This window comes from Labrus mixtus, chromosome 12, assembly GCF_963584025.1.
Source record: "Labrus mixtus chromosome 12, fLabMix1.1, whole genome shotgun sequence".
In the NCBI taxonomy this organism is placed as follows: domain Eukaryota; kingdom Metazoa; phylum Chordata; class Actinopteri; order Labriformes; family Labridae; genus Labrus; species Labrus mixtus.
In genome coordinates, this window is record NC_083623.1 from 5,565,423 (window position 1) to 5,637,511 (window position 72,089).

At 40.2% G+C, this 72,089-nt stretch overlaps 2 protein-coding genes across 2 annotated transcripts in view; one reads left to right on the top strand and one right to left on the bottom strand.

Annotated features, from left to right (window-relative positions):
- Positions 1-319: 319 nt before the first annotated feature.
- LOC132984724 (E3 ubiquitin-protein ligase TRIM9) lies at positions 320-60,066 on the top strand. The gene is made up of 11 exons (XM_061051637.1): positions 320-1,491; positions 32,126-32,221; positions 34,701-34,823; positions 43,477-43,587; positions 46,010-46,163; positions 51,114-51,280; positions 51,676-51,814; positions 54,486-54,610; positions 54,718-54,896; positions 57,700-57,862; positions 59,323-60,066. Exons 1-11 carry the CDS (start codon positions 646-648, stop codon positions 59,368-59,370), a joined length of 2,151 nt encoding a protein of 716 aa, XP_060907620.1. The 5' UTR covers positions 320-645; the 3' UTR covers positions 59,371-60,066.
- A 6,162-nt stretch (positions 60,067-66,228) lies between these two features.
- Positions 66,229-72,089, bottom strand: part of c12h1orf131 (chromosome 12 C1orf131 homolog) — a 6,116-nt gene continuing 255 nt past the window's right edge. Inside the window, exons 2-8 of the mRNA XM_061051641.1 lie at positions 69,870-70,061; positions 69,482-69,567; positions 68,997-69,056; positions 68,715-68,810; positions 68,531-68,617; positions 68,310-68,344; positions 66,229-66,696 (exon numbers count right to left, since the gene is read on the bottom strand). Coding sequence (XP_060907624.1) covers positions 66,564-66,696; positions 68,310-68,344; positions 68,531-68,617; positions 68,715-68,810; positions 68,997-69,056; positions 69,482-69,567; positions 69,870-70,061 — 689 coding nt within the window. The 3' untranslated portion in view covers positions 66,229-66,563. The remainder of the gene's footprint in view (positions 66,697-68,309; positions 68,345-68,530; positions 68,618-68,714; positions 68,811-68,996; positions 69,057-69,481; positions 69,568-69,869; positions 70,062-72,089) is intronic.

The following is a 72,089-nucleotide window of genomic DNA, read 5'->3' on the forward strand; positions in this document are numbered from 1 at the left end:
TTAAATATAATATAAATCAAGTATATCCTCTGAAAATAACTCTGTGAGTCATGACTGTCTACAATGGGTGTAACACCCGAGTCCCACTGTCTGTGATGTTTTCAGAGTTTTCAGAGTCCTATCTTCAGTTTGTTTACATCGCCAGGACGGCCGGCTGACTCCTCCCCTCGCGTATAAAAGTTGTTTAATTGAGGGACTAGAGAAAAGAAGAATAACATACTGTACTCACTGATTAACTGTGTTTCTAGATCACGCTCATTTCAGGTAAATTTACATGCAGTGTGAAGATACGAGCATTCAACTCGACTTTTATTCAATGTGACCATGATGTTAAAACATCACATGCATGTTTAGAAAAACCCACATAGGATAATATATAAAATATATTATAATCTAACTGTTAATTTAATTACTAAAACAAAAAACTGTGAACAAAAGATGAAAGATTTCGTTTTGGTGTCTGGTCGAATCATCTGTGTGTTTCAGAGCCTTTTAAATTAACCCATCAATCAAGCACAATCCCCGCCCCCCCCTCTCCGCGCATGCGCAGAGTCCCCTCTGGGAGCTGTCCGTGTCAGTCGGTGCTGGAGTGTTTTCACTGAAGCTGCTTCTCCTCCGCCGGTTCCACAGAAACAGACGGGAGCGATGGAGGAAGAGTTAAAATGCCCCGTGTGCGGTTCTCTCTTCAAGGAGCCCATCCTGCTGCCGTGCTCACACAATGTCTGCCTGGCCTGCGCCCGGAACATCACCGTCCAGACCCCGGACGGAGAGACCCCGGTGCAGAGCCGAGCCTCGGGCAGCTCCGACTATGACTACCTGGACATGGACAAGATGAGTCTGTACAGCGAGACGGACAGCGGATACGGCTCCTACACGCCGTGCCAGCTCAAGTCCCCGAACGGTGTGCGTGTGTTTCCCCCGGCCATCGCCCTCCGACACTGCTCCCTCACCTGTCCGCTGTGTCACCGGAGCGTCTCTCTGGATGAGCGCGGGCTCCGGGGTTTCCCTCGGAACCGGCTCCTTGAGGCCATCGTCGCGCGGTACCAGCAAAACCGCGCCGCCTCCGCCTCCGCCGCGTCGTCGTCTTCTTCGGCGGTGAAGTGCCAGCTGTGCGACCGCAACCCGGTGGACGCGACGGTGATGTGCGAGCAGTGCGACGTCTACTACTGCAACGCCTGTCAGCAGCGGTGTCACCCGTCCCGCGGTCCGCTCGCCAAACACCGCCTGGTGCCGCCGAGGAAGCAAGCGGCAGGAGGCGGCGCGGCAGGCGGAGGAGGGAGCGGCGTGAGCGGCGGCGGTGTGGGAGGCAGCGACGGTCAGCAGCCGCCTGCTACCGCGCGGAAACCGGCGACTTGCATTGACCATGAGGCGGAAAACTTCAGCATGTACTGCTACAGCTGCAAGATCCCGGTGTGTATGAAGTGTCTGCAGGAGGGGAAACACGCCAAACACGACGTGAAAACGCTGGCCATGATGTGGAAACAACACAAGGTGAGCAGACACAAACACACTGACCATTAATTTGCATAAATACAACTCTTTGAACGTCTTACCTGTAGAGAATAACCCTGATATATTAATTATAGGCAACTTTCAATAAGCCAATAATTCAGGTCACTCTCTGACTCACTTACTCACTCTCTCACTCACTCTCTCACTCACTCTCTCACTCACTCGCTCACTCACTCACTCTACCCACACAAACAATTTTTCTGGCAGAAAAGTTTCCCACTCACAATTTCTGCCAAAACACCAGAGCTGAATTGGATCAATAATCGTCAAATTCATTGAAAACAGCACCATGGTTAGTGAAGAGAAGATACACTATGGCTATATATATCAAAAGTAAGAATTCATGGATCGTGCTTTTCCACAAAAGTGTGAAATAACACATCAGATTTCTCACACACACTCACGCTCTGTCTCTCTCTAATGCACTCACACATCAGGGACACATACCCCCCCCCCCCCCCCTCCTCCTTCTTCTCTCAAAAAGGCCTGAAGCCATTTAGGTATTTGTGTGTTTTTATAATACACCCACACACAAACTGTGATTGCCTGGTTTGCCCCTCAATGGCTCCATAGACGGCATCTTTGTTTGAAACTGCTGTGTTATAACGTGCAGTACATTGTTTAGGTTTTTTGAATGCACAGCGATGGAATTGTTGGTTAAAATGTCTCACAGAAGAAGTCACAGAAAATGGAGAAAGCACTTCTGCGTTTACTCTATGTGGGGCAAATCGTACATTAGAGAAGCCTGACTGATTCATCAGGAGAGGCTCAGAATGAAATAATTACTGTAGGCGTTAAAAAAAAAAAAACCTTCAGTGTGTGTTTGTTTGTGTGTGTGTGTGTGTGTGTGTGTGTGTGTGTGTGCAGCATGAGTCATCTCGTATAGGTCACACACTGCTTTCTGCTGATATTTGATGCATTTTCTGGCCCACAGCTGAATGATTGGTGATTGATTGTCTTTTTTCAGTGTGTTTGTGTGATGTGACTGTATTGTAGGAAGAGTAGTGTGTTGTAGATTCTGTGGGAGGATTCAGATGGGAACAAGAACAACAAGCTTTTGATGGATTTTGAGGTAATGTGGTTTGACAGTATACTTTGTTTTACAGCCACATACTACTGAATTGTGAGCTTCTACTTCACTACAAGGAAGGCCTGTACATGTTTTAGAGTGACTTTGCAACATCTGTGTGGGGTTAACATATCTGTCTTGGTCTTTAAACTCTGGTGCATTTACATTTATAAGTACATAACAATGTCAAGATCTATGCTGGACACTTACCATGTCCAAAATGATGCAGGAAATGTTCAAACTCAGTGAAATCCGTCGTTTTTATTTTGGGTAGTGGTGTGTTTCATTTGGTCGCCTATTTTCTAGGAAAAACCTATAAGATGTTGAGATTCAGGGGGAAATCCATGAACGCCTTACTGCTATTTCTGGAATATATACAATCAGTATGTTAACATTATGTTAAAAAAGGTAAATTCAAAGTGTTAGTTAGACTAGAATAAAGCTGGAATAAAAATATATGCAAACGTGTTATTCCAATTAAAATCATACTAAGTCTGATTTCTGGAAGTCGGATTAACACAAACCCAGATCATGTGGTTGGAAACTGATTTACTCGACTTGCATGTATAAACCTCAATCAGCCCCAAACTGGACTGGGCGATCTGCTCCACAGTATACGCACCAGGCCATAACCCGGAGGTCGAACGGCGTAAATACCGTCGACTGAATATAAGCATGGACGTAGTCTCAGTGATGTCACCCATTCGTTTCTGAAGAGGATTTTTGAAGGCCATCAACTACAGTCGCCATATTCGAAAATGCGGGCTCTTCAAAGATCAGGAAATTGGCTTGTCCTGCCAAATCAGATTTTAAAACCAGGCTGTAAACATGTTTATTTCTGCTGTAAAAATAGGTTTTTTTTTAAACGAGTGTTTAAGTGACTTCCGGGGTTTTTGCAGCCAGCCTCATGTGGATACTCAAGGTACTGCAGTTTTTTGTTTCGGCATCATTCTTCAACACTGACGGATGCCGCTTATTAAATGTGTAGGAGAAAGCCGGGAAGAAGCCGAGACAAATGGATCAAAGTTGTCGTTGACACACAACCAGTCTGCTGCTTGCTTGGGGATTGTTTGGCATGTGATGTAATAGGTCAACCGGAAGAAGGTCCAATAGTAGCGAGCTAAAAGAGGGTCATATCACCACCTGCCGTAGCGGGGTCAGACATACTTCTGTCAATAAATGGATTCCCTCCCCCTCGGTGCTCGTTTACTGGGAAAAGGATGGTGGTCCAATGAAATGGCTTTATTGATTTATAACCAGAGCTCAACTTAACTGTGCATGTAAACACACTGAGTAAAATGAATTAAACAACATGACTACGCTTAATTGAACTTTTTTTTTGTATCATGTCTAAAAGATTGAGATCTATGGAGTCGGCTTTTTGGCATTGAAGCCAACAACTCCCACGATTCCATACATACATACAGATGTTGTTACTGTTTTGACTATAGGATTGGTAGCAGCAGAAATTGCATATTGTGCATTTACTCCGCACTATCTTTGTTGGGACTTAAATAAACACCACGACTGTGCAAACCAGTTCATCTTGAAAACAAGCTTTTGTATTTAAAGGTCACATATCATGCAAAATACACTTCACCATGTCTTTCTAACATTAACATGTGTCCCTAGTCTGTCTACAAAACCCCCCAAATTATGAGAAAAGTCCATCCTCTCCGTCTTTAGCCTGCTCCATTTTTCATAAAATGTGTGCTCAAACAGGCCATTTGGAGATTTTCCCTTCATGACATCACAAAGGGCAGTAACCCCTCCCCCAGGTGGGTGACACTCCCACAGCTAGGTGTTTGTTCTGCACTCTGAGTCTGCCTTCTCACCGTAAACAATAGGACATGGAGCGAGAAAACCTGAGCTTCATCCCCTTCCAGAGAGGGGGCGTGGTCAGACACAGCTCATTTACATATTTAAAGGTACAGACACAGAAACAGCCTGTTCTGAGCAGGGCTGAAATAGAGGGGTTTATAGACATGATCAAATACAGGATCAGAGAGAAATTAGAACAAGAAACTTCACACACATGTTCTGAGGAGCTCTGAGACTGAAGAAGAGGAGGAGAATATGTGACCTTTATAATAGATGATCATTCTATTGAATATTTGGTTGGACATAAAAACAACCTTACAGTAAATACTTATGTTTTTTTCATTGTCGTAACCATGACAACATTGAAATGCTGCTCACATTAATTGATTAATCAGTAATAATACATCAATTATACATAAATTATAAGATAAGTGTAATTTAATTATGATATCTTCCTGTAAGATTTTTACATTTTCTGCACGTTCTCCTGTACTTGAAGTGAATCCGACCTCTGCAATTTTAATCAAAAGAAAGAATTGCGTGATCTCAATCTTGCTTACATAAAATAAAGAATCTGGTGTTCTCCCTCTGGCATCCGAGTTTGGCAGATTAAAAACACTAGGTATCTAAACTGACTGAGCTCTGCGATTTGAGAGAAAAGGAAAGTGAGTCACATTTTCTTCAACACTCTATAAACTATGATGATTTTAAAAGTGTTAGTTGAACAAAAAACAGTAGACTTTAGCATTGCTGAAATTGTAAATGGATCCCTCTGGATCGGTCTCACATTTTCAAATCCAGGACGCAGCAAAAATGATGACATAATAACAAAAAAAAACAACAATCTTTCCTTAACTTCAGAAGAGATGAAATGTGTCTAAAACCAGAACATCACACAGTATTTTACCATCCAAACCTCATCCGGCCTCCGCTCCTCCCTCTGCCTGCCAAAAAATCACCCGCCTGCATCATTAAAGGATGATTAAAGTGATTTATGATTTAATTCATTTTTTCATGACTCTTTCATTAATTTCAAAAAGTGCTCTGGGGCTGGGGTCAACTCAAGTTCACCTCCCTCAGGGTTCAGTACGTCCTGACTTTCCTGCTCAAATGTTAAACACAGACCTTGCATGTTTTTATAATTCTAACATTTGTATATTTGTAATTTTTATTTTACCATTCTTGCCATTGTGCAGAAATCCCACAAGGGCTGATTGCACAGGGGGACAATTTTAAGCATTTTAACGGTTAAAAAAAGTCATCATTACCACATTAATCAAGAGATTAGGTTAAAAAAAAACACCCACTGGGAAGGAATTAAAAGGGTTTAAGTGAGAGTTAATGCTGCTAATAGTAGTCGTGTTGAAGAGGCTGCAGGAACAGTGTTTCATTTTGCACGACCATATTCTTGAATCCGAACACTATACAGCATTTTTTGAGGCCGTCTTCATTATCGCATCCACATATCAGGGTCAATTAAAAGCCATTTTTGTCCGTGTCCTGCTAAGTAGGTCAATGGTGCTAATCCCTCTTTTGAGTTTTTTTGTAGCGTTTTTCTCCAGCATCTTTGCCCATTTCATTTTCACACATGCACTTGTGAACATTTCAGGACCTGACATGCCTAACTGCACCTTACACCAGGAGACGTGGCTATCAAATGGAGGGGGGGGGGGGGGCTCCCCCCTTGCAGCTAAACTTGAGTGGGCCCCTTTTTAATTCTTGGAATGAATGAAACGTCGGCTCCTCCTCACCGGCCAACCCGGCTGTAGAGAGAAAGCGGCGCTGAACAAAGTCAAGACACAGAGAAATAAAAAGTTGTCCTATTAATTCACAAGTCCACAAGACACAAGTCCTTAAAGGAGTTCATTGTTTTTAAGGAGTTAGTCGTACTGAGTACATTTGAAAGGTTTGAGCTTTAAAATGACAAACACTTAGGTCACAGTCGTTGTCAAGATGCTGATTCTTTGAGTGTCATGATGCGGGAGCTGTCCATGGTACTCCGATAAATCAAAACTGATGATGAAATCCTGAACTGTAATCACTTAACTGTGAATCTTGCCATCACTGTCGCTAACGTTAGCTGTAAACACTGTCGGCTATGAGACAATACGTACCAGCCAGACTGCATCCTTCACCGCTGCATGTCGTGTCTCTCCATTTATCAATCATCTTTTTTTTTCAGCCTCTTTTCTCATCATTCAATCATCATCTCCTTAAACCCTGTGTCTTATTTACCGCCCCTCCTCCCTCCTCATTTGCCTTCCTAAGCCCTTCCTCCATCCTCTCCCTTCCGCCTGCCCCCGGTCCCCATAAATGGACCGTGAAAATCCCATCAGAGTACAGGAGTTGAGAGGGCGTTGATAAGTAATGAGCGGCGTATGAATAAGAGATGGCCGCCACTTAGTTAATATGGTGTCCTTCACGTTGAGGGAGATCGATGACTGGCTGTCTCTCTGGCTCTGCGCTCCGCACAGCATTGAGTGCGTCTCTGAAACGGCTGTTGGTTTTGTGAAGCATCACTCAGCGAGGCCAGCGCTTTGATTTGATTTAGACGGGGAGTCTCCTTGTCTTTTGTTTAATGTTTTAATAGATTCACAAGATCTTTGATATATATATTATTAACAACGTTAACAAAAGTGTAAAACAAGTTTCCAAGAAAAGGTTAAAACTACGGTGCAGCTGAAGGACTAAACACAGTTGAAATGAAGAAGCTTCGTCTAGGCACAATCATATTTGTACATATTTCTTGTTGGAATGCATCCAGATGGATGTATTGGTTTAGCTGGTTGAGAGAGATCTGCACAAACAAGAAGACTGGATAATTGGCCGTGGCAGACGTCTGTGCAGTGAGTCATTCTTGTTTGAAATGTTTTCTTTTTAATACATAGAACTCTAGTTCTGAACTTGTTATTATCAGCGGTGTCTAGTGTCTCAGAAGCTCTTAACAGACGAGGAATCAATAAATCCATGAGGCTGAAGATGAATCAAGATTCTGCCTTTTGGAAAGCTTTAAAACTAAAATGCAAAGTATCTGGTGAAGTCTTAGAAACATCAGTTGTTTTTTCACATATGCACTCCTGAAATGGTTGTTCTCATATGCATCTCACAGCGTCCCTGTTGGATGGGAGGGAGGGGTGGAGGGATCTCCTGAGGCAAAACATGACGTACAAAAGAACTACACAGAAGCAGTGGACGGAGCATCAGAGTCCGCTATACGATGCTGTAACGAGAATACATGCATTTATATCAGTGCTTTGTGTAGTTCAGCTGGATCAGGATATCAACAAAAGAGCGGAGAGGAACATCCTGGAGATCAGAGAACATAATGCAGCCGGTTATCTAACGCAGTGAGATCGTACCAGGGGCGTGCAGACAGTGTATGGTCGTGCACCAATCACAGGACATCACCATCCCCCTCCTTCTCGCTCAAGATGAATTCTACTGATTATAACCTGCTGCATTCTCACATCAGCTCACTCAGACTTCCTGCAGGAGTGTGCAAGTCTGACAGCACATTATCTTTATAGGAGGAGAAGAAGAAGGAGGCAAATTCTTCTTCTTCTTCTTCTACCGTTGCTGCTGCTGCTTCTTATCGTGATTCTTCTACTTCTTCTCTGGAAAGCTGCCTCTTGGTTTTTCTTCAATCTAATTAATTGATTTATTGGTACCTAGTCTTATAAGCTTACAAGAAACTACGCAGCACAAACCCTCATGAGAACAATCATTGTCAAGTCTTCTTCCTTATGTAAATCTCTCTACAGGCACAACCAATGTATCTGTTATTCCAAAATGAAATCCTGTGCCTAACTAGAGCACCTTCATGAGAGCTGCTGTGGGTTTATTTCTGTATTCATGGTTCAGATGGCTTTTATGTTTTTTTGCGGGTGGGCTGTCTTTAGCTGCACCACAACTATGATTTAGCCATGGAAACTGATTTTTACACTTTCTGGATATCTGACAACCTTCTCATGAGTCGGCTCTCTGTAGACTCAAAAGCATCATGAGCTGCAACCTAAGGACGCGGAAAAGGAAATAATATAGGAGCTGGTCTGCAAACAAGAGGCGGGTGACAACAAGGTGGCTATGCTTACTGGGTCGTTGCTCGGCTCTGGACCAAAGAACACCATCTTAATTGTGTTCAGATGTTTTTTGGTGAAGAGAGAGTGGATGTGTCCTGCATGTGCTACACCTTTTCACCAAGTTTCATGCAAAACGTCACCATCTTATTGATGTTTGATGAGTTAATATCAGATCTGGGAAGTCCCAGTAGAAATGTAAAACTGTGTAGGACTCAGTTAGCCGCTGTGTTCATTCTACCTCCAGACAACAAATCAAAATGTCAAATTAAAGACTGGCTCTTACCAAAGGACTCAAGGAGCTACTTACAGCGCTTGTAAAAGAGTTTCACATCTTGTGAATGTGTTTCATAAAATGTAAATGTCTTTTGTCCTTGGTAAAAGTGTTTGGGTTTTATAATTAGTTTTTTTTTCAAAATGTAAATTTGTCTCAAATTTTTGCAAAAGTGTTTCACGCAGTTAATTAATGTCATTCAAATCTTAAGTTTTGGACAATATTTTAAAATCGTCCACTGCTAGGTGTTTCAAGGACAGGCTCGAGGGGTTGATAATAAGTGACTGCTGTGTTTTGTTTTTGATGTTTCATTGTTGTTGTTGATAATTTGGCAGCAACACTTGTACATTTTTAATTTAAATATTCATGCATTTGACTTTGGGCTGCAGGTTCATGAATATACATGATGCTCTGCTGCCTTCAAATCAGACTGATGAAGGTCTTCCGTGATTCAGCAAAAGATGGCTGTGTGTGTGTGTGTGTGTGTGTGTGTGTGTGTGTATGTATGTGTGGTACCTTGGGTTGTCGACTCTGAATAACATCATGTCTCATATGTCTAGTTGTCTATCAAATTGTTCAACATGAAGCAGCAGCACGAGTGTGTTTTAGCCCCTCTTCATGTGTCGCACCGATAGTTAAGCTGTGTATAAATAATTTAATTTGTATTTCTGTATTTCTGTGAAAGTGTGAGTACGGATGGGTGTGTTTTTGTGCTTTACATCTTTTTTTATATTTGAGAATTCACAGACCAGGAGACGTATCTACGGGATACATTCAAATCATCACTGAATTTATTGTAAATCAAACCCTCGGTACACCATAATGCAGCCTGGGGGTGACTTTCACACTGCTACACACTCAAATACACACCGTAACACACACACACACTCTGAAGGCCTGAAGATGCTTTAGTGAAGCGGATGAACTTTCGCCGAGGGAATGCAGAGGAAGACACACTGATCCAGTTTCCTGTGATCAGTCGAGCAGAAAACACACTGTCTATTTAAAGCACCCACACATACACACACACATACACACACTTACGAGCGCCCACACGTGCGTTTCAGTGTGTGAGTGTGACCTATCTCAGTCCAGTAAAGAGCAGCTAGCTGTGGCACTGCGTAAAGTGAAATATTAAAACCCACAAGTGCAGAGTTGCAGTTTACTCCTGCTGTCAGTGCTTCATTGTTTGCACCGTCATCTTAAAAGCATTTGAGATTTTAAAATGGGATGATTGGATTTTTTATTAATATTCATGATTCAGTGTTTAGGGTTACAAGTAGCAATAGAGTATGAAGTGAGGCTTATATTTAATGTTTGGGGCCATTATCATATCAAAACAACAGATTTAAAAAAAGGCAATTTGTGTCTTCTGAGCTTATTTTTCAGGAGGTCAGATTAGCCCTAAAGCTACAGCCAATGCAGAGACAGTTAACAGATAATCCTGCAGAGTGGGGATGCTGCAATGGAAGAGTAATGAGATGCAGATTGACCTGCTATCTCCTCCCTACCTTCTTCATGTTTTTTTTTTGGATAGTTTTAATTGGTATAAAGCTTTGGGTTTAAACGATCTTCCTCTCCTTAAAGCCAGTCGTCTAGAAAATGTGTTTTTGTGCTCATACAAACTTGCGGCAAACATGTTTTTAAAAAAAATGTCATGCAGCCTGAAAGACAGAGCAACAATGTGCAGAGATTGATGCTTTTGTTTTGTTTTTTTAGGATTAACCTACACGACAAATTCAAAAATGATGAATACATTTCAAAGCAAGACAAAGAACAAGGAAAAGAGACATTTTAATTTAACGCATGACACGGTCTCAGAGTGCAGAAAAAACAGTCTTTACTTTGAAAATCCAAAATCACAGGCATACACATCCAAGTAAGTGAGCAGGCTAAGACAAATTCCAAAAAGCAGCAGAGCTCAAAATATCCAAAAAGTCAAAAAACACAAGTAACTAAGGGGGGGAACGGCTGACACTGGGTTCAAAGACGTGAGGGGAATACAGTGAGACACAGCTGGAGACAATCAGGGCAGAGCAGACAATCAAAAAGGCGGGAAATACATGAGGGCAGAACCTGAAGGATCTGAAAGAAGAGGAGAGGTAAGTAACTGAAAACAAAACAGGAAGTAACTAATGAAACAACAAAAAATGACAACATAACCCAAGAGGCAGAGCTGGACATGACGCACATGAATCCTGGCAGTGCTTGTCACAAATTGTCATATCTCAAAGTTATTCCTCATAAGTGTGATGTGTCACATTTGACTAGAATCTTGCTTTGACTTGAGCTTATGCAGTGACTTCTTTTTTTATGGTTTAGTTGAGACACTCAAAGCGCTGGATTTGGATTAGCAAAGGCTCATGGTACATTATTGAAAATGTCAGCGTGATTCATAGCACAAGACACAGTGCTGTGCACTGGACCACGTTTATGCAGATTTCTAATACTTGTTGATGCCGCGTAGTAATTTTAAACGAATGCATTTCACTATACTCGCTGATTTGTGCCAGCAGTGCCTACATGTACCAGGAAGCATTTTGTGTGAGCAGCCAAAGCCTCGGGCTTGGCCTCATTTTGCAGCGTATTGTTTGAATATTTGAGTCAGCCAAACACTGTGTTATAAATCCTCTTCCTTAACGTCCTCCTTTGCTCATATTTTAAAAGAGTGTAGCACAGTTAAGAGGCTAAATTACAAATAATCCAAGACTATAAAACCCATCTGAAGTAGACTATGTAGTTCTTTCAGGCCTTTAACTGTATCAAATAAGACCATCTGCAACAACTCCTTACACAGATAGGTAGAAGTCAATCTCGGAACACATTAGGAATCATCATCCATCATCAACGGGGGACTTTATCCGCCTCTGGGAACTGACGGCAATTCTTCTCTAATTCCAGTGTAGCCAAAACTCCTCTCTCTCTTTCTTTCTTTTCTGTAATTTCTTGGTCCATAAAATCCCCTGCAGTAGTGCCCGTTCATCTGTTTCTAGTGAGTCTCTGTTCAACAGTAAAAAATAAGCATCACTCTGGCTCACTGCCTTGGTGTGAGCTTGAAAAATAAACAGATTTTCTTGTGACTTTCTTGCAGTTTTGAGGGCTCAAGTTTGCAGAAATAACAAAGTCATGATGCAGATTTTTCTCTCGTGTCTGCTTCAACAAATACCTTTTATAATTGTGACTGTTACCAAAACGGCAGCAATTCAACATCTAAATGTCTTTTGCAAAAACAAAACAAAAAATAGCGTACAAACGAAGCTGCAATCTCCGGTCTTAAAAAATGAAGCCAATGTGGAAGTGCAAAATCCTGCAGTTCGTGGAGTGTCCGCTTGAGGCTGGCTCCAGGAACACCGGAAGTCACATACACATGACAGGCAAAAAATCTGTTTTTACATCATAAATTAACATGTTTACAGCCTGGACACTGGTATAAAAAACAAACTAGGTCTGATTAGTTTTTGTCATCACTGGCACAAAATGTATGGGGGGTGATTTTTTTTTAAACAGCTCTGTTTTGATTGTATGAACGATACGTGTTATCCATAGTTAGGTGTGTAGCTGACATGATTGACATGTGGGTTCGATGTAACGGTTCTTCATGAGGTTTTAAAACCTGCCTCAGCTCCAGCTCTCAGCCTGTCGTTAGGTTGACTGAAAGTTAGACTGAGACAGGATTTCCATCATGGCGGCTGCTGCTGATGAGCCTCCTGCAGGAACAGATGGCTGATGTCCATTAATATTTACAGTCTATGGTACAAACATGATTTTGCTGAGACGTTGTTTCCCTTGACATGCTCCAGTGAATACATGTCATAAAAATCCATGCACTCTCTCAGTTCCCACACCTTCATGTTGGCTTATGATACAATAGGTGCTCTCACCTGTTTCTCCTGTATTTGCATTTTTTTGACAAGTGTCTGTATGCTAGCAGTTAATCCTTAATTAAAACATTTCCTCTCCCCCCACAAACCTTTCTTCTCCTTGCTCAGTTGGCTTTTTAAGAATTCTGTGTGCTACCTCAAAGATTGGACCATAACTGTGTGAAGGATGATGTGAGATCCGTGCACAGCACCAAAATGTAATTGCTCCCTCGGTATTTTGAGCATCTCTTAGAAGGTCTGTAATGCATCTTCCTCCCTTTCCTTCAGTCAACTGATTTATATTCATGTTGTTGTTATGCTCGCTCTTATTCTTGTGTTTCCAAACCCTTAATAACTCCTGTTGTTGTAGCCAGTGAAACAAAGCTGCTGTTGTCGCGGAAGTCAGTTCACTCATTTCCAAAATACGAGATGACATTCAGCCTCCCGTATTACATTTCCTCCACTGGCATTAAGTCTGTTGTCCACTCTGTCACATACTGAGAATCATGTTTTCATTTCCTCTGTGAGCTTCAGATCAACAATTTTGTCAATGATTGTCAACGTGTTGGGTAATTCAGCCCTCATGTTTGAATCTCTGTTTGAGGATTATCTTGATTAGTGTCACGCAGTCTTCAAATGAGGGTGACACGTCTTACCAGTTCATTTGAGTGAGAACATTTCCTTTTTCTAACCACTAGTTCACTGTTGCATGGAAAGGTTCAGATAAAACACGCATTTGGGTTAAATGCCTCATTGAGCCCCATTGCTTTGGGATTAGACATTAATGGAACGGACAAATGCTGTCTTTACTTAAACATTAACCTTTACTGCCCCTGGTTTTGCTTTGCTTGATAAAAAAAATAATCTGGGAACCGTTTTTGACACTTTGTCCAACTACCACAAACAGTTTCCATTCAATGAAATCTATCTCTATATGTACTTCAGGTGATAAAATGGCCATTCAATTTGGGGTCTTTCATTTTTGCAGATCCCTAATACCTTGTCTTGTGAGTCGTTTCTGAAATTTGGGAACAACGGTGAGTCATCTGCATACAGTCGTATGTTGGTTTTCAGCTGCTTGTTCTAGTTGTTCCTGCTAGTGGCCAGAAAAAGGCGGGTTATATGCACATCATGTAGGTGCAGGGCGATACTAAAACAGGTTTTCCTCAGCTGATAATTTAGGAGAAGAAGGAGAAGATATACTTTTTTAAATTACATTTTTTACTCTGTTATTGAGCCACGCAACACACACATAGGCTGAACTACACACACATGAACAAACAGGATCCTACGGACATGCATTAATGGAGAAATGTCAGAGTGAGCGGGCTACCCACAGAGAGCGCTCCTGAGCTGGTGGGAGGGTTTGGTGCCTTGCTTAAGGGCACCTTGGCAGTGCTCGGGAAGTGGTGAACTTTCCAGCTACCAGATCAATTTCCAGACTTGGTCCGTACCAGGACTTGAACTGGCAACCCTCTGGTTCCCAAGCCAAGTCCCTACAGACTGAGCTGCTGCCCCAATTATCAACCCATATGATGGAAACATTGTGAGTTAATTATGTCTTTTGTGGCATTGAGCAAATGTGTTGGCATATCAGTTATTGGTTACTACCATTAAATATGCTCTAAACAGGGCCAACTGCATTTAAAAGGTTGTGAGGTTGATTTTTAACTATAACAATAAAATGTTTGCAGCGTCAGTTGAAACGTTGTCATACATGTCCTCGATGCAACATTAACATCAACATTTAAGATGTTAACAACGTAAGGTGGTAGCAATACACGTATGGAAAAGGATTGGGAACTCAGTTGAACTTCAAGGACACAAAAGAAGAAAGTTTACATTTGAGTGTCTCGGACAAACGCTCCAATAAGAATTTGGAATATCAAAGAAGTGTGTTCGGTGATGTATATGTTGAAGTCCGTGGGGGAAAGAGGGTGATTGGTCGAATTTGTGACAAAGTTGCGGCGACTGGCTGAAATTGCGTGATTGTTAAAAGTGCACTGGATGAATTTCCGTAAACCCATAAACTACGCCCTAGAGAGGCTGATAACTGCTTCAGAGAAAGACATCCAGAGGAAAGAAGCAAAGTTCTGGTGAATTTTCTCTGATCTTTCTATTTCTCTCTCTTCAACAAACTTGTCTTGAACTTTAAGTGTGGCGTCAGTAAGTGTGTGGTAGCGAGAAAGACAGAATCCCAGATGGTCTGTGGGTGTGCACCCTTACATTGCAGATGATGTCGCTCTATTCCGGTACAGTAACATGATTGCCGCTTACACAGTTGAAGTGACAGGAAGTCAGATTTGTACCGCCTATTCTTAAGCCTCAGAAACACAGAGAATTCACTCGACTTAAAATCTGTGACATGAAAATCAAGACAAAGATAATGCTGCACTTCCCTTTCTTTTTCCCCCAAAATGACATTTACATGAGTCATGTTTGGGATCATCTCCAGACATTTCCTCATTTGTCTGTTCTCCGGCATACATACATACACAGATGTGATTGTTTTCCCTTTGCTTCCTGTTGTGTTACATCATTTAATATTGACAGTAAACAAATTGTCTCGCTTGTTTTTTCTCTCCCTGACACAACAATCTGACACGCATGTAACAACCCCGAGCTGTCTGTGCGCTTGTAATCTTCGATGTGGTTTATTTCAGCTCATGAAGCTTTTATGTGGATCGAAAATCTGAAAGCATTTACAGCGATTCAGCTCTGACTGGAGTATTGAGTATTTGCCAAATCTTTTGTAAATCTAGCTAGTATGCACAGGGGAGAGGAGGAGTATTTGTGTGTAGTGGGAGAGTTGTAGATCGGCTCATGCTTGTTCTTTTTTTTCTTTTTTAAAGCGACAGTAGGTGGAAGGTAGTGGAAAATCAGCTTTGATGTCAGTCAGAATAAAAGTCTGAAACCCATAAACATCAGCAGCTGTTTAAATAATTACCAAATGGCACATGTGCTTCTGGAATAAACATTGACGCCAGCTGTTTCTCCAACACAAACTGGCATGGTATGGTCATTTTTTGCTACTAGGAAGGGATATGTCTTAGTTTGATTAATAACATGGTAACCTTTTATAGCTTAACACCTCGACATAAATACACAGCTCACGTGTTCCCCGTGTGAAGCCGAGTGTCTTCCTTTCGAGAAATCTCGTACCTCCTTTTGAAACTGAAATTCAGCGCCCACGGCTGTGTTACAACAAATTACAGCAATTTTATCACACACAAAAAAAAAAAAATTGGTGCTTTCATATCTCCGACACTCTGTTACCGAGATAATTAAAAAAAAAAAAAAAAGCTCCAGTGCTGAACTGTGTCGACCGGCCGTGCCTGAGTAACCTCATTCCAGATGGCAGCTCGCCGATCATGTCAGGTCAGCCTCACTCGGCTATTACCTCAGGCCCAGCCACACACACACACACACACACACACACACACACACACACACACACACACACACACACACACACACACACACACACATTTAAAAATGAAGTATATAAGTTCTGAGGACTTTTATGGCGTATGAACTCTTGAATACCTTCGATAAGCTCTTCAGTTTGGTGAGTTTGTGTAATTTAACAGACCAAATGTCCAGTATTAGCTCTGTGCAAACAGATGTTTAGAATATCAAATTGTAGCTTATAAGTTAATCAGTTCCCAGCTACATCTGTGAAAGGCATTACCTTTGCAATGTTTTACCTTAAAAAAACTAAGGAAACTAATGAAATAAAAATGTACTAGACACAGGCCACACAGGTTTATTTCTCCAAGACACTTGTGTCAAGGTCCTTTCATAAAAGGAGATCGCATAGAAATCATCATGACAATTAAAAAAAATATGAATAAATGTGACCATTTTTGCTTTCATCCAACAGAGTGGGAGTAGAAGAGCCTTTAAAAAAGGAGCTCTAAATAAGCTTCCACGGTGACTGGCCTCTTTTTTTCATTGCCTATGTGTCTCTTTCTGTTTGTTCATGTGCCATGTTATCATACATGTATACCTGTGCAAAGCTGTGTCAACAAATTTCCTCGGGGGGGGGGGGGGGGGGGGGGGGGGACAATGAAGTATTGTATTGTGTATGGGGGCATCATATGGGCTAGTGCAGTGAAGTTTCAATAATAAGGCAATCGAGGTACTCCCATCATTTACATGTGTTAGACACTTTTGTCCAATGTAATGTACAAATGAGTCTCGGTTCTCTAACATATTCAATCAATATTAACAGAAATGTAAAACATATGGTAGTATGAGCTGGGAAAGAGTACCATGTTGGTTTGCAAATATCAGAAATATTCTACACACATATCAGCTGATGATAACACATTTTCAGAACTCCAGAACTCGGCCTAGCAGTGAGGTAGGAAGGCTGGAGTCCTTCAAGCGGGCCGACCGGATTCAAGTCCGACCTGCGACTCCTTTTCCACACTTCATTCCCCACTTCCTCCCCTATGCCTCTACAGGATTGTGATTGGTTCTGACCATGTTGAATCATGTTGGAAGGAAATCTGTCAAAACAGGAGGTGGGGGGGGGGGGGGGATCAAGACACTTCTGTCAAAACAAACACAACATGAGCTTGCAGATTCTCACACAGAGTACTACTGCATGTATGGAAAAAGTGTTGTTTTTTTACTTTTGTGGCCTCAGAGAAAATACATCTGAAATTCCCTCAAGTGATGTCACCACGGTGGAGGCTAGCAGCTTCAGGCTATGCTGTTAGCAAAACACACACACACACACACACACACACACACACACACACACACACACACACACACACACACACACTCAGACTGTGCTGTTAGTTGCAAAGTTGTTTAAATTCAGCAAAGTAAGAAGGATTTTGTCAATAGATAAGAAAACATCTCTGGTTCAATTTCAATACTTGTGCTTTTTTTAAGAGGATTTGGGATGTGGAGCCTCAGCTTCACTCCAACCTTCTGACCCTGAAGCCAAGTATTAACCCTGAAATAAATGGTTAACCTTGTGGGAGCCGGATTTTTGTCCACACATGGGAGCTCAGTGCCCATGATGTGACTGTGTTAACAGATTTCGGCCTCACAAGCTCATGACACATATACAGCACACACACACACACGCGCGCACACACACACACACACACACACACACACACACACACACACACACACACACACACACACACACACACACATACACAAACACCAGGGTACGTATTAACTCAAGGCTGTGCTGCAGGACTTGTTCGTTGCATGTGGGTTAATGCACACTCAACTACACTTCCTCTCCTCTGGCTTCAACAAAGCTCTGCAGAGAGGCGTTGTGTGTAGCTGCTGTTAACGTATTTGTGTGTGTGTGTGTGTGTATGTGTGTTTGTTTGTTTGAGGAAGAGCGAGATGGAGAGAGAGAGAGAGATGTAGAATCAAAGAGAGAGAGGCAGAGAGAAGGAGAAAGAATGACAGATGGAAAGACAGGCTGTCTCTGAAATCATTACTTATTGTACTCAATCATTTTGTGACCACACACTCAATATTATATGTGTAGTCACTGAAGTTCACGACGTTCATCCCCGGGCGGTGTTGCCGAATGTTTTAATTGTTCAACATAGTCCAATACAGATAACTCCCTGTGTCAGGGCGGTTGTGAATTTGTTTGTGATTTTAGACACAGCCAGAGACACACACACACACACACACACACACACACACACACACACACAGAGATCCAGAGATTATAGAATTGAATTGAATTGAGAGAGGAGGGGGTTAATCTTCACATGGACCAACTGCGGCCTTCACGTGTTCCTTTATTCCTTTACTTTATGGACATCATCGCACTGCTCATCTCTGCAAACTGCACAGAGACAAAAAGGACTTTAGTGTTTATAATGCACAGCTCGGCTTCAAAATGTGTCAAGATCTGTGAAATGTCCTTACTTTGATTTTCACACTTGCTTTGGCAATTTAAAAATATGTCTCCCATGCTAATGACACCCACATCGAGTTGAACTGGATCAGAAAGACAGAGGGAGGGACAAAGACGGACATACAGAAAGAGAGAGAGAGAGAGTGAGAGAGAGCGAGAGAGAGAGAGCGAGAGAGAGAGAGAGAGAGGGAGAGGGAGAGAGAGAGAGAGAGAGATAGCGAGAGAGAGAGAGAGTGTGTGTGAGAATTTGTGATCTATTTTTGGCAACACGATGAGTGCTGATGTCAGACCTCGGAGGAGAGCGTGGACATCCTATAGTGCTACAGTGAGCATCGTTACCATGGCAACAAGCTGCTGCTCATTTATTAGGGAAGCCAAATAAATTAAAGAGCAGATTACACGCGTATAGATGAGTCTCATGAGTGCCAGTTCTTGTGCATGCCTCTGAAACACAACGCTGGAGTGTAGTACTGTTAGCATAGGGGGTAAATGTGCAGTATCCCATGTTGGTCTATAATAGATTTACAATCCCCAACAAACCTCATTTGCACTTGTTTTATGACAATTATGCTGCGGGTGATCTACCTACACTCTGCATTAGTTAATATGGAAGATGCCCTGATCAATAATTGATTAGCGGGGCTGTTCTCCTTTGCTCTGCAGCACTTTTCTTGCCCCGCCGCTCTCTCCTCTGAAGCTAACCCCCAGTGAGGGGAAAGTCAGAGTGATAAAAACACTGCTTCCTCCGTTCTCCTCCAGCTCATTCCAGCAGCTCTAGCCGTACCCACTGATCCCTGTTATGATTTATCAAAAAGGACTGTGGAGGATCTATTGCTCTGGAGATGATGTGACTGTTTTTCGTGCTTTCGGCTGGGTGGAAGACTCTGTAAATCCTCACTGTAGTAAGCAGAAGTGGGAGCATTTGAAGCAGCTTTCTCAGCCTCTGCAGGGTCTCACTTTGGAGTTATTTGATACATAAAGAAACCAAAAGATGAACTTACAGTAAAATACTGTATTTCATAGTTCTTAAAGTCAGGAAAAGTTAATGCATATGTAAAACGTGCTGACTCATGGAGGGGACTTTGCACCAGCTGAATGTGAATTAACACACTTTTCTAGTTTTTGCACATTTGCACCGGGCATGTTGGAGCACTGGACCTTGTGTTTTAAATATTGATGCGTTACATATAGGCGGCTTCATATGCCATTTTTTTCATAGCATCAAGGCTTTCTGCTCTGCATGGAAAAATAATCTTTGCTCCACTTACTGGTTTTCTAGGTTAGCATAAGCATCAGTCACAAATCACGTAGTGGATTTCTTAATCGCGCTACGGGCACAGCTGCAGGTTTGACTCTGTCGGTACACTGAACACTCTGAAAAAAAATATTTAAAAATATTCATGAGCTGTACGTTTTAAAAAGTTGCCCAAAACTAAATCTGGATTTTAAAAGTTTCAAATGTGATTCCGTTCCTGCAAAGGGGAGCCATGCAATCAGCTGCAAAGAGCTACTACATCAACTCTTTAAGAAAGATGTCTCACCATAATGACGACATTAACAGGAGGGACGTTATAAAGGCCCTGAAACACCAAGAAGTAGACAAAGAACAAGTGGCAACGAAGGCTGACTGTGGCGTTGCCTCACGTCGCCTTTTGTCTCGGCCAAAAAGTTGCACTTGAACACACCGCAAAGACTACAGCCGACGGCCAACCACCACCTACATTCTGCGCATGCATGAGAGGAAATAACTCTCCATGCCAGCAGGGGGCGGTAGTCCGTTGTTATGATACGAGAAGACCATTTTCACACCGCTGTCGCTCACCACTCGTATTACAGGTAGACTACTAATGGAGAATAATGTCTGATAAAAAATTGAAAATCGTGTTGTCAGCCCTTGGTGTTTTAGTGGAAAAAGAAAAGAAGAGGCGACAAATAAGGAGAAACCGCACTAATGGGTGAAAGCATGGATACTACAGCGACATGCTCAAGGGGCTTTCATGAACCTGAGAGGAGAGCTGGAGAGAAATGAAACCTCAGAACATCCAATCAGAGAGATTCATCTCACAAAACCAACGCCAATTCAACAAGTCGAATCGGCTGAAAAAAGGCAGATTGTGGCAGACGGGTAGCAATGGAGCAGGACACACCGCAAAAACTATCGATCACTCACTGTCGGTCCACCTAGGACCGACGGCTGACGACCTCCTTGATGTGTCAGGGCCTTAAAGGACGTCTCTCACTCTCTCTGTCTGAACACCTTAAGAGCATGTGTTAGACACTGCTTGTGACACCTGAGGGGTAAAGAACAACAGAAGAATGTCCTCTTGTTAACTGATCATAGATGGCGATCCTCTACAGATAATGATGTCTGAAAATAAACATAGGGGGGCTGCTTAGGTAAAGTCTTTGAGTGGGAAACACTGTTACTGAAATGAATGTGTCCGACCAAATAGCTATAAAGCTAATGAAGTTTCTGTTTTGTGCAATCATTGCTCCCAATTATTTGCATGCTAAGAAATTTAAATAAGTCGCTAACATGCAAAATGCACTGAGCCCTTAAATGCTGTAATGTCGGCCATTAACATTTCTCAAACGTGTTTTAAAAGCCCTTCATCGTCTTTTTGCCACAATTTATAATAACTTTTGATTGGCTGATACATTTTTCTTGCATGCACTGGTACTTATTCAATGATTCATGCTAGCACTGCGCTGTGTGAGTATTGTTAACTTGTGAGGATGCTGTGCAGCAGCACGCCTCGTTATATTAGCCGTTAAATGTCTGTGTTGCAGAGCAGCAGTGGGTTGTGTGGCGCTGGTAGACGAGAGGATGAAGTGGAGGAATGGGGAGAGGAGATTGGCTTTGACCTCCAGCAGATGTGAAAGACTAATAACACAGCTGGCTGAGCAAACCGAGGGAGGGAAATATTGTTTGTGTCTTTCTATGGAGTACAGATACCACTTACAGTTTACAACATGAACATTCACAATATACACAAAAGTCTGAATTTATCACAACAAATAAGAAACGGTATTTTACTGTAATCAAGCGATGCTAACTCACTCAGTACCTGTGAATTTGATCTGTTGGATGGAGGTCTGGGTATAATGGCCCTTCTGTCACAACCCTTTGAAAAATAAGATTTATGGTGGTTTGTATGAACTCCAGGAAGAAAATATGTTACCACGGTAACAACTAATGAGGATCCAATGTAGATACATAAATAGAGATTTCACGGTAAATAGTCGTTATCATGCTTATACACCATCACAAACATACATGCGAATCATCAGTCCTTCTTAAATATGATCATGCAAAATATTCAGAGGCATACATGCATGAAGATGTAGTGTAAAGGACTGCCTTCCAGCACTGAGCAGTGAGTGTGCATCATGACACACACAGAGTGGAGACTGTGGAGGCAGCTGCATCTTACTATATCAGGAACTCACCCTGCAATCTGCCGCTGACTCACTTTGGCTCCTTGTGTGCTGGAAAGTGTTTTTTTTTTTTTTTTTTTCTCACATTGAGCAAATGGATCTTGGAGTACCAGAGCAACATTTTGACCAAATGTGCTGTTTTTAATTTTAGGTGCTTCATGATTTCTGTACAAGGAAGTCTGTGGATTAATCCTGCGCTGCTTTCCCCATTTTCTAAATTGTCAGTATGCCATGGTTCAAAGCTTTCTTTATAGGAGCATAAGATTTGATTTGTGAAATATTTCCAACTCCTACCACTATTGCTAACTTGTGCATTATTTTTTAACACAAGAATAACTCTGTTTACCACCCAGGACTGACTGTAGAGATTTTTATCTGGCACAAAGATGGTAAGATTAAAAAATGTTTAAAAATGTTATAATTCATTAAAGCTTTATAGAGGAAGGGTAGAAGAGAGGAAGCAGTGTTTAAGGTAACTGCAAAGAGAGATAAAGCAGGCTGTGAAGGCTCATAAATGCAAATGAGAAGAAATAAAAAAAGGGGAGGTGGGAGGTAATCGAGTGGGGGTTCAGCTCCTCCTCCATGTCCCCTGAGTGTTATTTTGACAAGGTCAACAGCACCATCAACCATCCCCCGGCTGTCAGCCAAAACACATCAGAGCTGCCCATTGTTCTCCAAATGCTCACATTCACCCCAATCTTCTCTCCACTAGATTACACACTGCAACTGTGTCTGTGTGACATTTACAAAGTTTCCAAAAGTCACTGAAGATTAGAAAAAAATATTTTTCAGCACATGCAAACAAAAGATGTCTTGATTAAAGGGGTCCATGCAGGGTTTGCTTCACATTTGTTGGATTCAAACATGAGCTTAAAAGAGATCTATTCATTTCACTGTAAATTATGTCAGTCTGGGACATCTGTTGAGTAGTGTTGTGGGATGTGTAGCTCAAAAAATTCCTTATTTATCTTTTACTGGCGTCAGTAAAATCCCTCATTTCAGCCTCTGCCTGAAACGGTTCATTTAAAGCTACTGTCTCTTTAAGGCCCCCCCTCCCTATGTGCCCACTTTCCTCTGATTGGCCAGCTCTGTTTGCAGTCGCAGGGTATTTTGAGTAAGCTTCTGGTAGGCGTGTCCCTGAAAGAGCTGCCGGGTTGGGCAAGTCCGACAACTTTGCTCCATGCTTTGCTCCAATACATCGACAGAACCTGACGTCACCTTCTGGCCAAGTTCTCCTGAGGTTCACGTATTGTCTTGTTCAGAGCACCAGGAAGCCATGTGTTGGGTTTACACCAACAACGGTGTATTTCATGTTTCAAAAAATGTTGACGAGGTTTAGTGTGGACATCCACCATCGTAACATTATATGTAAATATGGATCTGCATCATAGATCTCCGTTTAAGTCTGTATTTTAAAATACATAAAAAATACATAAACTCATCGATCTTTTTTTTTTTTTTAGCTTGAAAGCATTTGTCAGAATCTTCTCTGAGGTTTGTGAACTGACCTCATCTCATGTAAAAACCACATCCTCTTCACTTTAAACTGTCCACCGTCTCTACACGTCCTCAGTCTGCACTTGGAGAACTTTATCTTCCAACAGTGACCTACTTAAAGATGAGGTTTTTGGTTCCATTCTGATAACAAAGTTTGAGATAAAAGTGTCCACCTGTCCGGGTGAAAGTGTTCCTCAAAAGTGCCTTTTCAGGTTCTGAGTCTGCAAAACAGCCTGTGAAGCTTTTGTCTTCATAAATTAAATTATTCACAAGTTCGGCTGAGTAAATAATGCATTCTGTCACAGTGAATTGTAACCTTTAAAGAAGTGGGCACTGCTAATAATAGAGTGCCTCATCTTCTATTTTTCATTACCTTTTTTGGGGTGACAGAGTCATCGTATTAAACTGATTCTTAGAGCGTGGTCACGATGAAGACGGGCGGCCTCTGCAAAGATTTGCGTGTCATTCAACAAATGCCGGGAGTTAGTCATGATGAGCTGGCAGGGCAGAAGAAAGACCATCATCCCAGCAAACTTGTGATAAAACCATCACATCACAAGAATATGCTAAATGGTTATTATACTTATTATAAAAGTCAAAGATTATTTGTTCATATTTGCAGTTTGATAGAAGTATTATTTTCAGGAGGCAGTGTTGTTATTGTTGTGTTGTATTGCAGTCTGTGCTACAAGAACTCACAGGAACATCACTCACTCACGATCTTAAAGGAGCAATATGTAAGATATCTACTGAATTAAATCATAAAGACATTAAGGAAACATGTTATGTTGAAGTGCTGGTATGTCCTCCTTCTAACTTTAGATTCTGGTTCAGAATGGTTCACTTTTGTTATGACCACAGAAGGGAGGCGGCTTCAAGGCAAGCCCACACGGCTGTTTTAGACGCCCCTCGGTTTGTCAGATATGAGACCAGTTATCACGACAAACCAACAGATGTTGCAGCGATGGAAGCGGGGAAGAGAACTGGTTCAGATAGAAGTGATTGTACCCGATCTAAAAAGCCTCTGCAAGAAGCTCCACGAGCAGAAACGTGCTCAAACTAGGATCAATATTGGAGATGCTTTTTGAAAAATGGAGAGAGGTTAGAACACAGAAAGGTTTACAGACCCATGCAGAGCTGGATAAACACTGAAGCTTCAGTGTCCGCAAAATAGCAACCTGCATGCACATTGACTCTAGGGTGGAGGGGGCGGGGGGAGACAGCGCTCTTCAATGTTTTGAAGTTGGACTGCAGTACCCATTTTAAACACTAGGTGTCAGAGTTACATATTGCTCCTTTAAGTTCTTCAAATCTGTGACATATCATCATGTTTCTGTGCTGACTGCAAACTTTTTTACTCAGCTGTAGTCTAATGTGATCACATCTGAAGACATTTATCATCATTATCATCCTTTACACTAAACATTACATCAGTCATTGCCTGCTGGACGCTGTTATTCATCAATAGAAGCAAAAACAAGACAAATATTTTCACATTTTTACACTGATTGTGCTGAACTGGAGCACATCTACACCCACAGATCCAGGGTGAGGGACTCTTTGGAAGTTCAAACTCTCTTCCCGCTCTCCTTTTAACAACATTTTTAGCAACATGAACACCTCACATACTGAACAAGTTTCCTCACCACCACCTCCACCTCCTCCCCCTCCTCTGCATCTTTGTATTTGTTAAGCTCAAAGGTATCAGCACACCAACACAGCTGTGCCTCCATGAATGTCACCGGGCTCCCTGAATGTCACCGACTGAATAAATGGCCTTGCATACTTCCTATAATAAGATAATGAGATAATAGCACTTGTCGCTGAGAGCGCTGCTGAAGGGTGCTGACAGCGGGGGAAAAAGAAAAATGACACTCTGGTTTGGAGGAGCAATAAAGGATGAAAAAAGGTCAAGACGATGAGAACAAAAGAAACAAAGAAAGGATGGAATTAGATTTCTGAATGTGCATTTATCCTAGGCAGGTGCCTTCATCCTCGCTTCTTCTTCTACTTCTTATTATCTCTTGTTATTTTCTCCCATCGCGTGTTATTTTTTCACTTCCGCTTTTCCCTCTACATGATTTCTCATTTTTATGTTTTTCTCTTTTGTTCAGCCGCTCGCTCGTTCTCTCCCCGCAGGGCACACTTGTCACATTTCCACTCTGTTACGCACCGTTTTTGGGAGCCTCTTTTAGGTTGACACATCGTGACTGCGGCCAAATTTAGACCTTTGTATTGTTCTGACAGTGTATTCAGGCCGAGGGAGAGGAGATACCTTATGAACTGGCATTCTTGAATAAGGTTGTTTCACTTTAATTTTGCTTTTTGGATCATTTTAAAGATGATAATGTTGTTTATTTTCCAGTAAAAGGTAATATAGCCTTTAATGCAAACAAGATATGTTGACATTTGCTGCTCTACCCGTACATCAGGGTTTAAAATAAAATGATGCTTTAGACTTGATGGTCAGATGTTTCACTACACAAGCAGACATTTTAGCAGAAAACACATGGAGGTTTGTATTGATTTATGTTGATTATCAACTAAATCATTTAAATCAATAGCAGATGTCTCCTGAGAATATTAACACTATTCCCCTCAGAGAGATGACCTGGGTAAGTAAGGGTTAAATATACATTTAAAAAAAAACCAAGTGATTACAACTTAAAGCTCCTGAATTTTAAACTGGTAATGAAACAGACTGAAATCGGTAGTGATGCATCTTTATGATCTACTTATACGGGTTTGGTGTCAGTTGAGGCTGTTAACAGCTTGCTGGGCCAAAGATTTATTGTGAGTTGCACGTTTGGCATGTTGAATAAAGAAGGATTTTCTGTCAGAAGACACAACTTACAAACACAGAGGGCAAAATCATCTGAGAAAAATAATTGGTTTAGTCAACAGGGGGCGCCAAAATCAACTCAAAATGAAAGTTTCTCATAGGAGATTTTACTTTTACGAATTATTGTTATTATATATTTTTATCAAGATATTTTTTTGGGTTAGTTTTTCCTTTATTAGATAGGTCAGCTGAGGAGAAAGTGGAAGTGCTGGGAGGAGAAAAAGGGGGGTGACATGCAGCAAGGGGCCGGGGTTGGATTTGAACCCACTGCCGCTGCGGTGAGGACTAACAGCCTCTGTACATGGAGCGTGCGACATAACCACTAGGCTATCCAGTCCCCAGGAACTATTTTTTATATTTTATGTTGTGTGTCACCTAGAAGAAGTCTAAACATAGACACTAGCAAAAAAAGCAGAGAGGACTCCCATGATTCCCCACTAGCGTCAACATCATCTTTTGTTATTGTAGTTATGATTGACAGCCCCCTGGTGGTGGAATCTACATATTGTATCTTTAAAACACAACAGAAAGTACAGATATTAAAATGGGACTGTTAAAAAAACAACAGTTGTCTATTTTATCTTGTTTTTATTTACCCTGATTTGACTGATTGATACATTATATTTTTAGTTTTATCTTCACTTTATTTTTATCTACCATATTTATAATTAACCTTGTTTTCACTGTTGGTTTATTTGTATGTTTTTTATACTAATAGTTACTCATACTGGACACACAGTCTGTGCTGTTGATTGTGTTTGTAAAAGGAGGCAGACTCGCTCACTGTAAAACCAAATCTACCTCGGGGTCTTAACCCACCTACCTTCCTACAGGAAATGCATGCTGGGATTGTCTGCAGCCCGCTACCACTGTGTAAAAGAAGCGATGGTTTAAGGAAATCAATGAATGAATAAAAAAGATGTCTGCCATTGTAAACAAATGAGCAGTGGGAGCAGGCAGGTGGGTGTTAGTGTGTCAGAACTTTGACCTGATGAACAGGAACCAGACAGAACAAACGAGAGAGGAGGGGAGGTGCCAGGACGGCCCTCGTATGGCACATCCGTCATCCCCTTGTTAGCATCTTGGCATGCAAACACACACGCATACACACACACACATGCACACACAACCTAAACAGGCCAGACAGCTTGCTGGGCCAGATGGCCTCTTGGTGAGGAGCAGCGAGGAGCTCCACAGAAGGGTTGGCTTGATTTGTGAACCATGACCTCCACACGTCCCTCCCTCCGACTCCGGACAGCACGTGTGTGGAAGAGGGATGGATGAGGATAAGATCTGTGTGTGTGTGTGTGTGTGTGTGTGTGTGTGTGTGTGTGTGTAGGGGGTGGAGTGGTTATTGTGGAGATGTGGAGAGAGGATTATGCACACAGAGGGCTGCCTGTGTGTGGTGGGAGATTTCCTTTTTATATATAACCATGGGAGATAGACACAGGGAGGAAATGTATTCTAATCACAATAACAAAGTGAGCATTGTGTTCATTTCCTGAATTGTTAAATACACATTAAGCGCATGTTGCTTCATCATCTTCATAATCCTTTTAAATTTTCAAACTGTGATTCTCAGTAGGGGGGATAATGGAAGTATTCAGTCTTATTGTCTTACAATTAAAACATCTGAAACAGACAATTCATCAATGAGAATGAGATGTGCGGGATTCAATGTGTAAAACAACACTTTCACTACTCAGGCCCAAAGGGAGCAGTTAAACTAATTATTAATATTTTAAGTGATGTAGCCCCACAATGCCCGTTAAAGGCTAACTGTATTCAGAGCAGATTTTCAGACCGAAACAATAGCTGTCTTTGGAAACACCTCCTTCATCCCTAAGCTCCGCCCCTCTCTTCCCACATCCACATTTCTCTACTATACTCTTTATGCAGCACACCAGTTTCATGCTTTGTATTGAAACTAAGTTAAGTTGCATTGTCCCGATTAAATAAATAAATTCAAACACGTCTAGGATTTCTATTTGTGTTGCTGTGGTATTGAAGCAGGTTTTGTTTTTACTAGTGCATCACAAGTTTAAAATTCTGGTATCATGACAGCCCTGTTTCTGTTTCTTTTAAATGTATTTGTCTAAAATGTAGTAAAAAATATATTTGGTTGAGTTATCTTAAAGAATCTAATGATCCCAACATGTGTCTGACCTGCTCATTGTAGCAAACACAGCTGATATTTATGACTTCTGGTAACAAAAGAGGAGATCTGCCAGCTTCATATCGCCTTCTGGCTATGTGTGTGTGTGTGTGTGTGTGTGTGTGTGTGTGTGTGTGTGTGTGTGTGTGTGTGTGTGTGTGTGTGTTTCCAGAAAGAGGAGCAGGTGGGGAATGTGGTGGGTGTGGCGACAGTGGAGAAGATTCATCACAGCCTGGCATGTGTGGAAGCGTGTTTGTTTCCTTTGTCCTGTCTTTAATGCACACAAACACAAACTCTCTCACGCAAGCATGCACACAAGCTCACACACACACACACACACACACACACACACACACACACACACCGGAGGTTATGAATCTGATGTGAATAGCTGCCCGGTGACTAAGGAGAAGAATGGGAGTGTTTGGTGTTTTTATTATGTGCGTCTCGTCCTCTGCACCGTTCTGACTAAAGACCATCTGGGTCGCTGATCATTCTTCATCGTGTCTTCAGCTTTTCTCATCTTTTTGGCTTAGTCTGGCTCGTTTAAGATCACCAGTTTGGCCACGCTGTTGAGCCTCTGTTACACCTTGTCTTGTCTTCTTCTTCTTGTGTTAAATGTGGAATAGCAGAGGCAGAGTCAGCCTCAGAGGTCAGAACAGAGTCGACATATTAACTTGTTAAATCTTAATTTTTGTTCATTGATAAACCCGGACACAACAGACCTACACACACCTGTTCTCACCAAAAGACCTTTGTAAAACCTATCCCGTAAAGCCCTCCCTCTATTTGAAATCAGACAGATCCTTATGCCCCCCCTCTCCACCCCCGCCCTGGATCTTTCCTGGACTCCAGGTTGGGAACAAATGAGTTGGATGATGTGTCCTGTATGGATTGTTTTTTCCCCTTTTCATTTGACTGTTCCAGTCTGGTGCTATAAAGTCAGTCACATGATGCTTTTGATGATTGTACTCTTGCATCACAGGGGAGATGTCTTCATACCTTTAAAACTGAGGAGAACATTGTCATTGGCTTTTCTACCGCGCCGCCCCAATAGCTTTATAAATGTCACGAAAACCTGAAGAAACAGCTGCACAAGAATTTGGGTTTAAAAAGGTCAAGTCAAGTATTTTTAAGAGCTTTCATTTCACATTTTAGCCTTTAATGTTTGCTGGACGTACGAGTATAAACTAAGTCTAGCCCCTAAAAGACGCAGAGACGGAGAAGGACTGCAGAGGTTAGACATGATAATTATCTCACTTACAGTCAGCTATTCATCATCTGTGCATGAAGCTGCAGGATCAAGATCAACATGCAAATGAGAAAAACTGCAAAATAAATGGAAGCCAAACAGCAGAATTTTCTTTAGGAGTGTTGTGATATTATAGGGGTCGTAGGTGTTAATGAGACTCCCACACACGCTCACATTTTATGTCTGGAAATGTAACCGGTTTCAAAACGGGATAATTCAGTCAACCAAATGAAACGACTCACATTACGTCACGGGTTATTAGAGCTCCCCGTGTTCATTCTGACATGTACCATATCAGCAGCAGACAGAATATCTGAACAGCTGTTGATACTGATATGGAGGCTCTTTTACATTATTAATATACAGTACAACCCCCGCGGCTGTTTTTTAAGAATTCAGGCAGAAAAATTGGGGTGAAGTGCTCCATTTAGGAGAGGCTTAATAATGAACAAAGAGCGTCAAATACATTAGACACAAGTTCTCCTTGACACAGTGACAACATCCTTTTAAAGGTTTAAATGATATCGAACAGAAACATTTGTTTTAAACTTTGAAAACTGGTGCTTTGCAAGATGTTTAATGGGGGCGACGCCTGCAAGGCAGTTCAGGCAGATAACTCAAGCTGCACTGATGTAAATCAATCAATCAGTGGGAGAAGATGCAGGCAGGATTTCTCCTTTGTATTCCTCATGTTCCTGTTGTCCACACTTCCTTGCCGCTGAGGTGCAGGTGTCATTATCCACAATCGCCCGACAACCCCTCCTTCCTTTAGACTTTATTGTCCCCATGGGGAAATTCTTCTTCACAGCGCCGTTACTGTCCAAACAGACTATTCCCACCAAAAAACATACATACACAGAAAACAGAGTGCAACACAAACACAGTTAGACAAGAGTCAAGAGTCCCCACTCTGGCCTGAAGATATGAAATCGTCACTCTCAAATCTCTGCATGAAAAACAATCTGATAGGAGTGATGAGATCGGAGTCTACACACCCGAAACTCAAACTATGTTCTGCTGCTGCAACGAAACATTTTAAACAAATGCAAACCTGAGCTGTCTGATCAGAAAGTATTTATAAAATGTGTTTAAACTGGTTCCAATGTATTGGGACTAAATGTCCCCTCCTGTTGTCCTGGGGTCAATCTGACCCCAAATTCAATCTTTTGCCGTCAAACATGTTTTTTATTCATCAAATGGTCTGAAAATAACGGGGGTTGTTCAGTACTATGCTCTTCATGATTATAATAAATATGAGGTAATTTGATTGAATTAGTTTTTTTTTTATTGAATTCACTAACGTCTGTTGTCCTCTGGGGTCAATCGGGAGGACATTACGAGGGTTAATATTTATTTTTCTTGCTTTTAATTGTTTTAATTTAGAAGTGTTTCTTTTTCCATGAGGAGAGAGTAACAAGTGAAAGTCTTTTCACACTAAGCATGGATTTAGTCTTTAATCTAGATCCCAATCTGCTCCAGATGAAGTTAATCCCCATTATTAAGACAATGCAGAGGAGGAGGAGGTCCTGGTGATTCTGCCGGGGGGGGGGGGGCTACAGGATCAAACGTAATCTGAGCATTCAGGGAGAATGATCTGTTCTGTTGTGTTAAATGATTACATAACCATCTCGTCTTCGGAGACGCCTCCGTGCAGCACTGGCTGTACTGGTTGTACTGGTGGTTTACAGTTTGCCCTACAGGAGAGGAGCCTCTTTCACACAGAGTGACAGTAATGTCTTCTAACAGATACAGTAGACCGTGTAGTTAATGTTGTGAGGAGGCCATGTCAGGAATTCCTTACAATGAATTCTCGATCTTTGATATGGTTGGTGATTTCATTTTCTCCTCCTACATGTTATTATGTTCTTTCTTGTGTCCAAAAAAACAGAGAAATAGAGTCAGGTAAAGGGTGAGGAGTACTGCGACTTTAAAAAACAAGCGTGAGGAAAGGAGTTTTTTTATGCACCATCTTTTATAGTTACAACAGCAGAAGAGAGACAGGAAACGATGGGGTAGAGACTAGAGAGTAGGGGAGGACATGCAGCAAAAGGGCCGAGGTCGGATTCAAACCCACGGTCGCTGTGACGAGGATTATGTCCACATGGGGTACACAACATAACGGTTAGGCTATCCCCAGAGAAAGGAGTGTGTTTGGAACAGTTATAAAGCTGACTGAGCCGATATCATCTGTTTTTAAGTTTCTCTGTCTCTGTTGGCGCTCAATTAATAAAAGTTATTCTTGTTTCTTTTCACTTGTTTGGGCTGAAATAGTTTACATTTTTCTACATTTGTATCTGTAACGAAAATAGAAACAACACTAGCCTCAAACATTTAAGAAAACTGGAGTGATGTGAAAAGTTTCACTTTGAATGTATTGAAATGTTCTAATACGAAATGTCTTTGTCTGTGTCTCTGCAGTGCCAGCTGTCCCAGGCCCTGAACGGCGTCTCAGACAAAGCTAAAGACGCAAAGGAGTTCCTGGTTCAACTCAAGAACATGTTACAGCAGATACAGGTAACAACACCTGTACACTTCATCCTCTGTCAGATATATTGTTTATATATTACTTTAGCCAATCTATAAAACTACAACACAAGTTATAAGGATTTCAGGATTTACGTGTGATAAAATATGTATTGCTGTGGGTTAACTACTCTACAGTTTATAAAGCAGAACGATTCCTCCTACAGCAGTGATATGCAACATACTAACAAATGCAGTAATAAGGGATTTGAGGAGTTAATCCACCTCTGACTTTAATCCAATAAAAACACTTGGGAGACATTTTGACAGTCATGTACTCTAATGTAAAAGCAGCTAAATGTGTGCAGCACTGCAGTCAAAGACACATTTCCTCAAGGGGACAATAAAGTCCTGTGTCTTGTGGTAAAGTATCGATGCATCGAGGGTAAAAGCGCTTGTTTCTGGATTCTATTTTTAATACATTTGTCTGCAGGAACAGCTTGAGGAGGATGTTGGAAGCAGTGTTGTAGTACTCAAGACCACTTTTTGAAGGTCTTGGAAACGAAAACAGTTTTACTCGGTCTTGGGCGGACTCCAGATTTTAAACGAAGACCAGTCAAGACCACCGCTGAATATCTATTTGTCCACATTATTACTTTGATTCGAAGGAAAACACACCTTCCTAAAATGACAAATAACTTTTTATTCATTCATAATTAGATTTTTATTCCCCGGTATCGGCTGCAACCTTCCCTGTTTTGAAGTCTTATTGGTGACACGCACCCTAAAGATTATTTTTCATTAATATTTATGATTTTGGTCTTGTCTCAGTCTCGCCCTGCCTTGGTCTTGGTCTCAATCCCTAAATGTCTCGGTATGTCTTGGTCTTGACTCGGTCTCGATCCCTAAATGTCTCGGTATGTCTTGGTCTCGGAGCACTCCGGTCTCGGGTATGTCTTGGTCTTGGTTAGCGTGGTCTTGACTACAACACTAGTTGGAAGTAGAAAAAACACTTTCATGGCTCTAATGTCCAGTTTGTATTGTTCCCATATTGGTTAATTGTACAGGAACTGCAAAACCAGAACATGATAGAGATTAGAAAGTACATGCAGTGCTATGAAGTCAGATGATGTTTAGGTGAAATTTGCTCCGGGCCAAAGAAACCAATTCTAAAAAAGAAAAGTGGTTGTTTCCAAACTTGCAGCATATCATGTCTCACTCAGGATTTCTGCAGCCTCAGGATCGCCATACTTTCAAAAAGATTTTCCCTGGACCCTCATGAGCTTGTCTGGACCAAAGTCTGTCTGTGCAAGATTGTCCAAAAAAAGCCTTCCCCCCCTGTCTGATCGGTTCGCTCCACATGCAGAGTCTGTTCATAATTTACAACCACACTGATGTTCTCTCAGACTGACTGCTCTCTGCTTTAGGGAAGCTGCTGCTAATGGGCTATAAGCTCCAAATAAATCAGTTACAGTCAGAGAAACATTTGGACTCCTCACGCTGTGCAGCAGGGAGTTAACTCCACTGAGTCACCAAAACTAAAACAAATCACATCAGCCAAAAGTGTGTGTGTGCGTGTGTGTGTGTGTGTGTGTCGGGGGGAGTTTCTCCTGCAGCACACTTCTACACACACAGTCTGCTCCGTCATATCTTGTCTGCCACAGCAGCACGAGCAGGCATTAAGAGTCTTAAACTCGGAGCACTTATTTGCTCTGTCTGGGAGCCAGAACAGCGGGAGAGAGAGATGGGCGGATAAAAAAAGAAAGAAAGAAAAGATTGTGAGTCATCCTCTTATAGATCTGAACTGTGTCGTTCTGAGGGGGAAGCTTGATTGGAAATCTCAGACCTCATCGTGTGAGCTGTGTGCAGAGATAAAACACCCTCAAGGATGCTTCTCTTATTAACTCCACAACTTCTGTTCTTCAGGAATATCTTCAGCAGTGAGTCCTCTAAAATAAAGGACTTAATTATTCTTATTTCTCTGCGATTGAAACATCAGTGCCGTTGTGAGTTTGTCCGATTTTGTGGAAAACCCGGCCATAGGAGATGTTTTTGCAACAAGTGTCCGTACTGCACACGGTGTGTTAGCCATGTGTTATAATGTTAGGTTGTGTTACATCTGTGTGTTTCTGGAGGGAATTTGGTGGAGAGCATGTGTGCAAACAGATGGTAAATAAGATATTTTCTTTCTCTGCACAAAAATAATGAACACTCCTCTGTTTGTGGGGTGGAAACAGAAAAAGAACAAGATGCTGCTTGTAATTAACATTTCAGTAACAAACACAAAGCAGCTCCGTGCTGTTAAATGAAGCAAAACACACCCGATGATTTATTTTAGTCACAGTGACTTTTATTATTTCTGACAAAAAGCCCTTCATGGCGGTGACTTTGGGAAACCTCAAAATCACAATTGTGCCCATGACATAGAACGTCTCAGTGTCAGAGCTTTTTTCCTCGTTATCTTTCCTTTTGAAGTTTTATGTAATTGTTTCCCTTCTGATTGTTTTTGTGTTTTTGTGTGTGGTTTCAGGAGAGCGGTGTGGAGTTCGAAGCTTGCCTCGTGGCCCAGTGTGACTCTCTGATCGAGGCCCTCACGAGACAGAAAGCCAAATTGCTCACCAAAGTCACCAAGGAGAAAGAGTACAAACAGAAGGTGAGTTTCTTTTTAGAGTGTAGGAGCATGTCCAATAAAGGGGGTTAGAAAAGAGAACAGACGGAACATAAAGTGTCACATTAGTGCAAGCGTGCAGGAGAAAACAAGAAGACTGAACACTGTAGGGAGAGGAGGCAGCAGAGCCAGAGCAGGAGCACATCTGATACTTTATTTACAAAAGGCTTATGGTTGAAGAAGTCAAGGGGTCAATCCATGAAAGGTAATCCAAAGCATGGCACACGAGTCCAATATGGAGCAGGCAAGAATTAGAAAAATCCCACAGCAGGAAAAGTATCACATTTAAATCACATTTAATACTCCTGATGTTAATACAGTCTGTACTGCAGCATAACCTCACAAAATACACACTGTGCATTCAATGGGGTTGTACAAAATTGAGCCTTTATCTGTTATCCTCTTTCTCATACTTCTATTGCATTTATCTGCTGCAAATCTTATGCACTGTCTCACTTAATGACTGCTGGAAAACTAATTTGAAAAGAATAGCAAAAATTATAAAATTATTTATATTGTTTTGGAGCAGCTTTACTTGTTTTGCAGACCCCACATGTGTCTGCCTTTCTAATCCTTCCTTTCTTTCTTGAATATGTGTCACTTCTTTTTTTTTTTTACAACATAGGCTGCTTAATAAATATTATAAAGAACAGTTATTCTCTCTGGATCGAGTGGTTGAAATCTTCATGAAGTTGAAAAAAAGCATCTGTCTAAATCTGCCGACTGCACAGCAATAGTTGCATCACCATCACACGGACTAAGTGAAAGCACAGGATTGTGTGTCATAGTAACCACAAAGCATGTTTTCTTCTATACTGCACAATGCGGCCAGGTAAAGTAAGAAATCCTGGTTTTGGCACACTGATGAATCTCACTGACATTTATTGGAAAAAGCTGAGTTTTGTCAGGCATACTAAACAATGTTTGGATATTGGAAAGCAGCCACAGACTAAATACTCTAATAGGGTTAGGCTAATTAGATGCAGGTGAAACCAGTCAGAGCTTTTTTATCAAGTTCATATTTACAACCTTAGACTTATACTCAGAACTCAAAAACCTCTGAAAACAGCTTACTTATAACTATAATGTCAAATCATGATCCGATTGGTGCCTAAAAACATCCCTCTCAAATACAGTATGTTACAACAAATTCAAATTAGTCAGAAGAGAACAGAATAGTACAAAATTATCTCATGTGAAACTTTCAGATCTGGTAGATATCTCAAGTATAAAAGTGAAATCTTTGCCTAAAGAAAGAAGCTGATTAAACGTGTGTTTTCAAAGCTTGTAAGTGTCAGCCTCTAAACAAGTCATTTCTATCTGACAGTCCAGTTTTCTACTTTCCTCAGTTAATCCTTTGCTGGGGTTTTCCTCAGTCTGATAGTGTATCACATGGACGCCTGCCCAGCCTCAACGTGCCCACCGACCGACTGACCGTCTGGATGGTGGCGGGGGAGAAGTTAAGGGGGAGGGGGGGGGGGGGGGGGGGGGGGGAGATGTTGGACAGAAGCCTCAAAGGACAGCTGTTGTCATTATCTGCAGGCTGGGGATTGAGATTGAGCCAGAGGGCAAAGAGCTGGAGGCTGTGACAAAGCTAGGACAAGAGAAGAATGGCTGCCTTGTTGATGGCTGATGATAAACTACATTTCCACATGAACAATATTCAGGAAGGTGTTTCTTTTCAAAAGATAAAATTGCAGGCTTCTATTCATATGGAGGCAAAAGAAAATGACATGCAATGGCTTAACTGATTCAGCTCAAAACCAACATTTCTGAAGCACATCAGGCTGCACATCATGTTCATTGTATCATACATTTAAGCATGGACTGGATAATGTATCATAGAAGCAGCATGGTTAGCAGTATGATCTAGAAAAGAAAGATAAAAATGTGTGCAGGCTGTGTCAGGTTAAACTAGAATACTGACTGGAGAAATGTCTAATCAAATTTAACATGGACCTGCAGGGAGGACCCAAAGCTTGCAGTGCTTGCACCGCAGACAATTTAGAATAAATTACGGTCAAATTTGACTGATTTCTGAGTGTTTCCTTACCTTTAAACTAGGTAGTAAGTCAAACTTTAAATTTCCACTTAACCGACTAGGAAATAAGGCATGGGAACATGACTAGTTAAGTGTTCCTAGCTTAGTTGCGTTTAGCTGTGAGCAACCAAAGCTGCAAGATGACATCTCGAGTTGTGGTTAAAATGCAGACCTTCAAGAAAACTACAAAAAACAGAATCGAAGTTGCAATTACTTCAATCAGCTAACATTAGCCCCTCTCAAACTACTCTTTGTACACTGTTCTCGTATTACTGCTCTGTGTGCATTTTGGAAGATAGCAATACAACGCTTTGGATTACTGAATCCTATTTAAATACTACCACATGGCATTGAGTTTCTTGCTCTTTATATTTCATCATTTGACTGATTTGAATGCATTGGGCCCTTCAACAATTTTGTGTTGTGCAGTTTCTTTACTCTATGTATCAGGACACTGGACACAGCCTGTGGTAAATATCTTCAAGCAAAAATCTAAATTATCTTACAACAGCTTCTGAAGAGCATTACTCTTTCTATTAAAAAAGTGCCAGAAGAGAGAGTGGACTAATCAAGATAATGTAAAGAATGAATTTTCATAGTTTCTGACTGTAAACCCTGCCCTCTTTTCTTTTTTCAAAAAAGCACTCACATGCTTTTAAATCTGTTCCTGTAGACACAGCTGCAGCCAGACACCAAACCAAAACAACCAAAAACAAAAATTAAATTGAAAGATTGTCTACACCAAAAGAAAGGCAGATGTTCCTAAAATTCAACAAAGCCAGAGCTTAATCCTTTAAAAGCAACATATTTCATTCTCCTCAGACATGAATACTCACTATGTGCGGCTGTGAATTACAAAGGCTATAGTTAAACATTTAATTTGATTGTTTTCTATAATTTAGATATTGTTTGGCTGTAACTACTTTATCTTAGTGTAGCCATAATGGTATGAACAATAATGGTTACAGAATATAATTAATATTTGGGTTGAGATCTTTGAAGGATAGTTTGTATTTTGATGGAAATTAAATATATAATGCTATAGCTGCATCACTGACCATAATCACATAAAGGTTTATAAGTGTGCAGTTTAAACAGAGACGTACAGTCATTTAAAAAAGAGAGAATCTGAGTTTGTCAGGGGGTCGCAGGGTCACGTTGTTGACCCGATCTAGACTGGACAAACATATTAATACAATAAATATAGCTTTACTCCCTTACTCTAGATCAGAAATTAACCCGTGACTTAAATCTCAAGCCTCAATGAGCCCTTGAAGAAGTGACGACCAGTGAAAACATCCTCACTCTAAACTCTGTAACGGTCCTCACAAAGATACACATTCAAGAAAACACACCCACACATATACTGTAGTCTCCGCCATAATCCAGCAGTTGACGGATTAATCTTTGTCACTCTCTGACCCATGAAGATGAGTGTTTATGTCTGAGTCCTTCTATGAATGAGATTATGGGTCACACAACCTCGGTTATTGAAGTTAGAAGCCAATACAAACTTTTTTTTCTTCTATTTCAAACCTCAACATATAGGACCAGTAAAAAGGATGGAGAAAATATTTGTAAAGAAATAAAGAAAAACTGTGAAAAATGAGTAAAAAAAAGGGTATACATTAAAAGTGTGTAACTCTTTTATTTTATGTCCTATTGAATGTTATATAGAAAGCCTTACATCATGGTTTCCTGTACTACACCAGGTCAATGTAAAGCCTCTTTCTGCCCAATAATGGACAAAAACAACGCAAAACCTTGCCCTAAAATGACCTGGAAAGTGCTTCAGAGTGGGACGAAGACGCTGCGAGTCACATTAACACCGTGTCCGCTATCTGAAATCTGGGCTTCCATCAACATGTTTATATATCCGTACCCTCAAATTCATTTAAGATGCATGTGGAACATATTGTAAAAACATCACTGGCCTGCAGGAGCGTGTGGGCGGGGAGCTGACTGCACGTCTCAGCGGGACTGAAGGAAATTGAAATAAATCTTGAGATTTACTTAGGCTTCACGCTTCACACTTCATGTTGTTTACACACCAGATAAGAGCTGGGCTTTGCCAAGATGAATTGAAAAGCTGATTTGGTCTCGGTAAATAATTCAAGTGTCTGCGTGTGTGTTTTTGCTAAACGTGAATTTGGAGCTTCGTGGTAGAGTTAAAAGTACATACAGCATCAACGATAAACAAATCAAATGTTTTTCCTTAAATCACCTTTCACTGACCAGCGGTTCCTACTTTCGTTATCTGTCACAATTAAAACCACAAGAACTAAACTCGGGTCATAAACTTAAACTTTTCATGCACTCCTCACCAAAAAAAAGGTGTTTTAATAAGCTCATTAACACAACTTTAACACAAAGTTATAATATATATATTTTTAAATGTAACTTAATGAGCTTGTAAGCCTTTAAAGAGAACAAATGACTCAATAAACATATTGTACAGTAATTGGATCTATTATGCAACTTATTAGATCAAACACAACAATAATTATTTGCTAAAAAAAAAAAAAAGCAAAGCAAGACATAAAATGAAAAAATACACAAAAATAATTTATTTTAATATTTGAGATAAAAATCCTACACATTACAAGACTGTTATCGGATCTACCCCCTCCCCCACCGGATCGTGGGTTGGCGGCCTGCCAGAACAACCCCCCCACACCCCCTCCCCTCCCCACCGAATTGCTGATGGACGGTCTACCTCCCCCCACCACCTTGCTCTCTATCCCTCTTCCTGCATCTTATCCCATCTCTCCCCCTATCCCTTTCCAAGCCCGGCGCAGTCTAGGCCTGTGAAGGCTGTTTCGTCATGAGCCGGGGATCCGGCCGAAGATTTCTGCCTTTTAATAAGGCAGTTTTTTCTTACCACTGTAACTTTTGCTGCTTTGCTAAAGTGCTCATGATGGATAGGCCGGATCTTTGTAACATAGCAATAAGTAAGGTCTTTTTACCTGCTTTTTGTAACATAACAATAAGTAAGGTCTTTTTGCCTGCTCTTTTGTAATGTTAACAGACAATGAGTAAGGTATTTTACCTGCTTCTTGTAAAGTGTCTCGAGATAACACTTGTTATGAGTTGACGCTATACAAATAAAAGTTGATTGATTGATTGATTATAAAGCTCAATTCTACAATCAAATGTATTCAGGGGTTATTTTTGGCAAAGTCCCCATTAGACAAACTGCCCCCAATCAGGAGTCCCTGAAAGTAGCCCATGTCAGCACACACACACACACACACACACACACACACACACACACACACACACACACACACACACACACACACACACACACACACACACACACACACACACACACATAAACAGTTGAATTGTTTTGATCCTCTGTACACCCTTCATATCTTCGATTAAACAGCAGTTGACGGGTGAATAATTAACTGTGATCTCATTAACCATCAAATAAACGAGGGGGCTAATTAGCAAGACTCCATCTAATTAACTCTCTGATTCATTTAGGCGACCGTTCGGTTAACTGTGTGATTAATTATCTTTGTTTCCCCCAACATGACAAAATGCTTTTTGTCTCATCCTCTGCTTAATCTTTGAGTGGTTGTTGCATTTGCAGAGTTCACAAACGAGTTGAGGAGGTCTCAAACACATATCAGGTATAGAAAGTTAGCATATTATTGAAGACCACTGATCATGTTGAAATACGGCGCTGGTCTGGAGATGACAGTTCGCTGAGTTTCAATTAGTCTTGAACTAAAGGTTGAGACAGGCATCAAAATCTAATTTCCCTGATGCTCAGAGTTCACCAAACAGATAGCATGTGATTTCTGCACGTGTGAGACAGTCAAAGACTTGAAAAGAGAGAATAAAGACACTTTTATCTGGTTCGGTTTATCAAAACAGTCAGCTCTCATCGACCTTTTTCTTCTTTTTAACCTTTTCCATCTCGCTCCATTGCATCAGTTTCTGAAACAGCGCTCCAGGAACCTATGCATTTTTAATGGAGTTATAATTTCATGCTGTAAGCCAATTGTTTCATAATACTTACTTTTTCCTCAGTCTATTTTGCTTGCAAACATGTTGTTCCTGATCCATCAGCGTTTGACTCCTGCTACCCATTGTCTAATTTCACTAATAGGCCTAGAAAGAATTGCCAAAAAGTTCCTTTCTTTGCCCTCCTCTTCATAAGACAAATTATTTCTAATATTTTTATTATACTGTAATCTCAGGAAACAGTCATTTCTCCTGCCAGACTCCTAGTATTTATAACGCAGCAGGATATTATCAGGAGAATTCACCTCGAGCCAATAGGAGGGGGAGTGATGTTTATATACTGTGACTGCTGCACGGTGCATAAAGTTTCTGCATGCGGCAACTACGATCTCCGTTCACTTAACTAAACAGCTGCATTATGTTTTCTGTTCGCTAGTAAGTTGTTTCTCCGCTCTTTTTTTGATGATGTGATTCCGTTGAACTACAAGTAGAATTGATATAAAGGCAAATATTCTCATTATAGCATCGTATAGCACCTTCGTCCGCTACTTCTGCAACCCCCGCCCCCCCATTCGTCTGACAGGGAAATTCTCCCGCTGTGAGGAGCATATGTGAACAGCCAGGTCAGGAGAATATCCGGAGCAGTCCTGCTAAACTTTGTAATGCTCCTATTAGAATAGTTTCCGATTTCAAAGGAGATAATAAAGGAAGGACTGAAGCTTCTTCTCCCTAGCATGATTGGCAGCTCTCATAATGGCTGCCACTTAGATACTTCCAGTTATTCCTCCGAGTCACTCATAACCTTCTCAAGCACATAAAGACAAGTGCAAAAGTGGTCTATTACAGAGTAGAGCTACTGTGAGTCATTAACACATCGAACGACTTCCCTGTTTTAGTTTTTTGGCTATTTTTTTCTTTGAGTTATCTTTTTGGAAAGTTGCGCAGCCTATGTTTTTGTGGCCTGGTTTCTACACCGGCCCAGTTCCACCCACACATGACCAGATAATCTATTTAGCAGTCGACATAGTTTGGGTGTTTTTTGCCTGCATTCACATCTTCTTTGCCTCTGCCCACTCTTTGGACTTGGTTACTTATTTTTGTCGGCTGTGCTCCAGTCGGTCATGCTCGAGGTGAGGGCAGAACAGAATCCTGTTTAAGTGGAGTGCAAGGCAGCATAAGAAGAGGTTAATCTGATGTTTGATCTCTATTAGCTGATTAAAAAAAAAACAGCAGGAGGTGGAAGAGATGCTGTAACAAAATTTAATCTGTTTGCGGCTTGTAAGTGCTGGCAAAGACCCTGCGGATTTGAGTTCTGACGTGATACAAATGTGAAAATGACTTAATTCTATAATGTTTTGACGGCATATTGGTCTGTTTTTTTTTTTTTATAGTGGACCTATGTGTCACCTCTGCCTTCCTTTTGAAACATTTGTGTTTGGTGCCAGTCCTTGTTTTTGCTGAACAGCTGCCCACAGTGATTCTCTGATGTCGGGGAATATCAGTCATTTTACAAGGCCCACAAAGTGTAACAAAATATATTCAAAGTGCTCGCTTGGCTTGTTTTTTGGGCCATGGTCTTAAAACCAAATTTATCATCTCTACTGGTGATCCCTTTTTTCCAGTGTGTAATTTTTGGATTTCATGTTATTTATATTTTATATGTGCTTTATTATCTTATCTTGACTTATCTTGACATACCGTAACCAATCTTATTTATTCTTGTCTTGATGATTTGAATGATCTTATTGAGGGTTTTCTTGTGAATGCTTACATTTCCTTCTCTTATTTATTGCAATTTACCTCCGTTTCTGGATGATTTACCTCGACTTATTGTAGCACCCTCACCTGAGATATCCTGACTTATCTGGAGTTATCCTATCTTGACCTATCTAGACTTGTTTTATCTCAGCTTAGGTTATCTTATCTTAGCAAAATATTAAATTTAATCTTATCTTACGATATCTTGACTTGTCTAATCAAGACTTATCTCGAGTTATCTTGTTCTATCTTGACTTATTGTGACTTATATCTTTCATTGACTTTCCTTTTCTTAACTTATCTCACATGGACATATCTTGACTTATTATTTTGTTTCTATCTTGAGGTATCATGTCCTGTCTCAACTTATCTAATGTTGGCTCACCTAATTGTGACTTTTAAGATCTAACATTGAATCTTGACTTATCTTGAGTTATCGTATCTTAAACTAGGTTTTCTTGTCTTGACTTGTCTTGTGGCAATGTACTTCTACTCTCATCTCAAGTCAAGTATCTTGACTTAACTTGTTTTTTTACAATCTTGAGCTATCTTGTCTTACACCTTCAGGTATCTTATTGTAAATTAAATGATCTTATCGTGACTTATTTTGTATTTACTTATCGTGACATCTCGAGTTTTCTTGTTTATCGTCACTTATCTTGACCTTAGTTTGATAATCTTAGTTTATCCATCTAATCTTATCGTGACTTATCTTCAGTTTTCCTTTTATCTTGACTTACTCTCTGAGCACAACATGAATAGTAATTGTCACATGTTGTATCTTTGGTTTAATAATCTTATGTTGTAGGTTTAGACCCCCCTGCTCTATAAAGTAAAACCTCTGCTCTGCGTCTTTGTCAGGTGGTACGTGACCAGATCACCCACTGCACCATGAAGCTTCGTCAGACCACCGGGATGATGGAGTACTGTCTGGAAGTCCTCAAAGAGAACGATCCCAGTGGATTTCTGCAGGTATCTGACCCACTGTGTGTCTGTATGTGTGTCAATGTCAAGTTTCAGCCTTCTTTCATGTCATGCAAGTCACCAAATAGTCCCCCTTTGCAAGCCTGCACATAAGTGATTTCCAGCTGCGGCCAAATGAATAAATTCTTGGTTTTACTGCCTTCTGAGAAATTGCTGACTTCTGTGAAAAAGCTCTGTAAAAATCACTCACATCAGTCCACACGCAGGGATATTACTGTAAATAAAAAACACAACTTTTCTGAAGTATTTACAACCAAATATATAAATGGAAAAGATAAAAGGAAGGAGGATGGGTTAAGACGTACTTCCTGTGAGCTTGAGAGGAGAAATGAGCTTTGAGAGGAGCTTCTGATGTTTCTGCAGCTAAAAACAAACACACAGTAAGAGGAGGAACACACACACACACACACACACACACACACACACACACACACACACACACACACTCACACTCACACAGGATGCATCAGATTTGTTTTTCCTAATACTGCAACTGATCTATTTTTAATTGACCTGGCATGTTTAGCAGTCCTGGGCTCAGATGCTCAATAGCCAATCAATGACTATGGATCGGTGCATGTTAGGTCAAACTGGAAAAGGTCAGATGTGAGTCGTGCACCTGCTTGAAAGTGATTGATTAAACCCTGATGATCTGTTTGGGGGGTCCTTGAGAACCCCCTGATCCTCTATAATCGCTCACTTTTATTATCGCTTTGATCATTAGATCACCAATGTTTCATACATTTGAATAGTTTGGGGTCTTGGTGACACCAGCTGTGGTTAAATACAGGGGATTATTGTCTGCTCTGTGTTGTGATAAGTATTGAAAGGACTTTTTATTTTACATTTGGACTTCATTTAATTGATTTTTGTACCTCTCTTTGGTTTAATATTTTTCCAGATATAAACCTCAAGACCTTGAAATGAACAGGATAAAGTAACAAATATCTGTTATATTATGACACTGACGTGTTGATCAACAGGGTGCCCAATGCAAAAAGACAAATAACTTTCTATCCAATAATGGTCTCTAAATATAAAACAGATAATTTCCTGTTTGATGATATACCTATTGTATAAAACCTGCAAATATCAAATACATCTGTGACCCGATTGCATGTAAACAAAGAATGTGACCCATATCTGACCCTGGTAGAGTTTTAGTGGAAGGAGAATTTCTCTATTTCCAGCTCCAGTCAAGAAAATCCGAACAGACTTTGAGTGGTGCCGAGGCTTTGATTGTCCCAGCTTTGTGCTTTCATTGCCGTGACATAAAACCAAAAAGCTAATCTAAAATGAAAAGTGTGGTAAAAATCTATTAAAAGAACACCTAATGGTTTAGTTCAGGGTATACGCAGCTATACAGAGTATATACCCACTTATTTTTCAGTCTCCATAGGGTATACCCACTTCTCAATCCCCTCTGATTCACACCACTGAATGATCGGCAGTATTCAGAATGAATCCTCAGATGGTGAAAGGCGCACTGACTTAATATGCAAGAGGATTCATGTCACTGCTTTTGTACAAATTAAGAGTATACCCACTACTTTAGGCACCACTACAGCACTGCCTGTCATGTCAGTAATAAGTATCTCCTGCAGAATGAAAATCAACATTTGTTTTCCCCCCATCTGTTTCTGATCCTACTGAATTACAGGAGATGAAATTGAAACGTCTCTGACTCTGATTATGAATCATTCCTCCTCCATGGAGAGAGACACACACACACACACACACACACACACACACACACACACACACACACACACGTAAATATCCCTCTATTTCATCTGAATATTTTATAACGTATTGATTCCTGGGTTCTTTATGGTTGCAAAAGCCTAAATCATAACTACAGGCTTTTTAAGGAATCAAAGGTTGATATTAAGGAAACATTTAAGTTCAGGGACGCTCAATGCCACCGATCTGAAACGTGTAAAGGAAGCTAAATGAAGCAATTTACATTCTCATGCTGGAGGACGAGTCTCTAAATCCTCTGCTCGTGTTTTGCCCTTTAAAGATGATAGCTATATCTTTTTTTTTTTTTTTTGCAGCTGAGTGCAGTTTAATGTAATGTATTCACTTAGCCTTTTTTTTCCTTCCTGAGGCGCTGAAGCTCCTACCAGTGAGGGTTTTTTTAATTCTTATCCTTAAATATTTGAACTGCACTAATGCGTGCCTCATTCTGCTTGTCAGACACAATGTAATGAAGCGGGGCTAATGGAGCAGATCGCAGAACAGAGGAGCTGCTCTGCATGCAGGGAGGGTATCACAGTACTTAAATATAGATATGAAATTGATGCTCTTTTATTAACTGTTTCAGCCTGCACATGTCTTTTAATGGGCTTACCTTCCTTCACTTTTTTTCTTTTAACGTCTAACATTATAATGAATTCTGTCTCTGTAGATATCAGATGCTCTGATAAAGCGGGTGATATCGTCTCAGGACCAGTGGGTGAAGGGGGCCCTGGAGCCAAAAGTGGGCCCCGAGTTTGACCTCACCCTAAACACCGACTCGCTGCTACAGACCATCCTGCAGCTGGACTTCTGCCAGGGAAAAGGTAAACGCAAAAACGCACACACTTGCACATCTACAGCATACTGTGTGAGCTGCAATTAGGGCTGCATGATAGGAGATAACATCGTTCAATAGTAGCTAGCTTGAGCTTCTTCTGTGGCTGCTGAAAAACAATGTATTCTGCTAGCATGAGCATCATATATACGCCTCACATGCTGAGTGAGAAAGCATTGCTTGTTTACATTAAATGTTTGTTCTGATTCATTGCAGTAAATTCAGACTTTTCGTTTATTGCAAATGCTCACATCGGGACAACGATGACATTGTATTTTAATGCCCAGCCCTACAACAGGATTCTGTAGGGTCAATATTAGTAAATGTGCATCGGTGAAATACGTCCTCTATTCAGTCTTTTTAGGTAATAGTATTATTTATTTAAACGTTTTTAATTGAGTATTCAATTGATTTTGTTGTGCACTCACAAAAAGGTTTGTTGATGGGTTATTTTATGGGTGGCATCATCTTCCCCTGAGTGTTTCTACAAATGCTGACAGTGACATTAAAACATCTGTATACAGTTGAATCAGTTTCATGTGAAATAAGCAATGTCTTTTTGACTCATTTAGATCACACCCCTGGGCATCTTGTTCACCTATTTAACAATATAGATTTATTTTTTCTATGAATCAGTTTTTTTGTATTCTCATTATCAATCCCTTCAAGATTTCTTCCATAAAGAAATTGGCGCTTGTTACGTTTGCTTTGGTCAATTACAATCAATAATGTCAAATTTAATGCTCACAGTTTGTAGCACAAGTCTTAAACCAACTTGGCTGTCACAAACTTGAATACGTTTACTGTTTTATAAAGCTGTTTTCACACGCTGCGTAGGAATCCTCAAGATGATCGGACTTTGTCTGTAAACTCAGTGGGCTGCTTTTTTTAAACAAACTATGAATGAATCAATTTGACGTACACAAACATCTTTGACCTGAAACAAAGACAAATTCCTCTTGATATTGCCCTTGATATCCCATCAACAACGTTTCGTTTCTGCTGATCGTCCCTTCCGGGGTTTCTGCAAAATGTACAACTCTACAAATCAGCACAACTGATAAGATATTCATTGGCTGTTGCTACCCGGCAACCAGTTGGCGTGCATGAGTACACACACCGTCCTCTTCATTCAATCAGCTGCACTCTTAACAGATTACCCAGATGTATTTTTAATGTACATTGAATATGTAATTATCGTTGTGCATCTTTTATTTTGCTGTGAAGATTAGTGTGTTTTTCTTTGCAGATGCTGATTTAACTTAATTAAATCAAATCTTGCAATCAATCATTAAAGCGTATATTTCATGCACGAGCTTTAAAACAGTATTCAAATGCATTGTGATCCATTGTGACCCACTAAAGCATGTCTAATATACTGATTGCATAATCATGATTAGTTTAGTGCTGTGTAGTTAATAACGTGAACATTATAATGTGATTATGCGCTCATAATAAGTTAATGATTTTCTTATCAGTGTAATGCTTTATGTTCCTTCCCACCTCAAGCTATTGAACTTTCAGGTTTTCATTTTTTATCTGTTGCATCATCGTATTATTTTCAAGTAAAGATCTCAAGCTTTCTAAAGAAAAATTCAAATATGTAAATGAAGAATCAAGAGATTTTGTCAAGAAAATCCAAACAAACTTCAAGCGGTGCAGTCGCTTTGGTAGTCCCGACTTTGGTGCTTTAATGGTGGTGACATGAAACCCATCTGTACGTTTCCCCACCGTCCTACTCGTCATCTGGAACAAAGCGAGGAAGTTTAAAGATAGACCATTTGATTTCATGCCTTTGAATTGAAGTCTTTGACATCCTGAGCAAGCGGCACAGTGTGGGAGGTGTCCTCATTCACAAGCTGCCTTAAATGATTTGCTACCATCACCAATGCCATTCTGAACGGGATGAGCTGTTCTAAAGATCATGTTTTTAAGAAAGTCTTGATGTTTTCGGTAAATCAAAAAGATAAAACTAAGTATTTTGGACCTAAACATACATTTTTTTAATGTTTATTCGTATGTAATTACTGCCTGGTGAACTAATTATTCCCAGAATATTTTGATGACATTATTTGGAAATGACTCAACCCTTAAATAAAGCATTTCCCCTTTGTTGCCCAACAGAAATGTCATCTTTGGCTTATTAAGTTCCTTTTCTCTTAGTCATATTAGGCTCACTGAAAAATACTGAAAGGAAAATTCCCAACATTTTGAAAAACGCTTCAGTAAAACTGCTGAGCAAACGACCCCAGTGTCTTCAGTGGAAGATAAAACCCTGTTAATATATATAAACCTTACCAAACATCTTAAAACAATCATACTCCCACACTGATAACAAAAGACATCAAGCTTTTTGTTTTCTTTCTTTGCTTATGCTATTGTAAGGAATAAATTGTGTTTAAATGTTCATTTTTTATGCAAAATTTTTATACCAAAAAAATAATAATAAAGGTCACAATTTGTAATTTATACTCTTTACCCTGACTTTGACATTTAGATTAAAGGTAAATTCTCAGCAATATAGTTTTTAATATGCAGAACTGGAAGGAAAGCCATTACGTTAAAGGAAGAATGTGCAACATTTTACACATAAATACAGCAGAAATCAAATATATGCTCTGTAAATATCTCTGAGTCATGACTGTCTACAATGAGTGAGAAGAGTGAGTCTTGCCAGTTGTATTGAAGCCGTCAAACTACTGGATCAAAAAGTGGCACATTCTTCCTTTAGAAAAATAACCAGGTTGTAAAATTATGACTTCAAGAAAATGTTGCAGAAGTAAAAAAGAGTTCCTTGACAGTTTCAGCATTTGTTTCAGTCTTCAGTGAACATTTCCGTATACGCAGATGATACCATATTATACTTTGAGGAAACGTAATATAACGTAATATGAGACGTTAATGAATGAATAGTATAAAAAAAATCAATCAATATTATAAATATAACAGGGATTTCATATCTTTGACATATTACAGGAATTTAAAGACCCTTGTCCTTTGAAACAAAGTCTAATATTTGGTAGATTAGTAAATAAAGTAATGCTTTTGTGACTGTTTTGACATTTAGTGAATGCAGCACACTTTCTTCTCAATATGAACTTTTAATGTTTCTAATGCAATCAATCAAAATGTCTCATACTGGTCTCACTGTCAGCTCCACCTTCATTGTTAGCCGCCTTCTGTCCACATGCTCTTGTATTAAAACATCCAAACCAACATCATATTTCCAGATGTACAGGAGATTCCGTTTTTGAAACAAATGCAGGCAGCAGACAGTGATGAGACTGACATGGAGACAGAGAGCCCCGGAGGTATTTCAGAGACTTCTCACAGTAAACCTATGTTACCTTCCCTGAGTTTATTCGTCACTCCTTTGTCCTCCCTCAGCCCCCGATAGTTCTCACGGCCATTCTGGTCGCAAAATTCACTCGTCTTTTTTTGTACCACAGCGTCTACCTGGTCTCCTTCCTCTGCATGGTTACTGTTTTCTCCAGGTCCTCTCCAATGAATGGCAGCTCAACAAATTAGTCCTGCCTTCAATGGAAGACAAAAACTCCCAAACATCCAATAAATGTAATGAAATTTGTTGGCTGAAGTACTTCTCTGCTTCCAATATTATTCTCTTAAAGAATCCTTTTGCGTTTATTTCACTGAGTCAATGATTTAATGTCTTTCTAAACAAAAACTATTACCATTGTTGCAAAATTAACAAAATGTTAATCAAATAACAGAAAGGGTTTTGTACTTGATCTTCTTAACAATCTGTTGACGTAAAAATGTCACCATAACTATGTTGTTGAATATTGGTTTCAAAGAAATAAAACAATACATTAAGTTATTATCTATGGGTAATATATGTGGATAAATGCAGACTGAAAGCAAAATCATGAAACGAAAGAAATGAAAAAGGAGAATACACTATACTAAAAACCTTCAAAAGCTTTTGATTAACTTGATTTTCATGAATCAAAGAAGTACTTTGCCTTCAAATGTTTTAGAATTGAAATGTCACAACTGATGAACCAAAACCAAACATGCAATTTACTTGTATAAAATTGATTGTGAAAGGTTGTTCCCTCTGTCCTGACTGCTGCCTCTCCTCTGTCTCGTCACTACTTTTATTTTGGTTTTAATCAGACAAGAAAATAGATATTGATACAAAGCAGATATCATCAGCCTGAGATCTCCACTTGTGTGTTCGCGGCCTCATGTTTACCCTGTTTGTGTTGTTTGTGTGTTTACTTCAGCTCCCTTTGGAGTGTGGGTTGATGGTTTTACCACCATTACGGTTAGACAGATACGTCTCCTTTTAAAAGACAAGTCCTTTGACTTAATGCTGGTTTCCTCTCCTTTTATACATTATCAGCCAGCTGAGAATCCAGCCGTGACTTAAGCTTTTAATTGATTCAAGGCTCTTTCATCTGTCTTACTTTCAATTTGGAGTTTTCTATATCAAAACTCTCGGTTTTCCCACATTGACGAGAACACGCTGCCCTCGAAATACTTCTAATGTTCTGGGGCGTATTGACAAGAATAATCCAAGTTTTGTTTAAATCCTTGCTGCTGGATGCTTTGGTTACAAATTATCTTCTAGTCTTCAAAGCTGATATCGGTCTAACCCTGTGCACTACTAGCACTTCTGCCTCCATAGGGGTATACCGTCCTCACATGGCCTACTTAAAGCCTCCACTGATTCCCAGCTGTTGCCCTGTAAATGAACCTAGAGCTCATTCACCTTTAAGGCTTTTTTTTTTAATTTCCCACATGATCCGCATTAGAGCTCCACTTTTGGTTGGTTTAAAAGCAACGAGTCAGCTGATGACATCACCCTGTTTGTCCTCCTTTTCCTGCTCCTCATTCATGTCATCCTGTCATCTACTTTTCTCCTCTCATCCCCCCAATTACACTATTTATATCTTGTCCATCTTGTTCTGTCCAGCAGTGGAGGCCGGACCCGGGGTGCCGGCAGCGCCTCTCCTGCAGCTGGAGAAGTGCTGCACAAGGGACAACAGCGCCACCCTGGCCTGGAGGGTGAATGCGCCCCCTAGCAGCGCCATTGAAGGCTACATTCTGGAGCTGGATGATGGAAACGGGGGACAGTACAGGGTCAGTACTACACAAAAAAAACCCCTCACATTTAGTCCAAATGTGTGTCTTGATGTAAAAGTAAAGTACAAGACTTGATACTGATATGATAGTAATCTAATCCAAAAGGCGGAGACTTGTTTCTCTGTAAATAATCTTTAAATGTTATTTTATTATTAATAATCCATATGCTGCTCATCTCTGACTCAAGCTGGATGGTAGTGTGTGTGCATACTTGAATATGTGTCATCAATAAACGTGATTTTTTTTGTGCTCTCATCCCATTGTCTCTAATACTTGAGTCCATGCACGCGTCTTTGAGTGTTTAAGCAGCAAATATACACGTGTTTGCTCTTAATCTGCATTTGTAATGATGCGACTATAATGTGTGTGTGTGTGTGTGTGTGTGCCCCCAGGAGGTTTACGTGGGGAAGGAGACAGTGTGCACGGTGGATGGACTCCATTTTAACAGCTCCTACAATGCGAGAGTGAAAGCTTACAATGCCATCGGCGTTGGGCCGTACAGCAAGACCGTGGTGCTCAAGACCTCTGATGGTAGGTCACGTGTGTCTTTGACTTTCTTGATGTAATAGCTGTCCACAGAACAGTTTTGTTTATATATTGATCGCCTTTGTAAAAATGTTTTACATAACAGAAACTTTATAGAAGAATATTCAGGAGTTTTTATTAACTTAAAGACAGGAGAAAGAGAAGGAAGAAACTGAATCTAAAAAGAGAAAAAGGAAAAGAGAGGGGGAAGATGGGTACAAAAGACGGGCAGGAAAAGAATGATAGGCAAGAAGAGTAAGCAATAACCTTTTCACACATATGGAAATCTCCTGAAAAACCCAGGAGATTACCTTGAAGGACTTTTTATGTGAACACAAACAGCCACATTTTCCACTCAGACTTCACTCTGAGTTTCTCCTGCCAGACCCCTAGTATTTATTTCGCAGCAAGTTTGAGTTAATCCATAATTTAACGGCTGCATTACGTTTTTCTGTGCGCCAGTATGTTGTTCTCTGCTGTTTTGTTGATGTTGTCATTCCATTGGACTACACGTAGCATTGATATGAAGGCAAATATTCTCATTATAGCGACATGTAGTGGACTCTGTTGCTTCTTCCGCTGCTAAAGGACAAAAATGAAGAGAAAGAAAAGTAAAGAGAGAGAAAAGGGGAAGAGAACTAAACAGGGGCAGGTTTTGACAAAGGGAAAAGGAAGGGCACATGAATATAATGAAAAATAAAGGCAAGAAAAAGCAGAAAAGGAAAAAGCTTCCTTAACAGGAAACACAAAAACAGAAAAGAAGGGGGTTCGAGAAGTGGAGGGAAAATGGGAATACAATGAACAATGACAAAATCTTACAACAACAGTTGGATAAGAATGAAGACTGTCCCCAGACTTACACACACGTACACACACACACACACTTGCAGTAACAATGGGCATTAGTCTGTTTTCCGACTGATAACCGTTTATGCCAACATGCCCTCTGTTTCCTTTTCTCTGCTTACTCGTCCTCTTCCTCTTTTCTCTCACCAGACATTGCCTCTTTTTTCTCTCTCCTCTCGCACTGTAGCTTCATTCAGTCACATGGGGGAGGGGCATTATGGGACGTGACTCTTGTTGCTATTACATATTTTTTAAAAAAGGCAACAAATTCTGCAAGACAAACACTGACTTGATGCATAATTTGTAGAATTTATGGTATACATTTTCTGTTATGTGTGTAAATATTTGATGTGCCCCCACAATGCTGCAGCATAAGGTTGTAGCTGAAAAATGAAGCATGTCTGTCCTCAGGCCTGGATAGTAACTGTGTCCCAGATGTAAGTGTGTGTGTGTGTGTTTGTGTGTGTGTGTGTGTGTGTGTGTGTGTGTGTGTGTGTGTTCTTGTACATAAATCTTTGTGGGGACCAAAGACTGACTTAGACCTACAAAGTGAGAACCAATCTGTAAATAGGACATTTGGCTTTGAAGGGCTGCTTGAAGGTTGAGACTTGGTTTTAAGGTTCAGGATATTTGTATTTTTTTAAATATATTTTTTATTTTATATACTTTATTAATCCCTGAGGTAAAATTTAACTTTTCACTTTGTCATTGTGAGACCCACAATGTCCAAAATACAAACAAGCACAGACCTGTTTACATAACTGAAGAGATGTCAGAGGGAGGGGGCTGCACAGGAGCTGCTCCTCCAGCAGTTGGGTTTGGTATCTTGCTCAATGGCGCCTCGTCAGTGCTCAGGAAGCAAACTTGCACCTCTCCAGCAATCAGTCCCATATGTGGTCAATACCAGGACTTGAACCAGCACCCCTCTGGTTAACAACTAAAGTCCCTATACAGACTGAACTACTGCTGCCCCCAACTTATGGTTCGGTAGAGTTTGGGATAAAGATTGGGTTGTTAATACACCAACTACTTTTCATCAAGTCAGAGTGAAGGGTTGTATTTTAGAAAAGGCAGGAATGACCTCATCCTTTATCAAAATAAATCAAGAAAGGCATGAGGGTGCAATATCTATCAAATATATATTTGCTTAGTACAACAGTGAATTTCTGGTACTGAAACAAAACATCTGTGAGTGTCTCAAGGCTTTGTCAGATATATATATATATATATATATATACTGTATATATTTTCCACTACATGAAGTTTCTTTTCTCCATGTACTGTTGTATCTCAAACAAAAATCTGATGCTCCTCAGAATTCAACTCTTTCACACATATTTCTTTCATGTGCAGATCTTTTATCAGTGTACGTTTACAGGAAGAGGCCTCGCCCCAGCCACAAGCTCAAACACTTTAACTACAAGTTTTCCAATATTCTATTAGCAACCAACTTAAGGATGCTAATGTCATGGTGGAAACATGAGGGAAGGCAAGGCAAGGCACGTTTATTTATGTCGCACATTTCAACAACAAGGCAATTCAAAGTGCTTCACACAACATCAAAAGCATCACGACAGAGGAAAGAAAAGAAACATTAAAATAGAACATTTAAAAATCCCTAAAACAAACAATTCAAAATCAAAGGGAAGAACCATTCGGACATTCCTTGGCATTTTTACAACCTCCTGATATTCCAGATTTGTGTGAGCAAAAATGTAAAAAAAAATGGTCGTATAAGAAACCCAAACGCAAATGTCCTATTCTTGGTTACTCCCCCCACTAATAAACACAGATGTGGCCTCATGACTGTCTGTTTTTTTCCTTCCTTCAGTGGCCTGGTTTACATTTGATCCCAGCACAGCTCACAGGGACATCGCTCTGACGAATGATAACCAGACAGTCTCCTGTAACAGCTACGACGACCGCGTTGTGTTGGGAACTGCTGCTTTCTCCAAGGTAAACACATTCAACACATTATTCTGTCTGTTTCATTGATTTTTTTTTAAGTCATAGTTACACTGATTGATTGACTGATTGATTGATTTATTTTCATTGAATCTCAGGGCATCCACTACTGGGAGGTCTGCATCGACCGCTACGACAACCACCCGGACCCTGCGTTTGGCGTGGCACGCATCAACACCATGAAAGACATGATGCTGGGGAAAGATGACAAGGCGTGGGCCATGTACGTGGACAACAACCGCTCCTGGTTTATGCACAACAACTCGCACACTAACAGGTAGGTGCTCACTGTTAAACTATACTTTGTGTTTTTGAATTGGATGGAAGTTTACAAACAGCAGTCAGTGTTGTACGGCAATTTTCAAAAGCTCAAAGCTCACCAACGTTTGGGTTATTGAACACTGACAGATTTTTAATTGAAAAAATAAGACATCTATTTTTAGGTAACATACATTTGCATACAAACACTAAAGAATAATACACTTTATAATAATACACAGTTTCCTTTCAATCATTGCTTGTGTTTTTGAAAAGGTGATCTACATTTTGAAGTGTTGCATTACAAAAGTTTTTATGGAGAAGACAAATAAAAATTCCCCTAAAATATTTGTTTATATCCTTAGTGTCACTTTTTGAACATCCCTATCACTATTTGTTTGTGTCAGTGCTTCTTAGTTTAGTATTATATCATAACATACCTTTTATATTTGATATTTGACCTTTTTAAATGAAGACTCCCAGCCAATAGAAGATTTAACTTGTACGATCTGATTTACAATACACACTTTAAATCTTGAATGTTATGCCCGCCTGGATTCATTTTTCATTAGAAAGACAGCTTAAACACTAAATGAGATTTTTCCAGAGCACATTTCAAAAAGGCCAGGTTGTAACCCAAATGTATTCATTTTAAAAATGTATGCTTTTTTTATATTAATGCAGCCTTGATATACTGTTTTAATCAGAATCTTCTCTTCCTTTCAGACCTCATGGCTTAGTGTAAAGAGAGAAGCTTACTATGCAGTGGAAACACATTACTTAATATATTATAGTTCATAAATTCAAAGAAGTCATTAAAGTGTTACTTCACAGAAAATAATGAATGGTAATTACAGTTGAAGTTTGCAGATTGGCTAAGGGTTGTTTTCACAAGCTAGTGTCTTAAAAATTGGAATTGCTCCAATGATTAAAGCAGATTAATAAGCGATGTAATAACCAATAAATTATCCAGTCAGTCATAACTTTTCAGCTTGTATGTCATATAAAAAATGAGTGCTCATCTTTGATCTTATTTACAAACATCACTTGTGTGTCAATAAAAACAGCAGGAGGCGAGCTTCCTGGGGCGGCACTCTGAGCCTCCATTCAGCATTATGTATACTGCATTAAATCTTCCTCTCACACACATTCCTCAAACACACACACACACGCACACACTCACAACAATGATACACACACAAGATGACAGTTGGACCTTCGGGGTTTCATACAATGCCAGCTAACAAACACATCAGGGAGCAGCAGAAGAAGACATCAAAACATCTCTCTGCAGCAGCTCTCTCAATGTCACAGCCAAACTATCAAACACTCATTAAACATTTATTCTAGCGGAAAAATCTCTTTTCCTTCACCAGAAAAAAAAAAAACGACTTTCCACAGAAATATGCAAAAAAAAAAACCTCTGAATTTATGGATCTACCTCAACCTCAAGTTCACCCATACTGCAGATTTAATTACTGTGCCACTTGTTTTCATGTTGTTAATCATCACGCTGTTATTTATCACACATTTAATCCATCATCCCTGTGAGGGTTGAATCTCACTCAGGCGTTGTGTAATTGTGCATGTAGCTTGGTGAAATGCAGCTGTTTGTATACCTACTGTATGTACATGTTTATAGAGATGGTTTCACATACTAGCGTTTGTACAAAATCATACATTTGACATAAATACTGAATGTTAAAGTCTAAGTATGTGTCCAAGGTCAAAGTCTTCATGTTTGTGGATCCACATTATAGAAAACCCACATTGCTGAATATGGACGTTTATTTTTTGAATGCCTTCACCTCGTCTTTTATTCACTTATGACCTTTTCTTGTTAGAATAAAGCGCAGATAGTTTAAACATGTCTCATGAAGTTGGGTCCACTTGTGAGCACAAGCGTCACTTTGAACTTTCTAAAAAGCTGTGGAGGAAAAATTAAAGAATAAACTACTGGATGAGAAGAGAATGCATTTCTTGTATACTTGCTTGTAGTCAGTCATATGTCAGTTAGTGCTTCATGTAAAAGTTTGCTTCATCTCGTCAAACAGGATAGATATATTTTTACCTTTTTTTTGTCCTCAAGAGGAAAAGTCTGTCTAAAGTGAGTGCACACAGCAAAGAGTAAGAAATACAGTATTGAACAGGATAATGAAGAATGACAAGGGCACTTTCTCACACAACAAATACACAAACATGGATTGACTCTTTACAACACAAACTTGATTTCCTGAAACTTCAGATCGATAAGGGGACGTAAATATGGATATTCAGTTTTTTCAAACATGGGACCCATTTGGAATTTGGAATCACCAATAGGTACAAAAACGTCACCTTGCAGAACACACAGGCTAATTCCTACGCTCACTGGATCAGTTATTTTTCGGAGCTACTGCAGCTGGTAACTGTGCAGCAGTCTGAGAAATAAATCTGAATAAGGAATTTAAAAAGTGCTTCCTTTCTGTCACTTGGAAGGCAAAAGTTTAACTCGTCAAGGGTTTGAAAATTCAGAAATAAGCCTTCTAAACATTGTTAGTCTTTTCTTTGTTTCACGACGAAGTGAAGTACTAATAGAGTGGAAGTCACATTTAAATACACCTTGTCTTGTTATTAAAATATCAAAGGAAAGTAAATAAAACCAAGCCTCTCTGTGTACAGTAGTTGAGATGTCTCTCTTACTTGCACGTCCAAGATATCAAAAATTAACCTGTTTTGTCTGCTTGTTGTTGTTTTTTGTCTGTGTGTGTGTGTGTGTGTGTGTGTGTGTGTGTGTGTGTGTGTGTGTGTGTGTGTGTGTGTGTGTGTGTGTGTGTGTGTAGGGCGGAGGGAGGCATCACTAAGGGCTCATCTGTTGGCGTCCTGCTGGATCTGACCAAACACACTCTGACCTTCTTCATCAACAAGCAGCAGCATGGACCCACTGCCTTTGAGAGCCTGGAAGGGGTCTTTGTACCTGCTGTGAGCCTCAACAGAAACGTACAGGTCAGTGTGTGTGTGTGTGTGTGTGTGTGTGTGTGTGTGTGTGTGTGTGTGTGTGTGTGTGTGTGTGTGTTTGGAATTTTAGTTAGGATATATTATTTAGTGTGGCTGTATGTTTTTGTGTCTTTATCCCTAATCCTAACACTAATCTTAAACCTTTAACACTTTATATTTCAACATTTCTTCATGATATTTTTGTGATATTAACTTATACCCACACTACTTCTGGATGTTATGGACTAAGAAACGACAGCGTTTAGGTGGAGGCATACGTCGCCTATATCAGACAATAATAGAAAATGTTTGCCGATGGGTTCCTCTGAGATTGGCATTCTGCTAAACAGCACTAAATGTCCCCTAATTTCCGAAATATTCCTGTTTTTAGCTCATCAGTCATTATCTACTTCTGCTGTTTTTCTTCAATGAAAACACTGAATATTTGTCGTCTTTGGCAGCCATTAAAACAGTGTTGTTATTGCTGCTGCAATTTTGTGCACACAGTCAAAGTAGCCACTGCTTAAACTAGTCAACTCAGATGTTTAATAATCAAAGTGAAGAAGTCGGTAATATTTTACAAGCGAGACACAGAAAACGGGGGAATCAAAAATGAAGGAGAAAGAAGGAGTGGGTGGTTTAGATAACTTAATTAAAGAACAAATACACTCTTTGAAAACATGATGCATACAAAACCTTAAATCAGTTGTATGTAAGCATTAGCAGCAAAGCGTGCACAGAGTATAACAAGTAAAAGCACTCACTGTGCAGGAAAATGGTCCCTGTCTGACTTTGACTCTGATACATGATGTTGTCATGTGAATATATTTATAACAGCTGCTTTAACGCATATGGTGCATTTTTTCTTATGTGAATGTAGAAGGATGTGCATGAGAGAGATAGAACAGTGGATAGAGTCTGAAATAAAGGAGAGAGAGAGAGAGTGGGGAATGACATGTGGGAAAGGAGCCACAGGCCCGGATTTGGGAACTACAGCTTCCATACATGGGGCGCGCGCACTAACCACTGAGCCACTGCGCCACCAGCGCCCTGTGCATGTTTATTTTAATACTTAATATGAAGTTTGCAAGTTTGAATCAAAATCAGTGTATCATATTTATTAAGATTGTAGGTTTCAAGATCATCCAAGTTTTATTTCGCTTCATAAAGTAGAAGTTTCTCAGTCCATAAAGCAACACACTTATCTTGATAAACTGATCTAGTTCGCAGCTGTTATTAAAAATGTATTGGAGTCAAAATGAACCAATATGTTCTCGTAATAAAAGCCTTTATTGTGCACGGTTTGAAGCTGATCTTCGTTTGATCTGGAGTATTTTTTAAGTTGTCCAAAGTGATTCCCCCTCCTGAAACCAAAGCCAGGCTTGTCTTTGGCCTGAGTGATTCTGTGACAGTGTGTCCTCAGTCGTCAGTGCTTGACCCGGCTGTGTTTGCTCCGTGTGTTTGTGCAGGTCACCTTACTGACGGGCCTGGAGCTGCCAAAGAATATCAAACAGTAGAAGAGCCGTCCTCTCTCTGTGCGTGTCCTGGATTCAAACCAACGGCGACAAACACAGTTGGCTCCCCACATGGATCTTCTTTTTTTTTCTCCGCGTCACGTCAGACCTCTCCCATCTTCTCAAGGTGCCCTTTGTCTTGGATAAACTTCAGTGTGAAGCCCTGGAGTTAGAGGAATACATTTGAGTTAATATTTGCTATAAATCCCACGATTGAAGCTTTTGGAAATCACAACAGAGATGCCTGGAGTTACTGTAGATTGCCACACTTTTTCCACAATCCAAGTTTTAGCCCTGTGAGACCCCCGGATACAAACAACAACAATTTAATGATTCCAGCTTTTATCTTTTAGTAATTTATTATTTTTTTAAAGAAAATACAGCTTTAAATTTCCCCTGAAAGTCTGAAACTCTTATTTGGAAGATTCCAACTCTGTGCAGTGAATAATACGAGTGCTAGTTAGTGATTTTAAATCGACAAGTTCTTATTTATACTAGAAGAAAACAACAACACAGTCATTTTAAAAAGTCAGCAACAACAAGAAGCTACATTTAGGAGTCGACACAATGAGCGAGCAACAGTTCAATGTTAGTCTGTTCCTCTCTCTCTCTCTCTCTCTACAGCTCACAACTTAAAAACCTGAAGTGATTTGTAGGAGTCTTAGCGACACCGCGGGATGTTTCACAAATCTAAACTTTTCTCTGCACATCTCTGTTATGGCTCCATTATGCACTTCTTCCTCTGTTGTCTCCTTCTTCTGTATCTCATGCAAAGAGGCATAAACATTGTTCGCCGCTGTTGTCTAAGAGGTTTACACGCTGAGCTCACGCTGGGGGAAGGAATCAGCTCAGGTCCATTTCAGCTTCAGTGATGTGACAGATCTGCAGAGTGTGGGAGTGAGTGGACACCTGGCAGAAGAAGAAGAAGAAGAAGTGCATAATTTTGCAATGCAGAGTGGTTATATGACTCTTGTTTTTGTGCCAGTCGGAAGTCTCTAAAGTAGGATTGGTTGTAATGAAATACTGAAGAGGGGAATCATTGTGTAGTTCAGATGGGGGGAATCAGGGACACTTGACTGCAGGCTGTTGGTTGGTGTAGTTTAGTGTAAAGACTGTGAACAACATTGATTTTCATCTGTACTACACAGACATTAAGCAGCGTAGTCATCGTCTGAGGTCCCAGTTAGTGGATATCGTTTCCTTCAAACGGAGCCAGCCTGGCTGTTTATCTCACTGTATGCAGAGTTAAACTAACCTTCTGCCAAATACAAGCAACAGAAGTTATAAATATGTGATGTCCATCTTCTCATCCCACTTTTGGCTAGAAAGAAAATCAGAATATTTCACTAAAAGCCGGCTGCTTTATTTCCTTATAACTAAATAAACTTTTCTTTTTTTTTCAAAGTATCTAAAAACATCAACAAGAAAAACAACACAGGCCCGCACACTTATGGAAACTCATGCCAAAAACACTTTAACAATCACAATGTTTCAACCAAGTGTTGTCAGGCGATAGTTTTAAATAACCATGGAGCAGGTGATGATGATGATGAAGAGCATTTGGTCAAAACTCTGTTTTTTTTACTCTTGTTGCGTCGCTGACTCAGTGTGTGGGCTTGTCTTCTTTTTTTTCTTGCTTCTGATTTTTTGAGTTGCCCTGCACCTGCATGATGTGAATATAACCCCCCCCCCTCCCCCCACTTCACCAAAATCTACAAACAGCACACTAAATGTTTGATGAAGTTATGTAACAGGCATGTGCAAAGAGTGTAAATCATGCCAGCTGATTATTTTCATGACAGGACACAGCTCATTTTTATTTTATTTTTTTAAATATCTCTTTATTAATTTGACAGGTATCATGGTACAATAATCATTAAGGACCAATTTTTTCTTGGTAACATGTCACATACCCCCCCCCCCCCACCACCCACACATATACACACACATACATGCACAAACACATATGTTGGTTTTTAAGGATTTATTCGAGTGAATTTCCAGTCTGCATATGAACATGTTTACCGTTATCAATATGCGTTACATCGTATTTACAAAATTCCCTGTTAAACAAATTCATTTTCTCTGCAGAAATTCGAGTGAGATTTTCTCATTTTAAACCCCCTTAACTGTGAGGTTGTCAAATTCTCCTTATCTGACCCTGATTGGCAGGTTGAAGGTTTTCCATCAGCTCTTTCCTCTCATTAAAGCTTTTTGATGTTTGGATTGATGGAATAATCAAATGCATGAGTTAAGTTTTATGGCTCCATGAAATGAAAACGATTCTGTGCTGTCTAAAGCCTCTTTTGTTTTTCAACACTCAGTCTGACATTTGAGTTTACTCTGGGACCTCCACTTGAATTTTAGATTCACTTCAGCGTGTGAATGATGTCCGGCTGCAGAGGATAATGACTAAAGCACCTGCGTGTCCCGGAGGTTAAAAAAATACCAACTGCACTTCATTAAAGCGTGAGCCCCTCGTGTTAATTCGTTTGCCAAAAGCACAAATTTGTGTGCAAACAATTTGTACCTTTTCCTGTTGAATAAATCAAAGCGAGGGGAACAAGGTCGATCGAGCGCCTGCGGGAGCGCTTCCGCTTTTGATGTTTCCCTCGCAGCCTCTCCCCGGCTCTGCTGCATCACACAGAAATGTTTTCACCTTCAGGGATGAGTGTCAGGAAAATGCTGGAATGAAATGGAAACTGAGCCAAACAGTGAACTTTATTTTACTTCTTCTTCTTCTTCTTTTGTTTTATTGCACCAACAGCTACTTTAAAAACATCAAACGCAGATTTGGAAAAAAAAGTGTGGCTGTCTCACGGTTAACTTTAATTCGGCTCATTTAAAAGTCTCTCAGTAGATTCTCAGACGCTTTCAGGCATCTCTAAATCTGTCGCGCTTGAAAATGATCTTGAAAAGTCACATCAGGTAAAGCTACATCTGCTGCTGCATTTCACATCAGGGATCGGATACGGCAGCCTGTAGGGGACAGTAGCTTCAAATATCAACCAAACCACTGTGACTAAGGATATATAAGACATGTGCTCATCGCCCTCGTATATTTTATGTCATTTGTAACAACGACAGAGAACAGGAGAGGCTTGTCTGAAGGCTGTTTAATGTTTGATATTATCTTTCTATTCCCTATAATGTTGTGAGTGCGAGAGAGAAGTGATGAAGAGTTGCAGGTGGGACAGATGCGTGAGTGGAAATCCATTTACTGTAAATACTGATATGTGAGTTATGACGTGTGATATTAAGCATGGATTGAACAAGTTTACAAAATATCTGAAGCTGTACTGTAAATAGTGTACTGTACTTAACTGCTGTCTTTGCTATGAGTGATGTTAAAAAGCCAATTTGCGACCACAGCTCGCCCTCTGCTGGTGAAAGGTGGAAACAACACCGGCAGGATTAATGCATTTCTCCACTAATCCTGCTTTTACATTTATTTATTTTTTAGCCAGCTGTGTTTTGGTACCTTTAATCGCTGACTTTTTCAACGTGTCAGCAGACATTCAGTCCGACATGCTGTCACGTGACATCATCAACTATCTCATTATATTGGAACATTTAATCAGGGACCTAAAAAAAAAAGTTTTCAGAGTTTTATTTATGTTTATGGAGGATTATGATCGCAGGAAGCACTTCTATCTTACTAACCACTTACCTTTATTCTTTTACATTCTAATTAAAGGACACAAAGTTTAAATAGAGCAGAAATAACTGGAGTTTAATGAGGTCTATTTTCAATACAGAAACAGATTTATCAAAACATGAAACGGCTGTGGTTACTGTTTTTATTTGTATATCATTAGAGGAGTTGATTATGGATATGTATATTTCTTTTTTATTTATTTATCTAATACTGAAGAGTTTTTTTTTTTTTTTTTTTTGAAAGTATTTATTTATAAATCAAATCTTTTCAGTAGAATGTGAAGTTTATGACATTTACATCCCAGAACAACAAACTGCAGAAAATCAAAGGCTTCAGCTTTAGGTTGCAATAAGCTCAACAAGCTTCACGGGCAGCTTTCTGCACCTGAAGCTGCGTTCGTGACACGTGGGAAAGATGAGATTTCAGCATTTACGATCCACATTTTTGTAATGACAGTTGATTTAACGTCTGTACTTATTGAGACGGATCTCGTAGAAAATACCACCTGATCTTATCTCTGTTTTAGCCTCTATCAGCTCATTGTTTTGGTTTCTCTGCTCTTTAACTCTGCCGATTTGTACACTAGACTGTTATTTTTTAAATTTAAAAAGAAATCCATATCCAGGGCAAAGCAGAAGACAGAGACAAGTTGCATGTAGTTGGTCAACATGGTGGAGCGTTAAGGAGCCTGAAAGCTTTTCTTAGGACGAAGTGAAGACCAAAAACAGACAACACAACTCCAGAGTAAAGCTAATATTGTTTAATATGGGTGTGAAAAACTTTGATAATGCTGAAAGACAGTCAGGTGTGGTATCAGTGTTGTCCCGGCCTGTCCCCCTCACTTCCCTTTAGACTCAAGAAAGGTGAATAATTCAGTTTTCATTCAAAATAATTGAGACAATTTATCCCCCAAAACATTTTTACTTGAATTTCAGATAGCATTGATTCATACAGGCTCCAATAATTGCAGTAGAATGGCTGTCTTTCATCTTTCCCATGCTACATGAATGCAGCAGTGCATCAGTGTCAAAGTCTGCATCTCCCCCAGTTTCCACCGACTCACAAAGCAAACATCTAACTATTTGCTATCCCTCCAACGTGCTGCAGACTGCCAGCTAGGCTACCACCTAAGGGCTACATTTGCATGATGTGAGGCTTTCTGGCCGCTCAGCCTTCCCCTCTGACAGCGCTGCCACCTTTCACACACCAAAAGAGAAACCTGCCCCGTGGTCACCTTTCCCCCACTCACCAGGAATAGATTTTTTAAATTTCTAACCCGGGAGCAAAGTGAGACATCTATCACATAACCACGGGGTTCAGAAACATTTCAAACTCTAACTCTGGATGATTTGGGGTGCAGGGTGTGTGTGTGTGTGTGTGTGTGTGTGTGTGTGTGTGTGTGTTGGTGTCAAAGGGGAACAGCACTGGAGGGAATCACAACACGTACAAAAAGGTGTTATCCACAGAAAGTCTGTGTTTCAGGTGAAAGTAGGTCACGCCTTTCTCTTTCCAAACACACCGGTTTTTGTTTTCATTTTCAAACTTTATTTGTCAGATTGAGAGAAAAAAAAAATCACATTTTTTTTTAAGAAGTCACGTTGTAGTCACTCCTCTCTAAATATGGTATTGTACGCGTGCTCGTCTGGCATGTCCCTTAACCCGACACTTACCCGTCCATGAATGTGAAATATTTTAAACTTCAGGATACGGTGCTGGGAAAAGAAGCATGTCACTGCTGTTTGCTCTTTTTAACTAATGGCTGATTTATTGACTCTATGAAGTATGTGAATATATTTAATGACATATTTATTTTCTTTTGTATATTGCCCTCTTTGGATTTATCAGTATAAGAGTTGATGGCTTCTGATTCTCTACATATATATATAAACATATATACTGTCTATGGTGGATTGCCAATATTTGCAGGTATTTTCAACAGAATCTCAACATAAAACAGATTTGCTTACAGCTTGAGACTTGTGTGATGTGCTGCAGATAACATTCAATATTTGCTTTTTTTTTTTTCTTCAAATCTATAAATAACAACAAAAGCTGCTTGGAGGGACTCGGTGTGAGAGTTTGTGACCTCACCCAGCCGCACACACTGCCAGATCACCCCCCCGCCCCCGCCCCGCCCCCGCCCCGCCCCTCTTGTTTTGCCGTCATCTGCCATCGCTTGAGAATCCATCAACGTGTCATGTTCTCCCTTTAACCAAACAAACTGTTAAAAAAAACAAAAAACATCTGTCGTGTTTACATCTGGATGGCATGCAGCTTCTTCGGGCTGTCGGTTACTTTGTGTACATAAAGGTTTATATACGGAGGAACGCTTTCTCATAGCTCATTCATACGGAAGCCCTAAGAGGACATGCATCCATACTTTTTATTTGACTCTGTTTTCCTGTGATTACTCATTATTTGTTATCTGGAGGCGCTTTACAAAAGAGCAGGTAAAAGACCTTACTCATTGTTAGGAAAAATGGGATAGGGGGAGAGGGGATAAGATGCAGGAAGGATTTCTCCTTTGTATTCCTCTCGTTCCTGTTGTCCTCACTTCCTTTGCTGCTGAGGCGGAGGTCGGAGCAGGCCGTGCATGAATGAGGACGGCGGCGGTTGTGGGGGCGACACAGTCCGATGGTGGATGCTGGGCGTCAGAGACGTCGGGGTGTAGTTGTGCCAACGAGTACATTTCAGTTGTTTACTCAAGATCTTAAAAAAAAAAAAAAACACGGGAAACCAGCGCTGCTATCTTGACATCACAACCGAATTAAGCAGAGAGCTCGAGAAAACAACCGAAAAGTCTTTGTTATCACGTTAAAACAAAGTTAAACACTATGTTTGGGATGTATGTCCGCTCAGGGCTTCCATACATTTAGATAGACGTATGTGTGTTTCTTCAACCAAGACTTTTCTTGTGTGTCCTTTTTTTTTTTTTTTGTTATTATTACTTCCCCGCCCTCCACCTGTTCTTGTAATGACCCCCCTCCTCCCTCCCTCCCCTCCCTTCTTGCTGATGTAAATGTAACTGTTTTGTACGACTACATGGTTTGTATATGAGAAATGCATTGTAACTGCATCATTTTCAGACCTTTACAGTGTAAACATGAGAGACGCAAATGTCTTTTTTTTTTTTTTTTTGGGTTGTTTTGTCATTTATAAAAACAAATAAATTAACTGTGATGGAATGATGATTTCGCTCTCTCTCCTGTTTTGTGCCTTTATATTCTGCCAGAAGTTGCATTCAGGGTCCATTTCAGAGATCAATACATTGGATTCATGACTCAGCAGTTTGTCCCATATTTCACTGCAGACCAGTGACAGGTCCTCTAGAAAATAAGCTCAGGTGGTTTTCAGCTCATGTCCTCCTCCTCCTCCTCCTCCTCGTAACACTGCGGGCGATCCATGGAGGGTTTGACCTTTCACCTTCATCATCACTAAATATTAATCCTGCATTTACTTCACTTTCTTAAAAAGTCCCAACAGATGACCAGTCGGATTTCTGTCTTCTTTGAATTGCTCTGAGAAAATACACACACACTTATTTCCTCCTCTTGTTGCCTTTGATCTTCTGGATCTCCTTGGAGCTGAGGACCAGCATGCCGTTCTTGAAGCGGCCCACTTGACCCGAGGGCGCCGTCCCTGAACCAGAAGACACCTTCTTACTCTTGTCCCTGATGGAGAAAACCACACAGACACAAACGAGTTTCAACCAGTGAGACGAAACGACACAGTCTCTATAAATGTTTGTTTATTAGGAACTTCTTTGTGTGACTTTCTCCATGACAACAGTTTATTTGAGGAGTTTCAGTCAGGATTTAGAGTCCACCATAGCACTGAGACTGCACTAGTTAAAGTTACAAACGATCTACTTCTAGCCTCAGACAGGGGACTTCTCTCTGTGCTCGTCTTGTTAGATCTTAGTGCTGCTTTTGACACTATTGACCATCAGATCCTATTATACAGACAGAATATGGCGCTCGACCAAAACGGTAGAATCTCGTTTATTCTGGCAGGATAGTCATAGAAAATATACGAAGGCTCTACGTCACGCTCGAGCTGCCTACTACTCCTCTCTAATCGAGGAAAACAAAAGCAATCCTAGATACCTTTTCAGCACTGTAGCCAGGCTGACAGAGAGTCATGGCTCCATTGAGCCTTGTATTCCTCTAGCCCTCAGCAGTAATGATTTCCTGAGCTTTTTCAACAACAAAATTCTAGACATCAGAGACAAAATTGGTAACCTCCTGCCCTTACCTGGTGTAGAGACGTCTGATACGGCAGAGACAGTTCCAGGACCAGATATTAGTCTAGACTGTTTTTCTCCAATCGACCTTTCAGAGCTAAATTAAATTATTTCTGCGTCGAAACCGTCAACCTGTCTTTTAGACCCAATCAACCAAGCTGTTTAAGGAAGTCTTTCCCTTAGTTAGCAACTCTATATTAGATATGATCAATATGTCTTTACTGGCAGGCAATGTACCACAGACATTTAAAGTAGCGGTAATCAAACCTCTACTCAAAAAACCTACTCTAGATTCAGGAACTCTAGCTAACTATAGGCCTATATCCAACCTTCCTTTTATCTCAAAGATCCTGGAGAAAGTGGTAGCTAATCAGCTGTGTGACTTTCTCCATGACAACAGTTTATTTGAGGAGTTTCAGTCAGGATTTAGAGTCCACCATAGCACTGAAACTGCACTAGTTAAAGTAACTAACGATCTACTTCTAGCTTCAGACAGGGGACTTCTCTCTGTGCTCGTCTTGTTAGATCTTAGTGCTGCTTTTGACACCATTGACCATCAGATCCTGTTATACAGACTAGAACATTTACTTGGAATTACAGGGACTGCTTTAAGTTGGTTTGAATCCTACTTATCAGACCGATCTCAGTTTGTACATGTTAATGATAAGTCCTCTATGCACACCAAAGTTAGCCATGGAGTGCCACAAGGTTCAGTGCTTGGACCAATTCTCTTTACATTATATATGCTGATTGATATATAATATAATAAATTGATTGATTAAAAAATAGGGATGTGAAAATAAACAGAAGGGATGTCGTTTATAAATGATCTATACTGAAGGGTGCAATCTGTGTTTAGCCCCCCCCCACCCCACCCCCCATTTTATCACTCACAAATAAGGGGACACTTGAGGAGTAAACGTTTGCTGGTGTGTTGTTTGAGTCTTTGCATGACAACAACAACAACAACAACAACCCAACTACCCTGTAATATCTACTTTTTAAATTCCAGGGGTCAGATATATTTTGAAGTCTACCCACCTTTGATTGCTGTGCTTCTTCTTCTTCTTCAGATCCTGCAGGGCAATGACACACGATTTTACAGGAAGAAAAAACAGAACAAGGTGGATGTGCATCACCTATCGATATTGGCATCCTGTTTAACACTTAATCTGACAAAAAGTATCGCGTTTTGATCAAAGTAAAGCTGGACTAGTTTCATTGGGATTACACCTGAGACTGAGTGAACACGCAGCTCTTACCGGCTGAACGTCCTCCTTCACTTTCTGCTTCTTCTCCTTAATCTGCTGCTGCAGCACCTTGTAGTTGACGTAGTCCTTCTTAGGAGGCTGATTTACAAACAGAAGAAGTAGAATTTTTGTTGTCTCAGCTCTGGGAGAGATTTGCCATGTGTTGCTAGTAAAGATGTACATGGGTTGTCCTTACTCTGGCTCCCAGCATCACTGCTCTGTCCTGTTCAAAACCACGCTGCTGCTCCTTCTTATAGCCTGTGATACCAAACCGATGGACCTCAAGACGAGCCTGATGTGAACACACAGATACACGGTGTAAGTTCAGATACATCACAGAGGTTAAATGGTCCATTTATAAAGATTCAGGGTGCAAGACAGTCACATACACAATCAGAAAACGTCCATTTCTAAACATCAAGGGGGGGAATAAATGCTTTGACACGGTCAGATACAGTCAGTGTGAGAGAACGGTCACCTTTTCCAAATTGAGTTCTTCTGGCTGGCTGCTTTCCTTCTCCTCTGTGATCTGAAGGGCCTGCAAGTGGGGAGAGCGTGCACCCAGAGGCGACAAGAGAGGCAAAGTGAAATGGATTGATGGTGACAAGAAGAGCATAAACAGAGGAGCACTTGGGGTCAAATAGTCCCATTGAGGAGGGGAGGTTTTCAAATGTCAAAAAAGGTAAGAACAAAAAAAAAAGTCAGAAGTGAAAATGCACAACAATGCATTTAAAAATCCTTTCTTTGGCCAAATAATGTACGGTTACCAATCTGTCATCTTGAAAAACAATATCATTTTTTGCAATTAAAAACGTCCCTGCATGACGTACGGTACATAATATCTCCAGTTGTGACTTTTAATTTGCCTGGTCTGACAATAAAACCGGTAAATGCAGATGTTCTCCTACTCATAGGATACACCATTTTTAAGGTATAGATCATTTGAAATGAGAAACTACTTACAGGTTGTTTCTCGGGGACTGGGGTCTGCTTGGGTTTCTTTTTGGGATCCTGAAATGTCACCACCTCCACCTGCGGCGCAGTTCGACCTGTTAAAGAAATGATGCATTAAACCATTAAACAAAGAGGAGTGGAGAAATGAGTGGTGGATGATGAAGATGGAAGGGTTTGATAGCATTATTTAGTGACGGCTGTGCAGACGTCAAGAGCCTGGAGTCCTTAGAAATGTCATAAACAAGTACTAGATACAGCATTTATATATAATTCTATAGCATCGATATCAATGTATCATGAATGATTCACTGTTGTCTTGATTCCTGTGAACAAAATGAGCCAAAAGAAGATACAACTATCACATGAGAGTTGTTTTTTTAACACGTCGACTGCCCACCTGCTTGTTGAGTTTTTGTTTGTTGCTGCTGGTTTTCTGCACAAACACGATCTGTTCTGTTGTCTTCAGAGTCACTGCAGGTTTCCTGGACGGCAGGCACATCTTCCTCCTCCTCTTCTTCCTCTTCCTCGCACCTTTTTCGTTTTTGCTTCTTCTGAGACTTGCTCTTCTTTTTCGCCGCTGGTCCATTACCTGCACAACATGAGCGAGAAATACATCTTGGTATATGATATTACATTTATCACAGAGGTGTTGTCGATAACTTACACAACAATGACAACATGTTAAAGTTGCACTATGTCGTTTTGGTGGAGAAATGTGAAAGTTGGAGAAGTGTACAGATTCTGTTTATGTTCATGACTCTATACACAGACTGTCCTCAGAGGAAAGTGTGATCCCTGTAACACTGTTTGAAGATAAAATGATTCACGAGAAGTTATGGTGGCAATGTGTTAAACATGAGGAACAGCAGATAAACATAACAGCTGAGTTATAGATAATAAACACTCTTTTCCACAGGACATTAAAATGGGAAGGAAGTACTTCACCCCACAGCTCACAGACTAAATGGACAGCTGAACAACCTCACAGTGCAACACAAGTGTGCAATATTAACCTTAAAACCAAAAAACAGTGCAATTATATAATGTGAAAAATATGTGTGCAACAACCTCAGGTGCAATAAGAGATTTCATATTTGATTTATTTGCTCATGTTTATGGTTTCAACACCATAATACACAACAAAAAATATTTTCTCATAATGCTGAAACACTGTTCATGAGCAAACAGGAGCAGGAAGAAGAAGAAAACTTATAATACCTGCCCCTTTTCCTAATAACATAAGATACTGTTTAACAGAATAAGATGGCTAACCTGTTGTTTTCTCTTTCTTTAACAAAACAAAAAATAGATCAACAATATAGAAACAATCAAATACAATCAGTTAGATTAACTCAATACAGAACCTTTTCTTTATACATTGATGTAGAGATGTAGAAAGTTAGAGACAAGAAAACATATTTATATTTTCATTTCATTGTACAGTGTTCCCCTTTGTTATTTTCTTGTATTATATCTTCTTCTTCTTTAATACAGTGTATAACTTCTGTATAGTTTATTTTAAATCACTTAGCTGTTACTACAACTTATTTTTACTTATTTGTAACTCTTTTTTTCTTATAATTTTATTCTATTTTATATATATTTTTTAGTAGAAGCTGACTCAGGGAGAAACGCACAAGAATTCCAGTGTACCTGTACCGTCCTGTACCTGTGCAAATGGCAATAAACATCTATTCTATTTATTTACCACATAGTCAGGGAATATTGTGAAAATCTGGGAATAAATTCCTTACCAACCAATTTCTACACCAATGTGTTTCTAAAGGTGTCTAGTTACACATATAAAAAGATTTAAATTCAACTCCTGTAGAAGAAACCGTGAGAGCTGCTGAAACTTCGGGTACCTGGAACCTTATTGGTTGAATTTGAAATTTTTGATTTTTTGTCACATGTGCCTTAAATAGCATATGAGGGGTCAAATTAGGAGGGGTCAAATTAGGGGTTATTTGGGATGCTGAATCCAATGCAAGCATTTGTTTTTCACCAAAACCACTCCTTGGTAGAGAAATTGCCACGCCCACTTTTCTGGCTCCTGGTGAAAATAAACGTTGCTTGTTGCATGTGAATTATAAAGTATCTTCATAGGTGTATTTATAAATGTATTAGTGATGGTAACTACCTTTTATTAACTTTTAAATGTTGCAGTTGGTGAACATTTGTAGCAAGTGATAACATTTAGTTATCGAAATATGGAACAAAGTAAACACACACTGTACACTTTTGTTAATATCATGCAAACTTAACGTGTGCACAAAAAGCGGACTGCTTATATCTGGTTTGATTTTCTGTATATGAAATCCCTCTCGTCCAATCAGATTGCTTGACTGATTATAATATTTAACCAGGAGTATCTATACTTTTGCCTCTAGTCATGAAGTTGTTGTGTACTTTTTTGCACCACTTCCTTTCAATTTACGATAAGAACGATAAACAGGCAAGTGCTTGGTAACCATGGGGACAGCCAATTAACATCAGAACCATAGACTGTAGAACGTAGAAAAGATAGATTAATTTGCGCATGCGTTCACTTTTCATGGGTTTAAGTTCCCTAATAACCAATATAAATATTTTATATTGTTTTTAATTGTTATGTTGA

What these genes read in the sequence shown, in the direction of transcription:
- LOC132984724 (XM_061051637.1), top strand. Translation starts at nt 646, where the DNA reads ATGGAGGAAGAGTTAAAATGCCCCGTGTGCGGTTCTCTCTTCAAGGAG. An exon ending in TGATGTGGAAACAACACAAG is followed by an intron (nt 1,492 to 32,125) that starts GTGAGCAGACAC and finishes GTGTCTCTGCAG; the next exon opens with TGCCAGCTGTCCCAGGCCCT. An exon ending in AGAAAGAGTACAAACAGAAG is followed by an intron (nt 34,824 to 43,476) that starts GTGAGTTTCTTT and finishes CGTCTTTGTCAG; the next exon opens with GTGGTACGTGACCAGATCAC.